Source organism: Phyllobates terribilis, unplaced genomic scaffold, assembly GCF_046119375.1.
Source record: "Phyllobates terribilis strain yellow unplaced genomic scaffold, ASM4611937v1 Scaffold_5__5_contigs__length_657084704, whole genome shotgun sequence".
NCBI lineage: Eukaryota > Metazoa > Chordata > Amphibia > Anura > Dendrobatidae > Phyllobates > Phyllobates terribilis.
In genome coordinates this window covers 393,865,162-393,937,250 of record NW_027362765.1, presented here as the reverse complement: position 1 = coordinate 393,937,250, position 72,089 = coordinate 393,865,162, and the positions used below count along the sequence as shown (strand labels likewise).

The 72,089-nt window shown below is 42.8% G+C and overlaps 1 protein-coding gene across 1 annotated transcript; it reads right to left on the bottom strand.

The window, feature by feature from the left end:
• Positions 1 to 20,426: 20,426 nt before the first annotated feature.
• R3HCC1L (R3H domain and coiled-coil containing 1 like) lies at positions 20,427 to 71,015 on the bottom strand. Its single transcript, XM_073684995.1, has 8 exons — positions 70,904 to 71,015; positions 67,749 to 67,824; positions 40,916 to 42,756; positions 39,431 to 39,606; positions 37,780 to 37,850; positions 37,101 to 37,196; positions 31,785 to 31,925; positions 20,427 to 22,738 (listed from the first exon to the last, which is right to left on the bottom strand). The coding sequence occupies exons 2-8, from the start codon at positions 67,765 to 67,767 to the stop codon at positions 22,686 to 22,688; spliced, it is 2,397 nt and encodes a 798-aa protein (XP_073541096.1). The 5' UTR covers positions 67,768 to 67,824; positions 70,904 to 71,015; the 3' UTR covers positions 20,427 to 22,685.
• Positions 71,016 to 72,089: the final 1,074 nt, after the last annotated feature.

Below are 72,089 nucleotides of genomic sequence, written 5' to 3'. Positions count from 1 at the left end.
TAACACTACTATGCCTGACACAGTATAACACCTTTCACCATCAGATAAAGTCTACAATGATGGAAGGACACAGTGACTATTGAATACAATGCATCAAATAACAGAGCACAGATCCGGCAAGCAGACACATTATACCATAGAATAGTTTCAACATGAAGGTTCAGCAGATGACAGAAACAGCAAGCAAATAAAATGTTCATTTCTAGTACTTGGTTGAAAACCCTTTGTTGGCAATGACTTCCTGAAGTCTTGAACTCATGGACATCACCAGACGTTGTGTTTCCTCCTTTTTGATACTCTGCCAGGCCTTCATTGCGGTGGTTTTCAGTTGCTGTTTGTTTGTGGGCCTTTCTGTCTGAAGTTTAGTCTTTAACAAGTGAAATGCAGCTCAATTGGGTTGAGATCAGGTGACTGACTTGATCATTCAAGAATATTCCACTTCTTTGCTTTAATAAACTCCTGGGTTGCTTTGGCTTTATGTTTTGGGTCATTGTCCATCTGAAGTATGAAACGACGACCAATCAGTTTGGCAGCATTTGGCTGGATCTGAGCAGACAGTATGGCTCTGAATACATCAGAATTCATTCGGCTGCTTCTGTCCTGTGTCACATCATCAATAAACACTAGTGACCCACTGCCACTGGCAGCCATGCATGCCCAAGCCATCACACTGCCTCCGCCGTGTTTTACAGATGATGTGGTATGCTTTGGATCATGAGCTGTACCACGCCTTCGCCATACTTTTCTCTTTCCATCATTCTGGTAGAGGTTGATCTTGGTTTCATCTGTCCAAAGAATGCTCTTCCAGAACTGTGCTGGCTTTTTTAGATGTTTTTTTAGCAAAGTCCAGTCTAGGCTTTTTCTTCTTGATGCTTATGAGTGGCTTGCACCGAGCAGTGAACCCTCTGTATTTACTTTCATGCAGTCTTCTCTTTATGGTAGATTTGGAAATTGATACGCCTACCTCCTGGAGAGTGTTCACTTGGTTGGCTGTTGTGAAGGGGTTCCTCTTCACCATGGAGATTATTCTGCGATCATCCACCACTGTTGTCTTCCGTGGGCGCCCAGGTCTTTTTGCATTGATGAGTTCACCAGTGCTTTCTTTCTTTCTCAGGATGTACCAAACTGTAGATTTTGCCACTCCTCATATTGTAGCAATTTCTCGGATGGGTTTTTTCTGTTTTTGCAGCTTAAGGATGGCTTGTTTCACCTGCATGGAGAGCTCCTTTGACCGCATGTTTACTTCACAGCAAAACCTTCCAAATGCAAGCACCGCACCTCAAATCAACTCCAGGCCTTTTATCTGCTTAATTGAGAATGACATAACGAAGGGATTGCCCACACCTGTCCATGAAATAGCCTTGGAGTCAATTGTCCAATTACTTTTGGTCCCTTTAAAAACAGGGTGGCACATGTTAAGGAGCTGAAACTCCTAAACCCTTCATCCAATTTTAATGTGGATACCCTCAAATGAAAGCTGAAAGTCTGAACTTCAACTGCTTCTGAATTGTTTTGTTTAAAATTCATTGTGGTAATGTCTAGAACCAAAATTAGAAAAATGTTGTATCTGTCAAAATATATATGGACCTAACTGTATAAAATGTGGCAGAATATGCTGTCGTTGACGAGCGTTATCAGCTCATTGGTCACTTATGATAGGAAGCTGCCCGGCCGGTGAAACTGCCTACTGTCCATACATGATAAATGCAATATTACATGGCACTAAATCATTTTGTAATCATGTAATACCTATTTTTCTAGGATAAAAAGTTTTTCTGTAGTTTCTTCCTACTAATGTGCACCCAATACCACCTGCAGGGGAGAGATCGGAAACGTGCCGACCCTATATACTCAACATCTGCCATATTAACATTTTGCAACACAAACATGTGAAAGCAATGAAAATATTTCCAAAAAGTCTGACTTTGGTTTAACGTCTACAAATACCATGTACAATTTTACAGAAAAAAGTAACACAAAAATAAGTCAGTGGAAGCGTCTGAGCAGACACTATAAATACATTCCGTTCTCCGCAGGCAAAGATCTAGATTTTTTTTGGGAGAGGGCAGCAGAAGGGATGAGTTGGTTTAGGCAGCTCTTCAATGTGGACTTTAGTAACTGGGAACGGCTAATATATGTGCTGGCAGGAAAATCAGCTTAAAATGGAGGAAAGTCAACCAGTGTTTAGTCCGGGTTGTGGTAACCACTTCAGGTGTCTGCACATATTTTAGATAATCTTCATTCCTCAAATAAGGAACTAGTTCCAGAAGCCGATGTGACACTGGGGCCTTGTACATAGCTATTTACACCTCAGCAGGCAGGAATGCAACTTTTTCTTTTTTTTTGTCCTTCTCTGAAGTGCATCCAAATGACCAAACATACATCTAAAAAATGACAATATTATTACACCAGCGCTACTAAACCTTGAAATGATTCTGCAAGAACACCTTGTTCCGTACATACCATGTTTTATACTTTTTGCTCGTGTTCAAACCCACAGTGGGTGCAGATGTTGCTGTCACAACACTCTTCTGGGAAGGATTTCCACAAGATTTTGAAGGTGGGAATTTTTGACCCTTCATGTTACACGCACGCCGCTAGGTTCAGATAGGGCGAGACGGGTTTCATGAATTCGTTGGAATCCTGTGGGAACCGTTACTCAGGACGACCATAGGCTGCAGCTTCTCTCAGGCACACGATAGATGACTAGACACATCTGACAAGAGTCTTCATAAACAGTTGAACAGTGGAGTTTAATCAATTACGGCCAGTACCATTTATCTCTTTGAAGCAACAGGCTTCACCGCAGTACAGTCTATTAAAGCAGGCACAGTAACGTCAGTCTCTTAAGTAGCATAATTCAGAACAGATTAGATCTCTGCAGCACACTTCTATGCATACACAACCACAGATTTTTCCTTCACAAGGACTCAATAGTGCACAGCATTCTTTATCCTGCATGGAGATGGAAGGGGGGAGGGTTTGATGAGGGAGATGATCCCTGTGTGTGAAGATGATTCCTTCCAGTCCTTATCTTTCAGCCCAATAATACTCTGCACTGTTAGTTCAGGGAGTCTATCTGACCCATGTTTAGATTCCCTCCTGACCTGAATTCTGTTCACTTGCCTTCTGTGAGATACAGATCAGACACCACCTTTCTCTTAGGCTCCAGCCAGACTAATAAACAAGTTCCCCACAATCCCCCTGGTGCTCTGCTAAACACTCCCTGTCTCCTGTGACTGTGTTAACCCCTCTAGTTGCTGGATGCTTCTGAAGCACAACACTTCTTGTCTCTTGTGACTGCGTTAACGCTTATAGTTGCTGGATTCTTTTGAAGCAACAGCACTACTTCTGCATGTCACATTCATCCATTTGTAATGTTGGGTAGAGGCCCCCTACAATCTCCGATCTAATTCACCCGGAAGGTGTTGGATGGGGTTGTCATTCGGGCTCAGTGCGGCCAGTCATGTTCTTCCACTTAAGTCTTTGCACTGGGCAAAGTCATGGGGAACAGAAAAGGGTCTTCCACAACCTATTCCCACAAAGCTGAAGCTACAATTGTCCACAATGTCTTGTGCTGAAGAATTAAGATTTCCCTTCACTGGAACTAAGGGCCCAATGCTGATCCCTGATAACAAGCCTATAGCATTATCCTTTTCAACCATCTGTACAGCGCGCACAATGCATTCAGGGGGTAACGTTCTCCTGGAATCACCAAACCCAGACTCCTCCATCAGACGCAGATAAAGAAGTGTGATCCATCCAGAATTTGCATGTTTTAGAGAAATGTTTGGATGCTGCATCTTGTTTGGACATATTTTCTGGGCTCTTTATAGAATTATGGTGGCCTTATGTAGGGGAAAAAACTAAGAGAAAGTCTAAGGCTATATTCACACGTTGCATTTTTGCTGCGTTTTATTCTGCAGGAAAAATCTGCTCTCTTGGCAGTAAAGAAGCTGCTTACAAAAAGCAGGTTTTGCAGCATTTTTTGCTACGTTTTTCAGGATCCCAAAGTTCAGCTTTGCTTCCACCACAGAAGCATGAACACAGGTCACCAATGCAAGACATATGTGAAACCATAAAACTATTTTTGTAAGAAAAAAGGGCAATTTGATCAAATTATTTAATTGAAAATGATTTTTGTGTCTGAAAAAAGTGACTATTCTGTACAAAAAAGTTCACATGAGTTCATGAAGAAATACACAATTACAAATGTAACAGCGGGGGGGGGGGAGGTGAATTGGTCATGAATAGTTTACCTAAGACATTGGCAGAGCATTGAGTTTGTAGGACACTGTTTACTTTCACACTTGGGTTGACCCTTGAGCTGACCAGGTAATGTTCAATTTCACACCTTTGTTGGCCAGTGTTTACTTTGCACACGTCACTAATTTCATTTAATTGTACTAATTCTAATTAAATTGTACTAATCCTAACTGCCACTTTCAGGTGAGGAGACGAAGACATTATGGTTTAAAATTGGGAAAAATCACAAAAATAAATGGGTTTCACATACTGCTGTACTTGCTTTTTTAAATTAAAAACGCAGCAAAACCTGATGCCTGCTTTTTTTTCTGCGCTTTTACACTTACTCATTGCTTTCTATGGGTGAAAAAAACGCTGAAGGAAGTGACATGCTGCAGTTTTCCAATTCAGTCAGGAAAAAAAAAACAATGTGTGCACTTGAGATTTCTGAAATCTCATAGCTTTTGCCAGTACGACAAAACGCAACTTAAAATTTGCATAAACTTGCATTAAAAAAGCAGCAATAACGCAACGTATGAACATAGCATAGAATGGCAAAAAAAAGAGCAACAAATTCACAAATTTTAAAGATTATTTTTGTTAAAGGATCAACAATTGATTTTTGTTAATGTTTATTTATATTTTCGGCTTGTAGAGTAAAATAAAATATTGCATTTTTTCCACACTGATCCTTGGGCTCTTACAATAGGCTAATGCTGCTTGTCATTTTGCTTGCTCTGGGGCAGGGTCAGCGGTGCAGGATTACACTGCACTTCCATTACTGAGTTGGAAGCAGATAACACCCATTGATCAATGATGGTAACATTTCAGCTCCAACTCCATGCAAAGTGACTCCTGCGGATCGCAGAACATGCCCACTACATCCTCCATGATGACACAGAAAATAATTAACATAATACATTAATTTTAAAGTGCAAAAAGCAAAGCTTCCCTCTAGGTCATACATCTGGCCCGCAATGTGGTTTTATTTGGCCCATGACACCACAACCACCATCCCTATTGTGGGGCCCATTATTCTGTATGAAAGACTATGTGGGGACCATTATTCTGTATTGAGGACAATGTGGGGGCCATTATTCTGTATGGAGGACTATGTGGGGTCCATTATTCTGTATGGAGGACTATGTGGGGCCCATTATTCTGTATGGAGGACTATGTGGGGACCATTATTCTGTATTGAGGACAATGTGGGGGCCATTATTCTGTATGGAGGACTATGTGGGGACCATTATTCTGTATTGAGGACAATGTGGGCCCATTATTCTGTATGGAGGACTATGTGGGGCCCATTATTCTGTATGGAGGACTATGAGGGGCCGCTTATACTGTATTGAGGACAATGTGGGCCCATTATTCTTTATGGAGGACTATGTGGGGCCCATTATTCTGTATGGAGGACTATGTGGGGTCCATTATTCTGTATGGAGGACTATGTGGGGCCCATTATACTGTATTGAGGACAATGTGGGCCCATTATTCTTTATGGAGGACTATGTGGGGCCCATTATTCTGTATGGAGGACTATGTGGGGCCCATTATACTGTATTGAGGACTATGTGGGGCCCATTATTCTGTATGGAGGACTGTGTGGGGCCCATTATACTGTATGGAGGACTATGTGGGGCCCATTATTGTGTATGGAGGACTATATGGGGCCCATTATTCTGTATGGAGGACTGTGTGGGGCCCATTATTCTGTGTGGAAGACTATGTGGGCCCATTATTCTGTATGGAGGACTATATGGGGCCCATTATTCTGTATGGAGGACTGTGTGGGGCCCATTATTCTGTATGGAGGACTGTGTGGGGCCCATTATTCTGTATGGAGGACTGTGTGGGGCCCATTATACTGTATTGAGGACTATGTGGGGCCCATTATTGTGTATGGAGGACTATATGGGGCCCATTATTCTGTATGGAGGACTATGTGGGGTCCATTATTCTGTGTGGAAGACTATGTGGGCCCATTATTCTGTATGGAGGACTATATGGGGCCCATTATTCTGTATGGAGGACTGTGTGGGGCCCATTATTCTGTATGGAGGACTGTGTGTGGCCCATTATACTGTATTGAGGACTATGTGGGGTCCATTCTGTATGGAGGACTATGTGGGGCCCATTATACTGTATTGAGGACAATGTGGGGCCCATTATTCTGTGTGGAAGATTATGTGGGCCCATTATTCTGTATGGAGGACTATATGGGGCCCATTATTCTGTATGGAGGACTATATGGGGCCCATTATTCTGTATGGAGGACTATATGGGGCCCATTATTCTGTATGGAGGACTATATGGGGCCCATTATTCTGTATGGAGGACTGTGTGGGGCCCATTATTCTGTATGGAGGACTGTGTGTGGCCCATTATACTGTATTGAGGACTATGTGGGGTCCATTATACTGTATTGAGGACTATGTGGGGCCCATTATTCTGTATGGAAGACTATGTGGGCCCATTATTCTGTATGGAGGACTATGTGGGGTCCATTCTGTGTGGAAGACTATGTGGGCCCATTATTCTGTATGGAGGACTAAATGGGGCCCATTATTCTGTATGGAAGTCTATGTGGGGTCCATTATACTGTATGGAGGACTATGTGGGGTCCATTCTGTATGGAGGACTATGTGGGGACCATTATACTGTATTGAGGACAATGTGGGTCCATTATACTGTATTGAGGACAATGTGGGCCCATTATTCTGTATGGAGGACTATGTGGGGTCCATTATTCTGTATGGAGGACTATGTGGGGCCCATTATACTGTATTGAGGACAATGTGGGCCCATTATTCTTTATGGAGGACTATGTGGGGCCCATTATTCTTTATGGAGGACTATGTGGGGCCCATTATTCTGTATGGAGGACTATGTGGGGCCCATTATACTGTATTGAGGACTATGTGGGGCCCATTATTCTGTGTGGAAGATTATGTGGGCCCATTATTCTGTATGGAGGACTATATGGGGCCCATTATTCTGTATGGAGGACTATATGGGGCCCATTATTCTGTATGGAGGACTATATGGGGCCCATTATTCTGTATGGAGGACTATATGGGGCCCATTATTCTGTATGGAGGACTATATGGGGCCCATTATTCTGTATGGAGGACTGTGTGGGGCCCATTATTCTGTATGGAGGACTGTGTGTGGCCCATTATACTGTATGGAGGACTATATGGGGCCCATTATTCTGTATGGAAGACTATGTGGGGTCCATTATACTGTATGGAGGACTATGTGGGGTCCATTCTGTATGGAGGACTATGTGGGGCCCATTATACTGTATTGAGGACAATGTGGGTCCATTATACTGTATTGAGGACAATGTGGGCCCATTATTCTGTATGGAGGACTATGTGGGGTCCATTATTCTGTATGGAGGACTATGTGGGGCCCATTATACTGTATTGAGGACAATGTGGGCCCATTGTTCTTTATGGAGGACTATGTGGGGCCCATTATTCTTTATGGAGGACTATGTGGGGCCCATTATTCTGTATGGAGGACTATGTGGGGCCCATTATACTGTATTGAGGACTATGTGGGGCCCATTATTCTGTATGGAAGACTATGTGGGCCCATTATTCTGTATGGAGGACTATGTGGGGTCCATTCTGTGTGGAAGACTATGTGGGCCCATTATTATGTATGGAGGACTGTGTGGGGCCCATTATTCTGTATGGAGGACTGTGTGTGGCCCATTATACTGTATTGAGGACAATGTGGGCCCATTATTCTGTATGGATTTCTATATGGGGCCCATTACACTGTATGGAGGACTATGTGGCGCCCATTACTCTGTATGGAGGACTATTTGGGGCCCATTATTCTGTATGGAGGACTATGTGGGGCCATTATACTGTATGGAGGACTATGTGGGGCCCATTATACTGTATTGAGGACAATGTGGGCCCATTATTCTTTATGGAGGACTATGTGGGGCCCATTATTCTGTATGGAGGACTATGTGGGGTCCATTCTGTGTGGAAGACTATGTGGGCCCATTATTATGTATGGAGGACTGTGTGGGGCCCATTATTCTGTATGGAGGACTGTGTGTGGCCCATTATACTGTATTGAGGACAATGTGGGCCAATTATTCTGTATGGATTTCTATATGGGGCCCATTACACTGTATGGAGGACTATGTGGCGCCCATTACTCTGTATGGAGGACTATTTGGGGTCCATTATTCTGTATGGAGGACTATGTGGGGCCATTATACTGTATGGAGGACTATGTGGCGCCCATTATACTGTACTGAGGACAATGTGGGGCCATTATTCTGCATGGAGGACTATGTGAGGCCCATTATTCTGTATGGAGGACTATGTGAGGCCCATTATACTGTATGGAGGACTATGTGGGGCCATTATTCTGTATGGAAGACTGTGTGGGTCCCATTATACCGTATTGAGGACAATGTGGGGCCCATTATACCGTATTGAGGACAATGTGGGGCCCATTATACTGTATTGAGGACAATGTGGGCCCATTATTCTGTATGGAGGACTATGTGAGGCCCATTATTCTGTATGGAGGACTATGTGAGGCCCATTATACTGTATGGAGGACTATGTGGGTCCATTATTCTGTATGGAGGACTATGTGGGTCCATTATTCTGTATGGAGGACTATGTGAGGCCCATTATACTGTATGGAGGACTATGTGGGTCCATTATTCTGTATGGAGGACTATGTGGGTCCATTATTCTGTATGGAGAACTATGTGAGGCCCATTATACTGTATACTGGTTGGCCAGTGACTTTGTCCAAGTTTTTAATTTTGGCCCTCTGTATGTTTGAGTTTGACATCCCTGCTCTAGGTAGAACATGTGAAAGGAGGTGACGAGAGTGGAGTGACGGAGGAGGGCATGACAGGCAAAGGAGTTTTGTCACTACATCCATCTACCTAGAGTTCTGCTGTTCTCCTGAACGTACAGGCAAGTGGGTACACGACAATTACTAAATACAACCGAGAATCATTTTTATGCCCTGTCAATTTCATATTCATCTCTTACAAAGAGAAGAAAGTTTACGCTTAACTTACTTCTTTATAAAGGGCATCAATCATCTCCTGCAATCATGCCTCACGTATGGGTATATTTAGTACATTTATTTTGCTCATAATTAGAATTGTTAATTTATGGAATTAAACATTAAAATAAAAATTGTGTTTTCTAGCAGAAAGTAATTTTAGGCAGCATTGAAGGTATTTTTGCGCTAACATGAAAGATTAAGAATAATGAGGTCCGTACAGGAGTATGCTGCAGAAAATCAAATATGTGTGGATGTAACCAAATACCATGGGGTCTGGTATGTTTTATCAAACTGACATGTTGACCTCTTAGTGACATGTGATGAACATCTACACAGGGCATAGAGGATATCTAGACCATAAGTCCATCTCAAATGAAGCGGGTGGCAATTCTCTTATATAAGTAACACTTTCTATATCTGCCGGGATAGGATACAACTCAGATCCTGGCAGTTTAATGTTCAAGATACTGCAGTCAAAAGCAACAACTGGATCTAAGCGGTTAGACAGAAGAAACGCTCCTCTTACCTTCCCGCAACGCGATCGTGGGCAAAATAGAAGAACAATACACTGGAATAATTCTTCTGATAAGACTTGGTCAACTCACGGATGTGACTGGCACTGTGTGCAGCGTCACACATTAATCGGCATAATGGAGGAGGGAGCTGCCCGCTATTGACATGCACTAGCTTGTTGCATAACCCATGGACAAAGCTGGTCCATTTTATCAGTACGCATGAAAGATGTATTGTGTGCGTAGAAAAGAAATGATGGGGATGATCAGGTACTGCGAAGGATGTCACAATGAAGGTGCTGAAGAAATCGAATTTTAAAAACAACGCGTTTTGGAATTGGATCAACTCCTTTAGGATGATAGCTGAAGGAGTTGATTCAACTGCGAAACGCGTTGTTTTTAAAATAAATTCATTTTATTCAACAGCTGATTTATCGTGACATTCTTGGCAGTGCCCAGACACCACCGCCATTTCTCCTATACGCACCCGGACCTTCCTCTCCACCCACTGGGTGCGAGTGCAGCAGCCGGAGCAGTAGCCCTCCATTGTTGGTTCTCATATCAGAGTTGTGCCGCACACAACTCAACCAGGTGAGCGGCACACATCCCATCACCTCCCGGTTTTACACAGGGAGTACTCCTTTTCTCTTTTTTTTCCCGCTAGTGTGCCGGCACACAGGTTATTATTGGATAAGTGTGCTTTCCCTTGATCACTGACCATTTATACGTTTTTTGGGCAGTTTTTACAGATTTTGCTGTCCCCCCCCCCATAAAATAAAATAGGTAAAAGCAGAATCCAAAAAAAAACCCACTGGCTGTTTTCTTTCCATTCCATCCCACAGAGAATATTTTTATCTTTTCTTTTTTTTAATATATGGGACATTTAATGGGGCCATCGCTGTGACCATGGAAAAAAAAAAAAGTTTGGGCTCTTAGAAACTGAACATAAAAAAATGTCCATGGTGGGAAGGGGTTGAACCTGGAAAAAGGGTTGACTTTTTTATTTTCCAATTTCAGGTTCACTGGAAAACCTGTGATGTAGGGGTGCGGGTATTTTATTACCAGTGAGCACCTTATGATGTATTCCAGTTCTCGGCTATAAATCTTACACTTCCAGAATAGAAATAGTCATTTTCCTAACTAGTAGAATGATCACTCACTTAAAAACAAGTTGATCTTTGATCAATGAGTACCTTTACGCGGCGTTTTCTTTTAAGCAGAAAATGAAGCTCCCTGACATGCATTAATTATATTGGATTTACCTTGGGAAACAGAATTAACTTATGAAAGAAAACAAATTTCACACGGCGTCTTACCATCTAGTGATGGACAAAGGTTGGTGTGTAGGAAAAAAAACATCAAGGAAACACAAGCTCTAGAATCAGTGGATGCCCGGGGTGTGCAGCATTTATTTATTAATATCAGCACATTTTTGTAATATCAAAAGGGTCGAGATGTGGAGAGAAATGACGAAATAATATCGGAGACTGATCACGGATCATTCAGGATCGTAAAAACAAGAACAAAACATACACACATACATACAGTGAGTGAAATAAGTTTTGAACACGTCACCTACTTTTAAAAAATATATATACATATTTCTTTAGGTGCTATTGTCATGAAATTCTCACCAGATGAAGGTAACAACCCATCCAATCCACACAGGCAAAGAAATCAAACCATAGATGTTCATAAATTATGTGTAATAATGAGAAACGACACAGGGGAAAGTATTGAACACGCTTACTGAAATGTATTTAATACTTTGTAGAAAAGTCTTTGTTGGCGATGAAGCTTCAGGACGCCTCCTGTATAGAGAAACTAGTCGCAGGCATTGCTCAGGTCTGATTTTGGTCCATTCTTCCACACAATCCTGAAGCACCTGGGAGCTCCTTCTATGAACTCTTAGCTTTAGTTCCTTCCATACATTTTCTATTGGATTCAGGTCCGGTGATCGGCTCGGTCTCATTCTAGCAGCTTTATTTTCTTTCTCTGAAACCAATTGAGAGTTTCCTTGGCTGTGCGTCTGGGATAAGTTTTGCTGAAATGTCGACCCTCGTTTCATCTTCATCATCCGGGTAGACGGCAGCAGATTTTTATCAAGAATGTCTAGGTACATTTGTTCATCCATCCGTCCTTCAATTACAAGAAGTTTGCCAATGTCAAATGCTGAAAAACAGCCCCACACCATGATGTTCCCACCTCCAAACTTCACTTTTGGTATGGTGTTTTTGGGGTGAGGAGCAGAGCCTTTTGGCCTCCAAACATCAATTTTGATCTTATCTGACCAGACTATATTCTCCCAGTATTTCACAGGCTTGTCTAAATGTTACTGAACAAACTGTAAACGCGCTTGAACATGCTTTTTGTTCAGCAATGGAGTCTTGCATGGCGAGCGTGCATACAGGCCATGGAGGTTGAGTGCATTACTTATAGTTTTCTTTGAAACAATTGTACCGACTGATTCCAGGTCTTTCTGTAGCTTTCCACAGGTGGTTCTTGGCTCTTAGACAACTATTCTGATAATTCTTTCCATTCCTATGTCTGAAATCTTGCAGGGAATACATGGCTGTGGCCGGTTTATGGTGAAAACACGTATATTTCTTACCGGTAATGTGTTTTATCATAACCCACGACAGCACCAACGAGAGAGGGGATCCGCCCTTCAAGGACAGGAAACCTTCAAGATAAAAAGGGCGGCACCTCTCTCCGCATCAGTGGATTACAGAGCATGAGAGGAAATCCCAGTTAGAGTACATTAATCTTCTAAAACTATAAACATATACAAACTTTCACCCATGTGAATAACTCAAACACCCACCAACCGGAAGGCAATCACCTCAGTATCGGGAGGGAATATAAGGGTGCTCTCATGGATTCCGAAAAAATACATTACCGGTAAGTAATATACGTATTTTTCTGTCACCCATGACGGCACAATGAGAGAATTACAGAGCATTAAATATATTAGGGAGGGACCACCGCCTGCAGAACCCTTCTCCCAAACGTGAGATCAGTGGAGGCCGAAAAGTCAAGCCTATAGTGATTGTAGAAGGTGGACGGAGATGACCATGTGGCCGCCTTACATATCTGTTCAATAGGCACGTCCGATCTTTCTGCCCAGGACGTCGCCATCGCTCTTGTAGAGTGGGCCTTCAGGTTGTCAGGTTTTCTGCCTACTCCCACATAGACCATCTTGATGGCTTCCCTGATCCACCTTGATAGCAATTTTTTGGACCCTGAGCCAAGAGGCTCAAATGGTGAGTCTGTTAATGCATTCAGCACTAGATTTAATCCCAAGAAGAAACTTTTATTATAGGGACTGGTCTGGCTCTACTGCATGCTTTAACGAATCTAGCCACCCATTTGTTTCCTGTGAGATTATAGTTATATAAGGCCCCCAGGGCTGAAATTTTAACCTGTAAGGTGTTAGCTGCCAGACCTTGCTCTAGCCCTTTCTGGGGGAACTTTAAGATGGCTTTTACAGGGGACACCCCCCCCCAGGGTGGACCCCGTGGATGATAAGAATATCTTTGAGGTTCTACCATACATTTTTGTAGTGATCAGTTTTCTAATTCCTAGCAGGGTAGTAACCAGATTTGAGGAGAATCCCCGGCCCTCTAGTAATGACCTCTCAAGTTCCATGATGGTAAGTGTAGTCCTTTCACCTAACGATAGAATATGGGACCTGAAGCAGGAAGGTAGGGGATCTCTGGAAGAATCCAGGGATCTGTGACTGACAGGTTTATCAGCCAAAAGAACCATGGTCTCTTAGGCCAAAAGGGGGCCATGAGGATCACCCATGTCCCATCCTCCCTGATCTTCCTCAATACTGCTGGAATTAGACATGTTGGAGGAAAGGCGTACGCCAGGCTGAAATCCCATTTGATCTGGAAGGCGTCCACTACATGAAGGTTTTCCCTTGGGCTCAAAGAACAGAACTTTTTTTAACTTGCTGTTCTGATGGGTCGCAAAGAGGTCGATCTCCAGATAACCCCACATGGTAACTAACTGATGGAATACTGAACTGTTTAGTGACCATTCCCCCTGTAACAGTGGTTTGCGGCGCAGAAAATCCGCTTTCGTGTTGTCCTCCCAATTCGTATGAAGACCAGACAATGACAGAATCTTCCCCTTCACTAGTGTAAAGATCCGCCCTGCTATCTGCATTAAGGATTTTGAGCGAGTCTCCCCTTTGTGATTTATATCAAGTATATATAGACTACCATGACTTGGTTGTCGGAGAGTACTCTTACATGGTGGCCTTGTAAGAGGGGTAATAAACTGATTAGTGCGTTTTCTACAGCACGAAGTTCCCATATGTTGGAGGAGTCCAGCCTTTCCATCTCTGACCAGGTTCCTTGTATCACGTGGCTGTCTAGATGCACCTCCCAACCTCTGGGACTGGCGTCTGTGGTAATCACTCTGATAATATCGGGAACCCAGGGTACACCCCCTTGGACTGTGTCCACCCCTAACCACCAATGAAGAGAGTGTATCACTTTCTGAGGGAGAGTCATTTTGCCTTCTAGATATCCCTGGAGGAAACTTTTGATTTTTAGGATGTCCCATCGCAACTCCCTTGTGTGGAACTGAGCCCACTTCACCGCCGGGATACAGGAGGTGAAGGAACCCAGAAGGGACAGCGACCCTCTGAGTCTCGAAACCGGATTTGTTATTGCTGCCGGTTTTTTATCTTTTCCTTTTTCTGGTGGGTAGGCGACATTCTTGGCCAATGTAAGGCCTACAAAGATCTGAGTTCTCTGTGGATGTAACTTTGATTTTTGTAGGTTTAAACACGTCCTAAGTTTTTTAAGATGGTACATACATGTTCCACTTGACTTAGGCAAAGATCGTAAGATTTTCCAACTATTAAGAAATCGTCCAGGTAGGGGATAATTAACCTGTCTTTTTCCCTGAGATGGGCCGTAACTTCCGCTATAAGTTTTCTAAATATGCGGGGTGCCACTGCTAGGCCAAAGGGGAGGGCTCTGTATTGAAAGTGCCTGATGACTTCCTGTATTGTTATTGCCACTCTGAGGCATTTCTGAAAATTCTGATGCATTGGCACATGATAATATACGTCTCTCAGATCCAGGACGGCCATGTAACATCTGGGAAATAGTTAACTTATCATTGATCTTATTGATTCCATCTTGAATGATGGAATGTTTAAGAATTTGTTCAGACTTTTCAGGTTGATTATCACCCTGTATGTATCGTCCAGTTTCTTCACAAGAAACAAGGTGGAGTAAAATCCTTTCCCTCTTTCCTCCGGTGGTACTTCCCATAAAACGTTCTCTCTTTAACACCTCTTTCTCCAACGCCTGTTGTTCCGCGGGAGATGTTCTTATGGTGGTCAAGAGGAATCTCTCTGGTGGGCTCTTCAGGAACTCCAGCCTCAATCCCGATCTTATCAAATTGAGGATCCAAGTACTGGTAGAAATCCTTTCCCAGGCTGGAAGGAAGAGAGAAAGCCTCTCCCCCCAACTGGGATATAGAGTCACTTTGGGGGTTTTCTATTTTCTTGGGAGGGCCTGGCGAACATGAATCCATTCCTTCCTGGAACGGTCCTCCCATCTAGATTGTTCCGTGGTCGTTCTCCTACGGTTATACCTTTTTCTCCAAAGGACTGTTTAAATGATGGAAAGGAGGGTTTGGGGAATCCCTTCTTGTTGTCCCCCGCTTTCTCAAGGATAGTATCCAGAATGGTGCCAAATAAGTAGTCTCCTTCACAAGGAAGAGAGCACAATTTTCCTTTTGTCTACATATCCCCTGGACAACACTTCAACCAGACCACTCTTTGGCCTGCATTAGATAGAGCTGCTGATCTAGCTGCCAATCTAGCTGAATCCTCAGAGGCATTGAACAAGAATGCTGCTGCCCCTTTCAAGACCGGGAGAGTGGACAAGATGGAATCTTGGGGTGCGTTGTTTTTTAACTGATCCTCCAACCTGTCTAACCAAATCATGAGAGTTCTGGCAGTACAGGTTGCCGCTATGGCTGGTTTTAGCGCCCCTGCAGATGACTCCCAGGTACCTTTAAGTAAGGTATCGACCTTCCTGTCAATGGGATCTTTTAGTAACCGTGTATCCTCGAAAGGCAGGGATGATCTTTTTGATGCCTTGGACACCGCTACGTCCAATTTCGGGGCTTTATTCCAGCATGCAGTGGCCTCCTCATCAAAGGGGTATTTCCTTTTGAAGGAAGATGGAAGGACCCAATGCGCGTCATCGGGGAGTGACTTCCGGATTCATCACTTCCGGTCGCGCTCCGTGACGTCACCTCCTGGACACGTGGTTGCCGGCTACCTTGTGGTGCGAGCACTGCAACCTCTGCCCGCTCTGTGGCAAGACCCCATTGAGCCCCCTCCACGGCGCTTCCAGCATCCTTGGGCCGGCCGCAGCAGAGGCTATGCCCTGCCCTAATCGAGTGGCCCCGGCCTGGGTAAGCTTTCCAATCTTCTGTCGCCAATGAGCTAGAAGGTTCCCAGTCAAGGACAGGAAACCATGAGGCGGAGAGAGGAGCCGCCCTTTTTATCTTGAAGGTTTCCTGTCCTTGAAGGGCGGTTCCCCTCTCTCGTTGGTGCGGTCATGGGTGACAGAAAAAGTTGTTCTTTCCACTTCTGGATTATGGCCCCAACAGTGCTCACTGGGACCTTCAGTAGTTTAGAAATTCTTCTGTAACCAATACCATCAGTATGTTTAGCAACAATAAGGTTGCAAAGGTCTTGAAACAGCTTATCATGAGATGTTTCTTGTGTGGCACCTTGGTAATGAGACACCTTTTTATAGGCCATCAGTTGAGCTAGCTATTTTTCACTAAGTGTCAGGATTGCTTTGTAATTACTGATAGATTTCAACAGGAGTCATGACTTTCCATAGCTTTTTGCATCTCTTTCTTCACGTGTTCATAACTTCATTTATGGACATCTATGGTTTGATGTCTTTGCTTGTGTGAATTACATGTCAATAGCACCTTTATAAATATATTTACTTAGAAAACTGGTGGTGTTCAATACTTCTTCCACCAGCTGTATGTGTAATTTATTTCTAAAAACAAAATTCTAAGATCTGGTTGACATGACCTACAGATCTTTGCTGAGAATTGACGGAATGCAGGAGAAAGGGGTTTTTAGTAATAAACTTGCTGTAGTATAAAAGTTCCTTAGGGGATCTTAGCTAGTGGGAGTCCTTTAGTTCAGAGCAGGCAAGCCAATAGAATGTCCAATGCATGCTGGTAGATGAGAGAGATTTCTCTTCCAGTGCTATGACGTTCCTGCACATATTGTGCTGGAAAAGAAATGAAGTTCCTGCACACAGAGTGCTGGAAGAATGCTAATGAAAGGAACCATCCCCTGAAACAGAATTTATGACAAGCTACAGAGCATGAGAACTGGGGCAGTTCCTGGATATAATAGACTGCTATATGCACAAAAAGCAGTTTCACCTTGTGAGGGGGATCATGCTTTACAACAGTTTGTGTGGAAATAGACAGATACAGATGTGAGAAACTGGGAAAAAAAAGCATGGGCATGGTTTCATTTTCAATATGTAAAAAAGTTTTGTATGACACTTATTTCATAACGTCTGTTTAATCTTAATTTAAAAACACAATACAAGGAACATTTCTAAAAACATTTTTTTAAATGATCACAATTTCTTAAAAAAATATCAATATAATATAATAAGTAAATGTTACACCGTTTATAAAAATAAAACAAAAATGTAGAAAATTTGCACATTTGAGAAATGTTTATAAGATAATATGCAACATATAAAATGCTCAAAATTATCCATCAAGGGAAAAGCAAAGAAAAACAAAACAAAAACTTGTGAGCGTACTGCTGTAATGACGGAGAATTAAGTCTCCACAATACCATGAGGGTCTGAAGAACTGGCTGTCTGCCCCCTATACATCTGCGATCATCTGATCTCTGATACGGACTTGCTCTTACAAGGTCAAAGCCAAGTTCGCATTAAAAAAAGATGGGTACAAGAGCTGGGATCAAGTGTGAAGAGCCAAGCATCCAGACCCAGAGGAGTAGCTGCTCATGGGAGGGACTTCCTGAGGTATGTGCCGTCCCCCTTGACTATTTATCTTTCTAGGAGAAAAAGAAATACTAAGTCTTATTGTTATATTCCAAAAATATATTTAAACCTCTCGCCTGCACTGACTTATCAGGATACAGACTATTTTATGGTGGTCTCTACTCCCACTTATGGATGGGCACCAACGACGCGTTTCTGACAACAAAACGTTGGACAGACTCGGACTCCCCACACCCCACTGACAATTTATTTATTCATTTTCAGGAAGTATATCAGAGCGACGGCCCAATATAAATTACTAAGAAAAGAAGTTTTTACAAAAGTACCAGAGGAAATGGAGAAATGCATGTATATTGGAAAAAATATAATTTTTTTGTAAAGTGCATTTTGTGGTTCGTGAATAGTTTTCTTATTCGCAGGGATTCTTTCCAGTTCAGCTGCCTTGGGATCACAATAGTAGTACCATATAATGTTCATTTAGTTACCTGGTTGGGTCTGAACTACAGTCCAATTACTAGGGAATTCTTAGAAGATGTCTAATATTTTAAGGGGTACTCCCATCTCCAAGATCCTATCAAAATATGTAGTAGGTGTAATGATAATATTATTAGCAAATACCTCCAATTAGAAATGTGGTATAGTTCTTCTGATTCGCTATGTTTCTTACCCAATGTGCAGGGCATTGCAGTAGAATAGATATCCATGGTTACAGCCACTAATATTTTGACAGTTGGTTGTTAGTGGTCGTAACCATGGATACCTAAGCTACTGCAATGCCCTGCACATGGGGTAAGCGACATAGCGAATCAGGAGAACTATACTACATTTCTGATTGGAGGTATTTGCTAATATTATTATTACACTTACTACATATTGGGATAGGATCTTGGAGATGGGAATACCCCTTAAAATATGGGTTCTTCTGACAAGCTCCATCCAAATGACTGCCACTCTAGTATATGGTGAGTTTTTTTGTTTTTACACTAAACAAAACTGAAAAAAATGAAACATAAAATAGCATTATGACGCAGGTACACATTAAAGGGCTTCTTAAGTTTGATATGGAGAGTAAAGGCGGGGTAATTTCCTTACACGCCCCTGCTTAAAACACTACAAGTAATTCTTACCAATGGGATACATCAATTGCTCCTTAAAGAGAACCTGTCATCAGGTCAAAATTAGACGGCTCTTACTCTCGTGTAATCAGAGATATTAGATTTTTTATTTAGTGCTAATTTTGATGGTCTTTATCAAGTAGACGTTTCTCATAGGATCCTCTGGGGGGTGTTTTTAGGCAGCTTTGGATAATTACCCTGTGAGCCACGCCCTCTTGGTAAAGACAATAAAAAGCACTAAATAAAAAAGGCCCTATAGCTCTGGAACTGTGTGTCGGATTTGTTTGAAAGAAAACAAAACCCCAAACGGAATACTCAGGGGAGCAGAGGGAATAAAATAAGAAATACTGGCCACTTTTGACCTGGTGACCTGTCCGCCTTTAAAGGGGCATTCCTATCAGAACATGTGATGGCCTGGAACGCCGGGAGTCTGATTGGTCAAAGGAACAAACGGGCTGATGCCCCTTAGGCTACATTAATGAGAATACTTGGAAAGTCATGACACTAAAGGGGGTGCTATTAAGAGGATGTGGGGGCATGGAGTTTAAAGGAGTATTCCCATCTCCAATATCCTATCTCAATATGTAGTATGTGTAATAATAATATTAGCAAATACCTCCAATTAGAAATGTAGTACAGTTCTTCTGATTTGCCATGCAGGGCATTGCAGCAATCTAGGTATCAATGCTTACGACCACTGATAGTGACAGTTAGCTAGTTGCTATTGGTTGTAACCATGGATACCTAAGCTACTGCAATGCCCTGCACGTGAGAAAAGAGACATAACGAATCAGAAGAACTATACTACATTTCTAATTGGAGGTATTTGCTATTATTATTACACCTACTACAGATTGGGATAGGATCTTGGATATAGGAATGCCCCTTTAAATCAACTTTGTAATATAGCAAAACTTCTTTAATCCAGCATCAAAGAGCTAAATTATCAAATGGGTATAGAAATGTACATAATCATCGGTAAGAAAGTATTTCGAGAAATAAAGACTCATTTTTCGCCCTCTGCTCATTCTTCTGCTTCGTGTGTTATGTGAGATTCTATACTTTATTGCAATTTTTTGTGCCAAATAAGAGACTTTCTGTACTATCAGATCCCAGATTAAAGGAATTTCACTGCTCTGCTTTTTTTTTCCCCCCAGATTCATTATATCAGATCATGAAGCCCCTTTTTCAATGCTGTTATTTTCAGGAAACAATAGGCAGTGGAAGAGAAAATTGCTAGCCCGGGGGGAAATAAGATGGGTGATCACGTATCCATCTGTTGAAGTCTCATTTTAAGAGCATTTTCCCTAAAAATCAGCACTAAATATCACTCACTTAACAGCCCAAATGTCACCTGCGCTGATGCACAATTACGGCTACAAAATTGGCTGTGACGATCATACAAATATGTATTGCTCTGTGATCCTTGTAGGATTTTTTTTTTTGCAGTGTCAGACAACCCCTTTAATTTACTGGTGATTTTTCTACGATTATTTTTGGCCTCAATGTGCTCCCAGAATAAAACTTAATAAGAACGACTCCGTATTAAAAGGTTATCGCGCATGTACAAGAACGCAGGAGAGGAGTTGGGTATTTTGCTTTAGGCTGGGCACGTGCCAACATAAGGCGGCTGTTTACTGTGCTAAATGAGGAAGGATTCTCACTTCACTGATTCCTCCCCATTATAATTACTCCCCGTAGAAAGTCAGTCATTTATCACTTGAATGTTACACTGGATCTCCACTGCCGACACATTTTATGACATTAGGAAAATGTGCAGAACTTACTACTAAAAATCCTCAAAATAACCACAACAAAGCATGAAACAAAAAAAAATAAAAAATAAAAAATTGATCTTTGGTCTGATTCATAAAATGAGTAGTCGACAAGCAGCAATTCAGCACAAAGGCCGATAAAGATTAATATACACATACATTATAAATAAATATATGTATGTATATAGATATCAGTTTGAGAGTCCGGTTCCCCCGTCCGTCCTTAGTTACCAAAAGTTCTAAACCGGACTCCACTTTGATATTTCATAATTAAAGGGGTTTCTCTAATAAATAAGCTCATTCTTACCCTCCAAGTCCCCCCTGCATCAGTCTCTGTTTACATCACTGCTGCAATGATGTGCCGTCCTGACATATGACCGCTGCAGCACATCACTGACCGCTGCAGCAAACTGGGAAACCATGGGACGAGTAAGGGCTTATTTGTGATTTTAGCCTATTTGCACCTTCCCTAAGGTTTACAGGGCATGTCCACCTTCACAACTATATTTTTCTTGCTCCCATCCATAGCGATTCTTTCATTGATTACCAAGGACCGTTTTGTGTCTACAGCTCCTGTGCAGGCGTATGCAACTCCATGGCAACACACAAACACTGTAGTCTGAACTAATATACTCCCTGGAATATGTCCTTTGTTTTTTGATTGACTACCAAATATATATATATATATATATATATATATATATATATATATATATATATATATATATATATATATATATATATATATATATATATATATATATATATATATATATATATATATATTTTATTACAGGTGGGAATAGAAGGATCGGACCACACAGTGTAGTTTGTAAGCATGGAAATGCATATATCTGCAAAGGACCTGCTTACACATAAAAATAATGCACGTTAAATCTTTGGGATAATTTAAAAAAAAAGTATATATTCTGGTGGTGCACATAGATTTAGAAGCAGGACACCACCTGTAATTACCAAAAATAAGAGCAGAGTCCAACTCAGTGGAAAAAGGGAATCAATTCCAAGGGAAGTTATTGGTTCCTGGACTGATTGCGGGCACATAAAGACACATGAGGTTGCCCGTCCCGCGGCCGGTCTGGGCGTTGCTTTCGGTATATGGACTGTCAATTTCGGTCATCACAACCCGGCCTTTCGCTAAGGTTTTATTCTCATTCATGATAGATCGGGGCAGGCCGGAGAACAAGACGCCCAAGCACAAATGTTCAGAAAATGAGAATATTTTGATGCTACAGTATATATCTAGATTGAACTTTTTTCTAAACTGATCAAGAAAAACAAAATTGTGGACAACTTCCAAAATAAAAAAATAACATGTCTTATTCCTGTGCAGAGTTTTCCGATTTTTCCCTATGGCAAAACTTCCCTTTCATGTCTATTCAGTGTTCTCATCTCATACGAGCACCGGGACAATCATCCTAGACACAGATGTAAGTTTTTTACATATATTTAGGATATGAAAACCAGAAGTCCTGATTGTTTACTATGCGGTCCAGTTTGTCTATGACAACAATGAACTTCATAGAAACAAGAAGTGTTGTCATTGGGACAAAATCAATTTTTAAGATTCGGACAGGAATAAGCTCCATCACATTGAAAATTAAAAAATGAAAATAAAAAGTTTTTTTATCCCCAAACCGTAACATTTTTTTTCCTTATCCAGGCCCGACCAGGATGATCTCGGTAGCTTCATTTTCCCCCTTCCATCTCGACTATTAAGTGTGTGACACAATTTCAAGTGTCTGTTCTGTAAGACAAACTCTTTATTCTCCTCCAGCCGAGCAGAGGGATTTATAAAAACAGGTCACCGATGCATATCGTCCCCAGCCAGTGTCCCGGCCTCTTCCCCATGTTACAGAGACATGTCGCTCCCCCTGCTGCGCTCAAACACCGCGGCCTTCACCTTCCTTCCCAGGCATCTTCCCGCTGTTTTGCTTCAAGACGCTTTTGCACTGTAAGAAAACAATAGAAAATTACATCTAAGATATATAAAACACGGCTCCTTATTTCTAGTTTTGCTCACATTTTTTTCCAAAAAGGGGCCCTAAACTTATGCTAAATACTAAAAGGCATCAATTTCTAACATGCCCCTTGATTTTGCATCGTTTTGCCATTCGCTGTGTGCAGCCAGCAGTTTAAACAATCGAGACACTCGTTCTGGGTGAAATGGCCGCAGTCAGGCCAGAGTTATATATAACGGTTTAGGAGCTTTAAAGAGAATCGGTCACTTGCCATAAATATGTTTTTTTTTACCTGATGCAAATGCCGATGTTCTCCTGAATCCAGCGCAGTTTTTCTTTTGTTCCTGCTCCTCTCCATTCCTGAGATACAGCCCCTTCTTCTAGGTTTACAAGTCTGGTTTTAAGTACTTAGTGGGAGTGGTCAACTCTACTCTGTGGGAGCTTTCTTTTTGACCACACCCACTTAGACAATAAGACTAGATTTATATACAGGACAGTGTGTGTCATATCTCAGGAATGGAGAGTCACAGAAACAAAAGAAAAACATCTCCAGATTCAGGAGAACAGCGGCATTTACACCATTACATGTTTGCAGCATTTGACAGGTCCTCTTTAAACGACACCTCTAGTAACGTGTGTAGTGTACTGAGATTTAGTATAAAGATTTATATAAATGCAATAGAGATGTTTCCTTGTCCAAATGAAAACAAAATAAATATGCATTATAATGTGAATTGCTGCACATTCTTTTATGTAATGGTGGGAAAAAAGTGACAATTGTAGGGTTTGGCCAAAATTTAAAACTTATTCACTAATAAGAACAGATTGCTTTAGTTAAGATCATGCATTATTTGCAGTTACCCTAAAAAGGTTTTTTTTTTTTTTTCGGGACTCAACAAGTGTTGAGCTATCTATAGGATAAGCTGATGAGATCAGAAGGGGTTGTGACCCGGTACCCCCACTGATCAGCTGAAATCTGCTTCAGCAGCGGCCGGATATTAAAAGGTATACTGGGAGGAACACAGCAGCCTTGTAAATCACTTAGTGGCCGCTGCTGAGTGCAGAACTTTATTCCCCCTCCATGATCTCATATTGATGACCTATCATTGGATAAGGTCATTAACTATTAAAAGTAAATTTAATACCTGCTCCCTGGTGCGATTTGTTTTAGATCAACAAACTGAGCTTTATTCACGCTCCCCGAGTCCAGCGCTAAGTCTCAGCTACTGCTCTCATTGTCTGATGCGCTAACATCATATCAACAGCGCTGCAGCCAATCAGTGTGCTCTTCCCAAGTAGACGGCACAAGCTGCTCAAAAGCTGCTGCGCTCACTAATTGCATGATATCAGCACTGCAGACACAGAAACTCAGTGCTGGACCTGGGGGAGGTGAGTAAAGCATTTTTATTTTTTTTTTAAAGCAAACTGTGGCTTTCCAAAAAAAAAAAAAAAAAAAGTCCTGTATAATCTCTTTAAAAGGACCAGACATACACGATTTTTCTTTTTAAACTTATGTTCCAACGATATGGACATTTCAAGTGTTTTCTGGTTGGATTTGCAGATAAAGAAAAAAAACACACCAGCAGAATACAGGACCAGCAAGGTGGATGAGAAGATACTCGCCTCCATTGTAGCACTTACAAGGGACAAAATGTCCCCACCGGGGGCTGAGAAGTTCCCAGACCAGCAATGAAGCCCTGCTAAGAACGGAGGAAACACCAGAAGAGAGTTTTTTTAAATAGCAAAGACGTTGCGAGTCCACAGGGTGTGAATATACCCCAATAATCACACCCATGAGTTTTCAGACCTATTACGGGTTCCTCAGCTGCCTAGTCCTCTCATATCCAAATCGGCTCTGCTAGTTCCCGGTTACACATCACTACATGTGAATAAATAATTGCTCTCAGGAATATCTTTTGTCGCTTGCAGGTTGATCTGTTCTAAATTATTCCAATTGCATTAAAGCAATCTTTAATATTTGTTTTTATAGCCGTGTCCCTTACCAGTGGGACTGACAGATAACCAGACTATCACTGGTCTTACTGGAATGTTCTGTTTGGACATAGGATATCACTTCTCACATCTGTTAGTGGTTACATTTGGCTAAAAAACATTGTGCTAAGTTTTAGTCTACAGTCTTCATTCATTCATTTTCAGACATGCTGATATACAGTATCCATCAGACTATTTTCTTGAGGGAGTGTCTCTCCCAGTAATGCAGGCTGGATGTGAGCTGTGTGTGTACAAGGTGTTGAGTTTTCTCTAGTCCTCATGTATCAGCACAGCTTCTATTCTGGAGGGATTTCTCTTTCTACAGCTTGTGTTTTCCTCCCTATATGTGAGCAGAGTGAGCTCTGCCTTCCCTAATAACTTGGATGCTTTCCTCCTTTCTGAACTGCTGTGCATAATCTCCTCCCCCAAACTGCTGCTATTTCTTTGATTGACAGAAAAGAAGGGTAGAGCAGAAAGAGCCAGGATCAGAGCTCTGATGGATTTGTGTCAGATTTTGCAGATCGGCTACTGAGGTGAAGGACTTGTACATACTCTGCAGCAGCGAAATAGTTGGTAATGAGGGCGAGTTAGACAGCTGCTGAATTTTGCAGCTCTGACTCATTTCCCTTTTATTTAGGAGTCCAGTGGATGGTCCTTAGTGATTGACAGCAGTATGCACATGCAGATCGCTGCTCCATTCATTCCCCATGGGGCTGCCGATAGCTTTTTCCAGCTGCCCCATACATAATGTTGAATTTCCATTACAGATAAGAAATGAGAAAGACGGCTGCTGCTGCAGAAAGTGGCCTCTCAGCCACAAAAATGGCAGCCCAAGTCCCTCATCATTTGGAAAGCAGTTTCGTATGCGCTGGATGGGGTGAGTAAAGTCAAAACTAAAGGGAATCTGTCAGCTGTTTTTTTGCTACCTCATCTGAGAGCAGCCTGATGTAGGCAAAGAGAAGCTGAATCCAACGATGTATCACTTAGATAACTGGGTGCAGCTGTTCTGACACAATCAGAGTTTTTAGATTTAGCAACGAAGCAGAGCTGAGAAAGCTAACCCCGCCCACATCAGACTCTGTATATACAATGTCTATACACAGTGAGGTGCTCATCACAGCAGGGGGCGAGGAACAAACAAAACCAAGGAATTTGATGAGAGGCATCACTGTAATCTGTGTTTTAACCCCTACAGCATGCGGTCTTCAGATTACATAGTAAAAACTGGGGTCTGTTTCTTTAGGGGCCTGGTCTGGGGTGTGTGTTGCTTTAGGGGGTCTGTTCTGGGGTCTGTGTTGCTTTAGGGGGTGTGGTCTTGGGTCTCCGTTACTTGAAGGGTTCCGAAGTCTGTTACTTTAGGGGATCTGTGTTACTTTAGGGGTTATGGGGTCTAGTCTGAGGTCTGTGTTATTTTAGGGGATCTGGCCTGGGGTCTGTGTTGTTTTAGGGGGTGTGGGGGAATCTGTGCTGCTTTAGGGGGTGTGGTCTGGGGTCTGCGTTACTTGAAGGGTTCTGGAGTCTGTGACTTTAGGGGATCTGTGTTACTTTAGGGGTTATGGGGACTAGTCTGAGGTCTGTGTTATTTTAGGGGATCTGGTCTGGGGTCTGTGTTGCTTTAGGGGGTCTGGTCTGGGGTCTGTGTTGCTTTAAATTAGATTCGCTTTAAGATATTACTCATTTCTTGACCCTGTGAATTCCAAGGCACTGATAATCAGAGCTGCCTCGCATTGAACAACAATGTGTACTGCGCCAATAAACAGCCAGCGCACAGACATGATGAATAATGAATTAGGAACACGGCACTGTCGAGCAATAACCTGCTAGAAAGCGTTCACCACTGGTAAAAAGAAAAAAAAAATAGTCTACAAACATATTTCCTCCAAGATAAATACACTTTAACGCAATGTTCATTTCTTCCTTTTATTCCTCGGAAAGCTGAGACTGTCAAGGTTTCACAGCTTTTCGGCACATATGAACTTGTCATTGTGACTGTCACAACAGCAGCGAGGCAAAATAAGGCCAAAAGCACAAAGCGTGCAGAGACTGAGAGTGAGAAGAATGCCGCCATCAAGTCAGTGTACGGCTTACACTCTACGGATGAGAGTTGCTATATGTATTCTACCGGCACAATGATAATCAGCGAGACCAGCTGTACTGTCAGAATGAAAGGTTCCAAAAAGGGGACAATTAAAGGGGTTGTGTCCACTGAAAACCAGGTAAAACCGCATGCAGGATTGGTAATACATCGTTACTCGGAGCATGTTTCGCCACTGACTGGCAGAACGGGAACTTTTATCACTGTAACAAAATGTAGCGGCAGGTTGGGCACCCGATTGCCACTCCATGCATTCTCTAGGTGGCGGCCGAGTGTTGTGTTCGTCGCTTTCTGGCAGCCGCATAGAGAATGAATGGATTGGCGGTCGGGTGTCCAACCTGCCGCTCCATTCTGAGAGAATGAATGGAGGAGCGCAGGTCCACATGTGCAGTGATGCTCCATTTTAACGGGGAGAAAGTTCCCTGTTCTGCGATCAATGCCAGACCCCTTGCCGATCAAAAAGTTATCACCAATCCTGAGAATTGTTTTCACTGGAAACCCCTTTAAAAAAGGGAAACTTAAGGAACACTCCAGGCAATACTGATGCTGCTGAAAAAAAGGAGCAAATTGCAAGGCACATTTCTAACTTAATGAGCTGGCGGTGCCTCTGGTCAGCATGTGACTGCTGCGGTCAGTCAGTACCTGCGTAGCTGTCAGGTGGACCCAGATTTGTGCCATGATGCAAGTAGTAAACCAGCACCAGGCCATCACTTAGCTGCAGCAGTCATATACCGGCTGCCAGTGAATAGAGACTATGAGGACCGCCATAGTGTCATCACTGGATCGACAGAAGAAATAGGTGTTGAATATAGTTTATTTAATCTCATTTGAAGCTGCCCAACTTTTTTTTTTTACTTTTAGACACTAAACACTTTCAAGCAGTTATCTGGCACTAGGTGTTACTTTCATTTGCAGCTTCATCAAAGAGGAATGGAGATCAATGGACTGTCCAAGTATAATATGGGCATGCTGGGTCCTCCAGGGCATGAGACCTCCTCTGGTTAATGGATGGAGGTTCCGAATGAGTGTGTCCCCCCTGCATTAAATGGAGTGCTTGGCACCTCCCGTTTCTAATGAATAAGACCTTGGCACGATATCCGACGGCAGGTATGTGGAAAACCATCAGCCCTGCTCACTCCGCCTTTTCCGGACTTCTGATCAGGTGACGGCGCATACGCGATGATGTCATTGCATAAGCGCCTCATGTACGCGCGCCACTGGCCGTTGCCACTTGCCAGAACAACAGAAGTAGAGCTGCGCATGAAGGGGATCGTAATTGAGGCAAGTATGAAAACCTTTTTTTTTTGCTTTATAAAATGGATTGAATGAGTGTGGGGGGGGGGGGGACTGCAAATGATGGAGTGAGAGAAGGACAGGGGGACTGCACATGATGGCGAGTTTGGGGGACTGCACACGATGGCGAGGGTGGGACTGAAAATGATGAAGTGAGGATGGGGATGGGGAACAGCAGTTAAATTGAAGGTGGGGGGTGAGGAGAGCAAATGATGACTTGGGGTGGCTGAGGGAGAGCAAATAATGATGAATTTTGAGGGTGGGGGGTAAAATGATGATGTATTGAGACTGGGCGATGGGGGACAGTAAATGCTGATGAACTGAGGGAGAGAGAGAGCAAATGATGATGATGAATCGGGGGTGGAGGAGAGTAAATGATGTATTGAATGTGGGGGAGAGCAGTTGCTAATGAATAGAGGGTGGGGGTTGGAGTTAGAGAGAGGATATGACAATGAATTGAGACATAGAGGGGGCATGTAAATCTAATGAATCGGGGGAGCGGGAGGTACAGAGTGGGGGCGTTGAGGATGCAGTGACTGGTATTGAATTGGGGAAAAAGTACAGGTTCTAATTAATTTATATATTTATTGGGTGGGGAAAATGGTTATTTACAGTTAATTGGGGCGCAGTGGTGGATCACAATTTATATTTGGAATGGTGGGCTGCTTAATAACTAATTATATATTAATGGTGGGTGCACGTCTGTATTCAGCTGCATAATGTAGAAGTTGGGGAATGTGCTCTAGATAACTGTGTTATTTTATGCAGTGATGAGTCCTGGCTGGAAAAAGTGATGGCGGTCTGTGCTGGATGAAAAGCAAAGATGAGCATCTTCAAATTAGAGATGTCACCAGTAAGTCAGTGCGTTACCTGTACACTGACACTATACACTATGTACATTGGTCCCTGTATTAAATGTACACTGACACTATATACAGAGCTCCTATGTATAATGTCACTGGTGATCCCTGTACATTGACACTATATACAGACCTCCTGTGTATAATTTCACTGGTGATCCCTGTATTACCTGTACACTATATACAGAGCTCCTGTGTATAATATCACTGATGATCCCTGTATTACCTGTACACTATATACAGACCTCCTGTACATAGTATCAGTGGTGTTCACTGCATTACCTGTACACTGACACTATATACAGAGCACCTGTGTATAATGTCACTGGTGATCACTGTATTACCTGTATACTATATACAGAGCTCCGGTGCATAATGTCACTGGTAATCCTTTTATTACCTGTACACTATATACAGAGCTCCTGTGTATATTGTCACTGGTGATCAATGTATTACCTGTACACTGACACTATATACAGAGCTCCTGTGTATAATGGCACTTACCACTGTGTGCATTTTTTTTTTTATTAATGATTAGTACTGTAATATTCAGTCACTATGTAGTGGTAATATGTGGTCCTGCCATGGTGTGACGGCATTTGTCCCTTGTATGTGAGATTATTGGTCATTTTAAAAAATGTATCTATGTGACACATTTCCTTAAAGAAAAAAAAAGAAAAAAATATACCTAAAAAGAGTATTGGGTATTTTAAGAATTGTTTCATAGGTTAGAGTAGGGCTCAGCCAGAAGAGGCTACCTTGTCGTGGTGGTGGCTTAAAAAATCTTTTGGCCAAAACAAAAGCTGCTGGCTATGTATGTGATCTGGTGTTCAATGGGAACTGTTAATGTGTGATTGGTGAGGCCTTGGTGAAGAAGTGGAGTTTTTCCAAGATATAGGACTGTGGAAGGTTCAAGGGGTGAAGGTGGAGCTGTGGTGGAACTTGGGCGGAGTCTCAAGGGGGCCTGAAAATTTTGCCAGTATGGAGCCCTGAAATTCCTGGTGGCAGCCCTGCCTCTTGATGTGGAAAGGAGGGGTGCCAAAATACCAGGGCTGTGGAGTCGGAGTTGTGGAGTCGGAGTCCATTTTGGTGGAGTCAGAATAAAATGGACCAACTGTAAATGTTTTCAGAATTGGGAAAGTTATGAAATGTGTTATAAATGTTTGTTCTGTTCCTGATCTAAGGATGTCGGCTTTTAGAGGAGATGAATCTGTGCTGCACTTTATGTACACGCTCAGTAGTGACACAGTGCTGTGGAGTTGGGAGTCGCAGGTTTGGCTTACCGACTCCACAGCCCTACAAAAAATAAAAAACTTTAACATTCCAAATACTGAGTTACAAAATAGTTTTTTTTTTCTTATAGTAGACAATATAATTGCCCCTGTCCTTGCTACAAATCAAAGAAAAACTAAAAAGTAAGATATATTTACAGTTTAATGTTACTTCCCTAGGTGCTATAATATAGAAAGAAAAAAAAAAAAAAGAAGTAAATATCAGTTCACAGTTTTATTGATTTTTGGAGGTCATGCGATATTCAGTAAGTTTGGTGCACAGATCCGTGGGACGGGTTCCACAAAGCAGAGATAGAAGCAAACATGTAATGATAGGTCCAGGTCCAAAAGTTAGAGAAAAGGATAAAACTGCACTTTATTTCTCCAATAAAAACATTGGGGTTCAAAACAAGTAGGCATGTGTTTCCCTGTCATTTTATTTTTTTTTTTTTTTCATTTGCCACGAGATTTTATTGAAGATGAAATAAAGTGCAATTTTATACTATTCTCTAACTCCTGGAGCTGGATCTCCCATTACCTGTTTTGTTTTAATTGATATATTGCATGGCACTACTGAGCCATAATACAATTATATGCACGAGTCTCACTAAAAAGCTCTGTAAAGTCCTGACCAAAATGGTGCCCTTAAAGAGGTTGTCCACTACTTTTATATTGAGGCCCTAAACTTAGGATAGGGCATCAATGTCTGATCAGCCAGGGTCTGACATCTGGCAACCCCTCTGATTAGCTATTATCGATGTCGGCGGCCGGAAGTACCTGCGTGCGGAGCTTGGCCGTCTACTATTGCTTTGAATTGGAGGTGGATGTGCAGTGCCAAACCCCGGCCACCAAAAGTAGATGGCCGCTCAGCAAGTAAGTACTTCCGCCACCGATAACAGCTGATCGGCGGGGGTGCCGGGTGTCAGATCCCGGCCGATCAGACATTGATGCCCTATCCTTAGGATAGGGCATCAATGTAAAAAGTAGTTGACAACCTCTTTAAAAAAAAAAGAAAAAATTCTGTCATTTTTTTCCCCCATGCCCATAAAGATTGCCATCAGCTCTCTATAGGCTGTCACTCTATGCTATTGGAGACGGTCATGAGCGGAGTGACCCAACCTATGGTCACAATGATGGATCATTTTCTGTATAGAAGTCTACGTTAACCCCTTGAATATTACATAATCATGGAATAAACGATGCACCTGTACTTCACTATAAAACTCTAAGCAGATCTTTGTGCAATTACGTAACGTCTTTACGCTCTTCTAGTTTGGATGTGGGTCTCCTGAAATGATCCCCATTGTTTTAATGTCATGCTGCGCCTGATTGCAGAATGGTAGAAATGTCACGATCCCGCCAGTAAACCCTGCTCATCTCCAGGCAGAGAAAGAGGAGAGATAAGTACTTGTCCATATGCAGGGAGAAGATTGTGCCACTTAATACAGTTTGACAGCGTCTGCAGCTGTTAACGGCAAAATCCGACCAAACAGAAGACTGTGCACAATCTAATTGCTTCCTCTCACCTCTGGCTTCCTGGAGTTTCTTGCGCTCAGCCTCCCTTTCGGACCGGCTCTGGGTACTTCGCACTCCCAAGGCACTAATCACCAGTCTCCTTGCAAGAACCGCAGACGTTTCTGGACGGTCTTTAGCGGGCTGCAGAAAGTCTAAGTCACACAAGAACAAAAGAAGAAGAAAAGTACAAGTTTTTTTTACACAATAACGCCATTGTCAGAGCTGCAGATGTCCCCCCCGACGCTCAGATCCTTATCCCCCCCCCCCTCGTCAACCCAGATTTGTAACTCTCGTTCCTGACCGATGCAAGACTCGTCTAACGTCAGGAAATTACTGTAACACTTGAGATAATTGCAGGCGGACGGCTCGCTAGTTAATGAAAAACGGCGCATCGTTAAGGAATGATAATTATGGATCTGGCGATAAAATGAATGATAATTGGGTCAAACCCAGAGCGCAAAGGAGTAATAAAAAGATCAGAAAAAATGTAACCAGCTAATTTCTGGAAGGAAACAAACAAACAAAAAAAATCTTTTGAAATGAATGTGTGGGTCCATAATCATAAGCAAGTCTTTGTTATCCCATTGATTCTAAAAAAAAAAAAAAAAAAAAAAAAAAAAAAAAGTCATTCTATTTTGTGATTACAGCTCCTATGAAAAAATATGCATCTCCATGGTAACAGACTGCAAACATCCTGTGGTGTCTAATCTGTCAGTCGCAATCATTTTTCTTCACTTCTTGCTAATATACAGAAGTAATAGCCACAAACATGGCCACTGTGGCACGCTAGTGTGATCGCATAGGACGGCTATGCCCTTGTGGAAAACATTTCTCATCTGGAATGAAGAAGACACCAGCTCTGACCCCTCTACAATGCTGACAACACTATATACAAGTGATGGGGAAAGCGGCAGACCCACACCTATGGTTCAGCACCTCGTGCTGTGACTCCAGGTTCCTCAGGGGCGGTCCCTTCAGGTGCAGCCTCCCAGGCACTCGTAGCTCCACGTCCGCCCCCCCCTTTGCTCCTGAGTATCGGCAGTAGAGGTCTCCTTATTTGATGCCCCAGCAGCCACTCGGAGCAAAGAACAGGGATTAAGGAGTTTTCAGTTTTGCAAATGAAGACATCACCCACTAAGCCCATTAAATAGCAGCACGAGAGGGGTTAAAACTTGAATTCCTCCTTCACACAACCTGAATCACTTATATAAGGCTCACAGCAGTTTAGAGGAGTCAAATCTGTTGACAGCTCACCTGTAAGTAAGAGAAACCCTAGCATCAGACTACAAAGGCTTTCTTTGTAGTCTGTTACCATGGAGACACTTTAGAAGTTGTATAATCCTAAACTAAAACAATTGGGACATTTTTGATTAATTTAACTCTTTTCAGAGTCCATTCAGCTCTCATTTCAGATGTATCATAAAAGTAAGGCCACGGCCCCACTATCAGTATTTGGTCAGTATTTTCTCAGGAGTGGGTGATAAATGCAGAATTGGTGACTTGTTTCTATTATACCTTTTCTCTGATTGTTCCTCACCTGGTTTTGGCTCCCACTCCTGAGAAAAAATACTGACCGAATACTGACCAAATACTGATAGAGGGGCCGTGGCCTAATAAACAAAAATGGACATTCCCCTTAGTCAAGACTAATGGGGGACAGAATAATGGGTGGTGGTCTAATACAACATTTACAGTGTATTTGTGTTAAATAAAATAAAGCAAAAGGATTTACAAAATAACTTCACATATATAGATTTTAACTAAGAAGCATGCTGTAACCGACTAGACATAAAAAACAATCCCAGATAAAGGAGTATTCAGGTAAGGAGCTGTCATCCCCTATGGGTGGATGTCCAGTCGTTGTGATGGGGATAGATCTGGCTCCTTCCACAGCTGATTTTACCACTGGAAGTGTTGTCTGGTTAGAGTAGCTGCAGAGGGAATTGCCTACAAACACCCGCCATATATATATATATGTATTTTCATCTGAATCCGTAAACTTCTAGATAATGTTGCGCACCGTGGACAACGGAATATCAAGATCTCTGGAGATTGACTTGAGAACCAAAATTGTGGTAACCTTGATTTTGCTGATATTTTTCAAGTCCTCGGACAGTTCTCTTCTCCTCTTTCTGTTCTCCATGCTTAGTGTGGCACACACAGTGCAAAGATGGAGTCAACTTCTCCCCTTTTTATCTTGTTTAAGGTGTGATTTTTATATTGCCCACACCTGTTACTTGCCACAGGTGAGTTTGAATGAGCATCATGTGCTTAAAACAAAGTTGTTTACCCACAATTTTGTAAAGGTGCCAGCATTTTTTTCCAGATAATTTTGGGAGTTTTGTGTGAAATGATGTCCAATTTGCCTTTCCCACAAAGGGAATAAACATGTGTATAACAAAACTTTCAATACTTCATTTTCTGGAACAATTTCAAGGGTGCCAACATTTTCTACCATGACTGTATAGCAAGTGACAGGTCCTCTTTTAAAGGGGACCAGGGCCTGTCTTATTGTGATGGGTAGCCTCAACCAAATCACTTTCTCAATTTTTTGATTTACACCCAGGAGGCAGGGAGGAGGAATGCAAAAAGGGGGAATGAAAGAAAAAACCTCCAGGAGAATACAGAACATTTTTGTCCAAACAATCTGACTTCTATACATGATGCAAGGCAGTAAAGACGCAAGTGTTTTGTCGCTGCATTTAAGGTCTTGAATAGAGCAGGACTGACTAAGAAAATGACGTTTTTGCATTCCCCAAGCAGTGAACACAGTCAGGTCAAGATCAGTGTTGCACGGAAAAAGCTTTAGTTTTTGAAAGCGAGAGAATGGAGAAAGTTCACGAATGCTGAGCCCCGGGAGAATTCCTGTTCATTCCTCAGCGTGATGTTTTTCCCTTTTGCTTACAAGTGCTGCTAAAAGCTCGGACAGTGAACTGACTGCCTGTGACCAACAGAATCGCTCTATAATTTAATAAATACCCACAAGGCAAAATAGATGTTCATTCTCATTATATAATGGATTAAATGCTCTCGGGGAATTCTGCAGTCGGTCTTGCTGCAGGACGAGCCGAATATCCGGTAGGACTATTGTCTAGCAGTGACAACCAGAACACTCTACTTATCCTTTTTTCGGGTGCGGATCACCATATCGAATTCTGCTCTCACTGACTAATGCTTTCAGCTAGCAGAGGACGGAGGTCATGCTTCGTCCCCTATGGCAGGCAGAGCGATGGGGGAGGGCTACTGCTGAAGCCAGGCGTCTAACAGTCAGAGATCGCTGCGATCTAAGGTTCGAGCTAAGGTTTCTTTCAGTGCTTTTGCAGCATTTTACACCCAATCAAATAATAAAAAACATGCAAATATTTTACACAGTGTTTTTCAGGGCAACAGTCTGTTTTTTGCTGCAGAAAAATCTGCTGCAAATACTCAAAGTGTGCACATAACCATATGAAGGAACTGCATTTCTGCCGTGTATCAGTACCTTGATTGAGTAATACAGCAATGTGCATGTGTTAGGCTGGGGCTACACACCAACTTTTGGCCAAAGATTTGTATGCAGCTGCTACATCGCAGCATAACGCAAGTAAATGCAAACTGCAACGAAGAAGAAGCCAGTTTGCCTTTTTGGTGAACTTTGCCGGTTGTAATCCAAACCAATTTACTTTAATTATGTTGTGATGTAGCAATGGCAGGAAGCGATCTGTGTCAAGACCAAGGTCGCTGTCTAACCCCAGCCTTGTAATTCAACACTCATCCATGATGAGCGAAAGGAGCCCGTCCCGCGGAGGCACCGGCGAAAGGAGCCCGTCCCGCGGAGGCACCGGCGAAAGGAGCCCCTCCCGCAGACGGACCGGCGAAAGGAGCCCCTCCCGCAGACGGACCGGCGAAAGGAGCCCCTCCCGCAGACGGACCGGCGAAAGGAGCCCCTCCCGCAGACGGACCGGCGAAAGGAGCCCCTCCCGCAGACGGACCGGCGAAAGGAGCCCCTCCCGCAGACGGACCGGCGAAAGGAGCCCCTCCCGCAGACGGACCGGCGAAAGGAGCCCCTCCCGCAGACGGACCGGCGAAAGGAGCCCCTCCCGCAGACGGACCGGCGAAAGGAGCCCCTCCCGCAGACGGACCGGCGAAAGGAGCCCCTCCCGCCGACGGACCGGCGAAAGGAGCCCTCCCGCCGACGGACCGGCGAAAGGAGCCCTCCCGCCGACGGACCGGCGAAAGGAGCCCTCCCGCCGACGGACCAGCGAAAGGAGCCCTCCCGCAGACGGACCAGCGAAAGGAGCCCTCCCGCAGCCTTTAAGGCCTTACCCTCTCTTTCATTTGGACTTGTGTTATTGAACTCGCCAAGGTCATTCCTCCTAGGAACGGCATTAATGCGAATGAGAACTGCAATCCTGTCTTTATTGATTTCAGACCTTTATTAATAATGAATGGACTTTGTGATGAGCGCAAATATATGTAAATATAGTAATATCTCCGTTTCTGTAGTCTTACGCCATAAAAAAATCTGAAATCACAAAAGTGGTTTAAAAGGGGGGGGGGGAATTTCATAGTTTCTATACACTGAGGCCCCCTACCCCCAACAGTAGATAGATTATACAAGTATAATAATAATAGGCTGTGTCTGGTATCACAGCCCAATCCTATTCCCTTGGATAAGGTTCAGCTGCAATACCTGACAACCCAGGGACAGGGGTGGCGCTGTTTAAAGAAAAAGTTTATTTATTTTTTTTTAACTCCTTAGGAATCTGCATGTTTGTTTTTTTTTTTTATTCAATATTGCATTTGCTGGACCAGGAGTCATCGCACTCAGTAATAAAACCAAAACTTTTTTAACGTTTACACTCTTGCAGTTAATTTTAGGCATTTTGGTTCACACAGGACCTTTTTTTAGTCATTGGATTTGCAGGGGAAATAGACAGTGCAGCTACGAAATGTATAGCAATCACTGATGTGCCCACTATCCACCGATAGGGATCGCTATGCGGCATCACCACTCAACATACTCCCCTCCGATCTGGGTGGCCAAAGAAGGTCCAATTTGGACCGAAACATTAATAACTATTTCTATGGCAGAGATTTTCAGTATAGAAGAAGTGCCAGGTTTCCAATTTACAAGCGCCCGAGTCTCGCATAGTCTTACTGCTTTTACTGTAAAGAACCCTTCTATGCTGGGCTCGGCTGGAAATCTTCAGTGCAGGAGACTCAGCAGATGCGGACAGAAAAAAAATAAACTGGGACTATAAAACTGCACAACATGAAAGGCGTCACTTTGTAAAAGGATAAAACTGCAGTGTGTAGGAAGTGACTGGAGAGGCGATCCATCTCACCTGCACAGGCCCGAGCTTTGGCTCTGGATGTTTTGGTGGCTTGGGACAATGATCGAACCTTCACCAGTGGGTTCTTGCTGGATAAAGCATCACGAGCTGAAGAAAAGATGAAAAAAAAAGGCACACATTCAGCAAAAATCTCCATCATCCTCGCAATCACAGCTGATCTCGCTGATGATACATTCCATAGAGGTTTTAGACTTTTCATACAAGTTTTAAAGTTTTAAGGAAAAACACCATTGGGCTTGTTCACAGGTAGCGTTTTTTTAACCAACTTTTTTTGTATGGAAAAAATGTTTTGCAGCAGCAGCAAAATAAATGAGATTTCAAACGTCTCATTCACATTTCTTTCTTTTAGTTTTTAAATCATGGCATGTCAATTCTTTATGAGCTTTTTTTCTGCACTTTTTTACCCTTTCAAATGACTGCAAAAAAATTTTTAAAAAACGCATAAGAATACGCATAAAAAAAAAACACGCGTAATGCAGGCAGTGTTTTTAGTGCAGAAAAAAAAAAACTTGCAAAAAAGCAGTGTGTGGACATACCCGTATGTAGTCCTTTTTGCATTGGACTAACATTACATATTTATAGAAAGCGCTAAAACACCGGCCATTTGCACATCTGCACCTTTTCTAGTTTCCTACACGCGGTCTTCCACAGACAAGGCGGATCACTGTACCTGTGATAGGGCTTGCAAACACTCCTAGAGCGTGAGTATCGTCCACCCACTTGATGTCGAAGCCTTTCTTCCTGCGGCAAAAGAATAACGAACAAATGTTCAAATGCACAAGTCACACACGAAGCTGCAGGAGGAAAATGAGAACCATAAGCTACTAAACCAGGCCGAACGCCATGGACACATACAGTCTGTCCACTGCGTCCTGACACTGCGGGGGCTCACAATGCACTGAACGGGGTCAGAGGCGTCAGGGGTCATTGTTTGTTGAAATGTATCAGCACAGGTAAAACGTATCAGCTCGGAGACCAGGTATTGATTGCCTTAATAAATTTCACCCAAACTCTAGGGCTCTGTTCACATGTTTGACTTAAAATGGGTTTTCTGGTTTCAGGAATCCCCTGTACCCAAGTGAAGATTGTTTCTTTTTTAAAACTAACTGTGCTTCACTCCCAGTCCCCCAGTCCAGTGCCGCGTCTACGTGCTGCTCCCCTGGTCCTTTATTGTCTGCAGCGCTGATCTCACGTCGAATAAGCTTTGCTTCAGTAGCCATCACTGCCGCTGAGCTCTGCTATTGGCTGCAGACAAATATCAGGAGCAATAACAGACTCAGTGATGCTGGACCTGGGGAAGGTGAGAAAGGGACAGTTTTTGTTTTGTTTTTTTAAACAAACTGGGGACAGAACTTTCTGAACCCAGAAAACTAATTTAAATCCACAGAAGAAATCAGAGACGCACACCCAGATTTCTGCCACAAATTTACTCAGTGTGTGCACGAGGATTAACACCTCTGTTATTCAATGAGGCTAATCCTTGGCTTTATTATGCAGAATCTGAAGATGTAATATCTGTGTTTTTTCAATGCACTTCAGCGGTTTTGCAATAACATTACTTGCATAGTTGCAGATATTAATCTCATTTGATGCAGATTCTGTGTCCAATCCGATAACTGAACAGAAGAACCATAAGATTCAGCAGGAGTAATCCAGAACAAGCTTTCAGATTCTGGATGTACACAAGTATATTTCTATTCACTGACTGTTATCAGAGGTCCTTTAAAAAAAATAAAAAAAGAGAGAGAGAAACAAACGCAAAGGCTCCAATTCTTCACTTCTGTTACTTTTTTTTTTTTTAAAGGAAGTCTGCATTTTTCTTTAACCAAATTCATGATGTATTTTGGGCCATCTTTACATTCGTTTCTTCAGTCCTTGTCAACGTGGCCGTGGATTTCATTATCCACATGTTGCAAAATTTCTGAGCGGTGATACCCCAGTACCCCAGTGCAATGCAAAATCTGTCCAATTTTTTTTTGTCTTTTGTGCAGTTGCAGACTAACGTGTGATATTTAAAAAAAAAAAGCAATAAAATAAATAAATAAATAAAAATTGTGCTAAATTCAAACATTTTGTGCCATTTTGATGAATTGGCTGCAGAGTCCACCAGCGAGAACACAAAGACAAAGCAATGTATTTAAAACAATTATTTAGTAGCATTTCTTGTTACAGCTGTTAGATTGGTCACACTGGTTGTCACCTAACTCTCCCAGAAGCGGATGAATTTCAGAGAAAAAAAATAAATAAAAACAAAGTGGACGATCTATTGCATAAAGTAAAACATCAAAATCTAGAGAGTAACATGAGCAGACGGGACTCACTGGTAACTGGCAAAGGCGCGGAGTAAATCCTCGGTCTTAAATTCTGCAGGGAAGCCGTAGATCTCAATCACATGTGACAGTTCTAGATCATCTACAGCCGGCTCTTGGGGCTCATAGTCGTAGTAGTTATATCTGGACTTCTTGGGGCTGTCGTGCCCCCCCTCAATCAAGGTCAGCTAGAAGAAAGGCAAGAGGAAACCGCTCTAGATGACGTATTGTACAGCAGGTAACGCGCTTCTGGGAAAGGAGATTCAGCAATAAGCCAGACTCAAATTTTAGGATTCAAATCTTTCACTGCAAATAGCTATAGAGATATTAAAATTCTGTCCGTCAGTAGCCACCACTTGGGGGAAGCTCACTGCATACATATTTCTACAGCCACCACTTGGGGGAGCTCACTGCATACATATTTCTACAGCCACCACTTGGGGGAGCTCACTGCATACATATTTCTACAGCCACCACTTGGGGGAGCTCACTGCATACATATATTTCTACAGCCACCACTTGGGGGAGCTCACTGCATACATATATTTCTACAGCCACCACTTGGGGGAGCTCACTGCATACATATATTTCTACAGCCACCATGAGGGGGAGCTCACTGCATACATATTTCTACAGCGACCACTTGGGGGAGCTCACTGCATACATATATTTCTACAGCCACCATGAAGGGGAGCTCACTGCATACATATTTCTACAGCCACCATTAGGGGGAGCTCACTGCATACATATTTCTACAGCCACCATTAGGGGGAGCTCACTGCATACATATTTCTACAGCCACCATTAGGGGGAGCTCACTGCATAGAGATTTATACAACCACTACAAGGGGTAGTTCACTGCATACAGAATTATACAACCACTACAAGGGGTAGTTCACTGCATACAGAATTATACAGCCATCACTAGGAGAATCTCACTGCATAGAGATTTCTACAACTCTCACTTAGATTCATATCTCAGATATAGAATTTTAAACTTTACCCTACTTTGGGTCAAACCACCTTTAAAGTCTGTACTGTTCTCTTCATTCCTAGCACTCTACATGTCAAACATGCAAAATATACAAGATGACCCCAGGGAAAAGTGAACAAGAGGGAGGACTCCCGTGTATTAAATACCTGCATAAGACTTAAGAAAATGGACAAAATAGAAGTGAACCTAAAAAACATGATAAAATCATGACTGAGGGAGCTGATGATTTTACTGAAGACAGATTCATTACAGAGTTCAATTGTATATGTGTAAATCTGTATGCAGTGAGCTCCCCCTGGTGGAGGCACTAGGCAGCCGGAATTTTATCACTGAACTCTATGGGCATGTGAGGAGCAGCAGATGATTTGGAGTTCTGCTTCAGCAACTATGAAAGACAGCTAAAAATGCAGATAATTTTATTAAATGTTGGCAGTCAGACAGACTGTGTCCTGCTCCTGACAACACATCCATTAACAAGAGTCCATTGTCAATCAGAATTTTACCTCTTGCACATGGTGAGGATCGACACACTCGCCATCATCATTAAAAAGAGAATCCCAGCTCTCTTCCTCGGTAGCACTTGCTACACATGGAGTCAGTTTATCAGTGGTTTCCAAAGAGGCCACACAAGGGTCCGTCACAGGGTCTGGATGCCCTCCCAGGACAAAGTCCGTGCCAGTCAATGAATCAGGTTGCTTTAGGTCATCTGAACAGACTGTGCCTTCATTAGGGCACAACATCGGCTCAACATGATCCACCTTTGGACAAGGCTCTGCGTTCACTCCTGCTGAAACAGAGTTCACACCGTCCACAGGGGCCAAATTCTCCACAACCTCTCGGCTCGTAAATTCAGGATCAATGACCTCCATGCCCTCTACCTCTGCTCCGGTGGCATCACAAGCTGCACTTACTAATGCAGATCCATGCTCTGCCATCACCATTACCTCTACAGTCACAAGTCCGTGTAGCAGCTCTGCATCTGCACCCCCCATCGTCTGCACCTCTTCAGTACTAGGCTCTATATCGCTTTCAGAATGAGCAGAGGTATACCTCCCCTCAGATTCTGCAGAACCTGAATATTGGCACACGTCAATGGTCTCACCCTCATGTTCCCCATCAGCCTCGCTAACACCTTGAGGTCTAATCTGAGCCGTACTGCCATTCACTACCGATACAGGCGTATGCATGCTATCTAACCCAGCTCTGGCGCTCTCAGATGTGCATGCTTTATAATCAGCCCCACTGCAGGGCTCAGTGGCGAGGACAATGGCTCTGTTCTCCTCCTGTAAGACATGTTCTCCCGTAACAGGAGGGGGATCTAATTTCCTTTCTGTGATATTTTCTTGCCTTTCATACACGAGTGCATTACCCATTTTATCGGCACAGCTTTCTAAGACTGTGAGCAGTCCAGATGGGTCTTTAATAGTGTCACTTAAAGAGATTAGTTCAGCACTATCTGCGGGGGAGAATAAGACGCCACTTTGGTGTACAGTCGTGCTGTCTATATTCTCTACTTTGCATTCCCAGCTGTTATCTACGGTATTAGACGGTAAACCTAAATTGGACTGATTACATACAAACGTTAAGGTTGGTCTTAAATTCTCTGTGCTGGTGGATAACCTCGCTAAGCCTGGCTGAAGCATGCCCGCTCTTCTTTTTAGAACGTCTACGTAGCTTTCTGACTTCGTAAACTGAAACTTTTCCTTGGCTTGTGCGTTTCTTCTGACCCTATACTGTTCTGCCAAGGACCCATCTGACTTTCTTCTATAGCTGTACTGTTTTTCCTGACAATCATTGGCTGAAGCGGCCCGGGCAAGAAAGGTCTGAGACTTTTTGGATGAGGAACCATGGTGAACGGCGGATGAAGAACCACGGTGAACGGCGGATGAGGAACCACGGTGAACGGCGGCAATGGAATCAATGTGTGAAGCTGTCAAGCGTTTTTCATCCAAGCCTGATGTCATCGATGTCTCATTAATGCTTAGATTATTAAAAGTTTCACATAAGGAATCATTTCCGGCGTTTTCTGTTGCGGTGGAATCTGTTCCTTGATCTCTGTGTTCAGACTGCTTCTTTACAGGTGATCTAGAGGATTTCCCATGCTGATGGTCTCTATACTCCCGGCCTGAGGATCTCCAACTGCCCTTGTTGTTCCTGTATCGGGACCAGTTTGGAGTCTTACTAGGCGAGAACCCTGTTTGTTCTGTGGTGTTTTCGCCACTGACGTTTCCATCATCGGTGGGAGGTCGTCTAGCCTTTGGGACGTACAAGGCTTTATCGGGTCTTCGATGTCGAGGTCGACATTGATCCATTTTATCCTCGATGTCCTGAGATGATGATTTATCTGTTATAGGGAAAAAACATATATAAAATAAGTTTCAAATTTCTAATTTTATTTAATTTTTTTTCAGAACAATTTTGCATGCTAAATTTTTGTAATCTGTGAAGAGGGTGGAGGGTATTTTGAGCCTTAAGGATCAGTGTTAGCCGAAAAACTATCACTTAAATTGTTGTGCTTTATTTTACTTTTTTTTTTTTTTTAACCATTTTAAGTTTACAGTTGAAAAGACATCAATTAAGTCAGGTTAGCACATTTATTTTTATTTTGTTTGTGCTTTCAAATTGAAAATCTTAAAAATTTAAAGAAAAATTATGTTTTCTGTCTCAATCTTCCTAAATTGCATGTTATGCAATCAATGAAAAAAACTAAAAGTCGGATCAATGCACCTTTTTTTTTTTTTTTTTAAAGTGTTTGTCATTGGTTTCTGTAAATGTTATTATACGAAATGTGCAAGTTTGGAAAATGGAAACAGAACAATTTTTTTTTTTCACAGCAGGATTTTGTGTATTTAATTAACCCTTTGTTGCATGCTATGCAAGTATCCGTTTTAAAAACATTTTTTGAATCTGTGGTCAGTAAGAACGTCTATGTTAGTTATAGGAAGTTATATAAATGTTATGAATTTACAATTTTATATGCATTTTCCCCATATGGCAGCACATAAAAATCGTCGTGTTGCTTACAGTGGATGTTGCCTGGAGCTCACAGGTGGCAATTTCAAGTTAAAAGGTAATTCCTCAGAAAAAAAACCCCAAAAAAGTACGGTAAATTATCCCCTATTCACAGGATAGAGGATAACTTGCTGATGGTCTGACTATAGGGACCCCCAGCGATCCCAAGATCAGGTCTAACGATTTAAACCACGTGATTGTTAAGTGCTTAACTAAACTTTAGGACATGTCCCGTTTACGTGCTAGAACAAGAAACAGCTCTAAAAGTTCAGCTCCCACTTTGCTCATTACTTGTGACGTGATGGCAACAGAGCGATTCTCCAGTGCTGGTATGATTAGCATACATGTGGTCACAAGCTGACTAGACAAAGTCTAGTTGGAATGTGGCTGGAAGTATGCAAATCGCATACTTGCAGCCACATGATCTTGGCGCCGGAAAATCCTGACAGTGCGCACTGGACACAATGCGAGAATTCACAAGTCTGTAGTCACATAGAGTGACTATAGCCTTGAGCCCCAAGTCTGGATAACCCCTTTAAGTTCTAGGACCCTGGTGGGGTGCATATTCAGCCACCCAGAAATCTCTTCTTCCCCAGAGTGCTGAAGGGGTTTCTCTGCCGATGCTACCTTGATGCCGCCACAGACTTGGCTTCATAGGAGAGTGTGATATTTACAATATACTGCAATACTGAAATATTGTATAGCACGAGTGATCATACAATAGCAAGTTCGAGTCCCGAAGTGAAAAAAAAAAAAAAAGATTAAAAATATAAAAAAAAGCCCACAACAACAACTCAACAGAAAAATATTAATCACACCCTTTTCCTTATACAAAAAATATAGCTGTGCGCTAATGGAATAAAGCTCAATTCTGAAAAATACTATAGATTACTTTTACACTTGAAACCTATATCCAGTTTATAATTATTTCCGCTACATTGTGGATAATACAAGATATATAAGAGAAAAAGTTGTCATAGGAATCATCTGTGCGAGTGTGAAAAGAAGCGCGGGGCTCAAGGCAAAGGTTAAGTTAGATAAATGAGCGGAACGTTACTACAGAACACATCCCTGCAACCTGGTAATTAACTTCATTATATAGGAGGATAAATGTATATATATATATCTCAGTGCGGGGTCAGGGGATCCTTCACAAGGTCAACTGCAAATAGTCTAAGTGAGTAAGAAAAATAAAATTCTAACAATTATATTGCATTAGGAGATGAAGCTTTACTGTCCTGTATACCATGGGGGTCTGCACTCAGGGGTCGTTCTAAAAAAGGCTGCACAAAGCTACAAGTAAATTCACTGGAAGCAACAAAAATGGCATCTAACAAATGCAGCTTCCCCAAGCAATCCATGGGGAGTATGCAAAGTTTTAAAGGATCATTCCCAAGAGTTGCCTAAGTAGTCAACCAAAATAACAGCAGTAAAGTGGATCTGTCAGCTAGTACTGTACTCCGCTTCTTCCAGCAGTCTCGTTGACAATCACTGGAGTGGAGGCCGACCATGTGTGTCACCTCTCCCTACAAGACAGGGATTGACAGCCCCGTTCTTCGGGTTCCAGAGCCCTCTTCTCAAGAGCCCATTGATCAGCAAAATTTGCCATATTATGCAGATAACCAGGGCCGTGGAGTCTGTAAGCCAAACCTCCGACGACTCAATTTCCATGACTCCGACTCCCTCATACACGGTTCATGTTTAAGTGATAAATTTACTGTAGCACAGATTCATCTCAGGTAAAAGTCTAGACCCTTAGATCAGGAATAGGAGAGACATTTATAGGACATTTCATAACTTTCCCAAATTCTTATGAAAAAAGATTCCCCACAAACTGCATTGAACTACTGTACCCCATTTATTCTATATTTTAGGAGTCGGAGTTGGTCCATTTTATACCAACTCCAACAAAATGGGCTCTGACTCCACAGACCTGCAGATAAGAGAATTTTTTTTTTTTTTGGGGGGGGGGGGGGGGGGGGGATACTCCTTTAAGTGTCTCTCTCATTCCAGTGCTGGACTCACAGCTACACTGCTCAGAACCGAATGTTCTCCATTCTGCTGATGCTTCTGAACATGTGCTATATAGACACAAGAGAGCAGGAATTCCTAGTGTCTGTGTGTGTTGTGTATAAGAGGTAGTGCATAGCAGTGTCGGATTGGCGTGCCAGGGGCCCACAAGTAATGAACTCCAGGGAGCCACTTTTCACCTACATGCAAATGTGACAATATCCTCAATCACAAATTTATACAATGAACTGGGTAGGTTAATAAATGAATAAGATGCCGCCTTTGTCTGTACATAGTGATTCAAGTATATTGTGCCAAGTATTGCTCATATAAGAAGGTGGTGGCCCACTCTTGCAGAGGGGCCCACCAGAGGATTCTCCTGTGGGCCAGTCCAAGACTGGTACCTCGCATCTAGTTTAGAGATGGCAGAGGGGAAAACTGGTGTGAAATGCAGAATATACAGGTGCTTCTCACAAAATTAGAATATCATCAAAAAGTTAATTTATTTCAGCTCTTCAATCCAAAAAGTGAAACTCATATTATATAGAGTCATTACACACAGAGTGATCTATTTCACATGTTTATTTCTGTTAATGTTGATGATTATGGCTTACAGCCAATGAAAACACAAAAGTCATTATCTCAGTAAATTAGAATAATTACAAAAAAACACCTGCAAAGGCTTCCTACGCGTTTAAAAGAGTCCCTCAGTCTGTTTCAGTAGGCTCCACAATCATGGGGAAGATTGCTGACTTGACAGATGTCCAGAAGGCAGTCATTGACACACTCCACAAGGTGGGTAAGCCACAAAAGGTCATTGCTAAAGAAGCTGACTGTTCACAGAGTGCTGTATCCAAGCATATTAATGGAAAGTTGAGCAAGCAACCGGGATAACCGCAGCCTTGAAAGGATTGTTAAGAAAAGGCCATTCAAACATTTGGGGGAGATTCACAAGGAGTGGACTGCTGCTGGAGTCATTGCTTCAAGAGCCACCACACACAGATGTATCCAGGACATGGGCTACAAGTGTCGCATTCCTTGTGTCAAGCCGCTCATGACCAATAGACAACGCCAGAAGCGTCTTACCTGGGCCAAGGAGAAAAAGACCTGGACTGTTCTCAGTGGTCCAAGGTGTTGTTTTCAGATGAAAGTAAATTTTGCATTTCATTTGGAGATCAAGGTCCCAGAGTCTGGAGGAAGAGTGGAGAGGCCACAATCCAAGCTGCTGGAGGTCTAGTGTGAAGTCTCCACAATCAGTGATGGTTTGGGGAGCCACGTCATCTGCTGGTGGAGGTCCACTGTGTTTTATCAAGACCAAAGTCAGCGCAGCCGTCTACCAGGACATTTTAGAGCACTTCATGCTTCCCTCTGCCGACAAGCTTTTTGGAGATGGAAAGGTCATTCTCCAGCGGGACTTGGCCCCTGTCCACACTGCCAAAAGTACCAATACCTGGATTACACACAACAGTATCACTGAAAACTCGCCTGACCTTAACCCCATAGAGAATCTATGGGGTATTGTCAAGAGGAAGATGAGACCCCAGACCCAACAATGCAGACGAGCTGAAGGCGGCTATCAAAGCCACCTGGGCTTCCATAACACCTCAGCAGTGCCACAGGCTGATCGCCTCCATGCCACATTGCCGCATTGATGCAGTAACTGATGCAGAAGGAGCCCGACCAAGTATTGAGGGCATTTACTGAACAGACATTTCAGTAGGACAACATTTCGGATTTTAAAAACATTTTTCTAGCTGATGTTATAAAGTATTCTAATTTACTGAGATAATGACTTTTGTGTTTTCATTGGCTGTAAGCCATAATCATCAACATTAACAGAAATAATCACTTGAAATAGATCACTCTGTGTGTAATGACTATGTAATATATGAGTTTCACTTTTTGTATTGAAGAACTGAAATAAATTAACTTTTTGATGCTATTCTAATTTAGTGAGATGCACCTGTATATCATATAATGGCCAGTGCCATTCCTCAAGTAAAGCAGACGACAGATTATTCTGAAAAATCACTTAAAGTGACTTTATACACATTAAAAAAATAAATAATCGATTTTTGCTGCATCTAGAAACCATCTATGTGCTGCCCCCGATTTAAATTTTGTATTATTTTTAGTCCTAATAACAAAGAAGAAAAAAAAACAGAAAACAAAACTTCACCTACAGTAGATGGAGAGAGAAATGTAAAATCATTACGAGAACTAACAATTCTAATACAAGTGGACCCGTGTGAAAAACGAGCAATCCCTTTAATTGTTCATTTTTTAGAGGCGATATGTGAACACGGAGGGATTGAGGAAATGCTGCTTGCAATATTAACGGACATATGTGACCTGAATGAGCGCCTGCGTTCCTGGGCGCCGGTGTAACGGCATCGCTTCTAACCTTGGCTTTATATCTGGTGTGACACGTACAGGGGCTGATACAGAGAACCAGACATCTTGCTTTTAGCACAAGGAAGCAGTTCCCGTCTGTCAGGGGAGCCGCTATCCTCTGATGTGCTGTACAGAGAAAAGAGCAATAAAGCTGCATTCTGGAGAACATAAAACGCCGTCCTAAATAAAGCGCGGATCTCCAGCACTACAGAAAGGAGGCGCAGCCGCCATGGACAGTACGGGCGATGAGGCCGAGCAAGGAGGAGGTGAAGACAACAACCGGACTTCATAATATATAGTATATAGTATATAGTATATATATATATATATATTATATATTATATATATATATATATATATATATATATATATATATATATATATATATATATATATATATATATATATATATATATACCTCCTGATAATGCCACTGCCTATATATCTGCGCCCCACAACATCCACATGGTTTTATTACACATTTCTGACACTGTGTCCTCAAAGGTTTACGTGAAAACCAAGCTAGGGAAGAGAATAAGCTCTTGTTCACATAGGGAAATTAAAGTTTATCAGTGTTCGATTTGTGACTGTGCGAACACGAAGAACCAAAGTCCATTCAAAGGTAGTCCGGCACCCCAAAAATGCCTTTTAAATGGTCTATACAGTGTTGTAAAGGACTTCGCCCCTATAATAGTTGTAACTGCACTGTACCTGTTACTGGTACCCCGTCTGAGAAAATAACTTAATTCATATGCAAATGAAGGGGCTTAGTGCACCCTTGGCATGCCCAAGAGTTTGGTGCAGGGTCACACACCAATTCATGACAATTGGGGCATGCTGCAATACCAGATTCAGCCCACAGACAATAATGGCGCTGTTTCTGGGGAAAATAAAAGTGCACTTTCATTTTCTCCAACAACCTTTTTAAAGGCAGTGTGCCATCAGAAAATCACTCATTGATTAAATCAGGTTTTATGAGGCATTAGCAGCAATTAGACTGATTTGAAACTTATGTATTTGTATAGAAGTGCTTGAATTTGGGCAAAGGCCATTGTGAAGTGGTGAGTGGAGAGTGAGCTGTGATATCACCTATTGTGAATGGTGGACCCTGTGTTATCTACTGTATATAGAGGTGTTATCAATCATTGTACAGGAGGAGGAGGAGGTGAGCTGTGACATCACCTATTGTGAATGGTGGATCCTGTGTTATCTACTGTATATAGATGTGTTATCAATCATTGTACAGGAGGAGGAGGTGAGCTGTGACATCTATTGTGAATGGTGGATCCTGTGTTATCAATCATTGTACAGGAGGAGGAGGTGAGCTGTGACATCACCTATTGTGAATGGTGGACCCTGTGTTATCTACTGTATATAGAGGTGTTATCAGTCATTGTACAGGAGGAGGAGGAGGTGAGCTGTGACATCACCTATTGTGAATGGTGGATCCTGTGTTATCTACTGTATATAGAGGTGTTATCAGTCATTGTACAGGAGGAGGAGGTGAGCTGTGACATCACCTATTGTGAATGGTGGATCCTGTGTTATCAATCATTGTACAGGAGGAGGAGGTGAGCTGTGACATCTATTGTGAATGGTGGATCCTGTGTTATCAATCATTGTACAGGAGGAGGAGGAGAGCTGTGACATCACCTATTGTGAATGGTGGACCCTGTGTTATCTACTGTATATAGAGGTGTTATCAGTCATTGTACAGGAGGAGAAGGTGAGCTGTGACATCACCTATTGTGAATGGTGGACCCTGTGTTATCTACTGTATATAGAGGGGTTATCAATCAGCGTAATGCCGCCTGTTATCATAGTGAGACTGTTAAAAAGTCTTATAGAAATGTTAGTCTAGAATTAGACCTAGTGGTTGATGTGAAAATTGTAAGATTTCAGTTATTTTTCTTTAATTGTATTAAAAAATATATATTAACATAAAAACCTGATTTAAACAATAGGTCATTTTTTGATCACACGTTCTCTTTATGTTCCCATTTAGAAAAGTCAGCGATAGAAATAAATAAAAATATTCTGATGGGCAATGCAGATGTTCTTTTCTGGAAACCGCAGCCGAGCGTCCTGGTAATTATTTCATCTCAGGACTGGGACACAGTAGCAAATCCTATCTGCAAAAAATAATCTATGCGTAATAGATTTTACCTATGTAATTAGCACGAGTTATAATGAGACTACACAAGTCAGCTCAGACATCGATCTCCCACTCCGGGCCTGGAGAATGCAAATTCTACACACAGCATTAGCCGCCATAGGAGCTGTCACATATTAATTATCCGCGGCATACGCGGAGGATACATGCAGAATTATAACTACCGCCATATGTACAAGTGGTATTAAAGGCCACTTACAGAGCATTTTCACCTACAAAAGGGAAAAATTAGCAGTGACCCACTAATCCTTTTCATCCAATCACTTACTTTCATGCTGCAATATATACAAACACTGTTATTTCGGGTTCTGTTTTAACACTTTCCCTCACCAAGACATATATATGATCACCTACTGATCCCGGGTCGCTCTTCCATCCCATTGGCCGTGTTCCCAGCTGATCTCCTCTTCTGGTGTGAATGTCTCTTAACAGCTGCAGCCAATCACTGCAGACACTGATTGGCTGCAGCGGTCACATGTTGACTACAACAAAAGACAGGAAACTGGAAGACATTGCAACTCAGAGAGAGGAGCAGCAGGGGGGGATCGGTTAGCGAGTATATGCAATTTTTTTGTAATCTTTCTACAAAGCTAAGGGGGCAGAAAACCCCTTACATCACGCATGTCAAATTCTGGCCAGCAGGGTGATTATACTTGGCCCGCGACGCCATTTGTGATTGTCCTTATTTTATTCTAAAGATCTATTAATTAAAATGTATCTTGCTCGTGGGACAATCCCTTTGTTTCCATATGAAAAGATTCATCGTTATATTTGATGATAATGAAAAACTTCCTCAATTGTAGACTTTTTTTAATTTTTTTTTTTTTTAATAATTATCAAGGTTGGCCCGCTACCTAGTCCGAGTCTAGGATTTGGGCCCTCTGTGTACTTGAGTTTGACATCCCTGCCTTACATGGTCTATCCTAACAATATACACCATCAATATTTTGATATTGGTAAACTACTTTTAAAAGGAGTTAAAGAGAACCTGTCGCAAGGTCAAAAGTGGCCATATTTTGCTCTTATTTTATCCCTGCTGCTCCCCTGATTATTATATTGATTCATGTACTTTTTTTGATTCATCATATGGTTCTAATGATATGATCCTTTTTATTTAGTGCTGATTTTTCTTGTCTCTAACAAGGTGGCCCCAGGATCCTCTGGGGCATGTCTTTAGGCTCTCCCACCGTGTGAGGAGCAAAGCCCCATTGGTAAATACCATAAAAATTCACACTAATAAAAAATGCCCAACATCTCTGGAACCATATAGTGGATTTAAAAAAAAAAAAAAAATACACAGAATATTCAGGGGAATAGAAAGTATAAAATGAAACAATTCCAAATAATCAGTTTACAGTTTATGATGTCGCTATACTGCTGAGAACAAAAGTACCCATTTTAATGGTTTCCATAGCTTTAGATCCAGTGTCTGCAAATAAATGATGATCTAGATGGAAAAGTTTATTTAAAAAAAAAAAATCCCCAAAAAGCAATACAAAAAAAAGCAAGGATAGAAGAAGCACTAATTGTAGGCCAGGAGTAATTACTACAGTCATGGCCAAAAGTTTTGAGAATGACACCAAAATTATATTTTCACATGATCTGCTGGCCTCTGGTTTTTATTAGTGTTTGTCTGATGTTTATATCACATACAGAAATATAATGGCAATCATATTATGAGTACCAATAGGTTATATTGACAGTTAGAATGAGTTAATGCAGCAAGTCAATATTTGTAGTGTTGCCCCTTCTTCTTCAAGACCTCTGTAATTCTCCCTGGCATGCTCTCAATCAACTTTTGGACCAAATCCTGACTGATAGCAGTCCATTCTTGCATAATCAATGCTTGCATTTTGCCAGAATTTGTTGGTTTTTGTTTGTCCACCCGTCTCTTGATGATTGACCACAAGTTCTCAATGGGATTAAGATCTGGGGAGTTTCCAGGCCATGGACCCAAAATCTCTATGTTTTGTTCCATGAGCCATTTAGTTATCACCTTTGCTTTATGGCAAGGTGCTCCATCATGCTGGAAAAGGCATTGTTGGGCGCCAAACTGCTCTTGGACGGTTGGGAGAAGTTGCTCTTGGAGGACATTCTTTATTCATGGCTGTGTTTTTAGGCAAGACTGTGAGTGAGCCGATTCCCTTGGCTGAGAAGCAACCCCACACATGAATGGTTTCAGGATGCTTTACAGTTGGCATGAGACAAGACTGGTGGTAGCGCTCACCTCTTCTTCTCCGAATAAGCTGTTTTCCAGATGTCCCAAACAATTGAAAAGGGGATTCATCAGAGAAAATGACTTTGCCCCAGTCCTCAGCAGTCCACTCCCTGTACCTTTTGCAGAATATCAGTCGGTCCCTGATGTTTTTTCTGGAGAGAAGTGGCTTCTTTGCTGCCCTCCTTGAAACCAGCCCTTGCTCAAAGAGTCTCCGCCTCACAGTGCGTGCAGAAGCACTCACACCAGCCTGCTGCCATTCCTGAGCAAGCTCGGCACTGCTGGTAGTCCGATCCCGCAGCTGAAACAGTTTTAAGATACGGTCCTGGCGCTTGCTGGTCTTTCTTGGGCGCCCTGGAGCCTTTTTGACAACAATGGAAGCTCTCTCCTTGAAGTTCTTGATGATGCGATAGATTGGTGACTGAGGTGCAATCTTTGTAGCTGCGATACTCTTCCCTGTTAGGCCATTTTTGTGCAGTGCAATGATGGCTGCACGTGTTTCTTTAGAGATAACCATGGTTAACTGAAGAGAAACAATGATACCAAGAACCAGCCTCCTTTTAAAGTGTCCAGTGATGTCATTCTTACTTAATCATGACTGATTGATCGCCAGCCCTGTCCTCATCAACACCCACACCTGTGTTAATGGATCAATCACTAAAACGATGTTAGCTGCTCCTTTTAAGGCAGGACTGCAATGATGTTGAAATGTGTTTTGGGGGTTAAAGTTCATTTTCTGGGCAAATATGGACTTTGCAAGTACAGTAATTGCTGTTAAGCTGATCACTCTTTGACATTCAGGAGTATATGCAAATTGCCATTACAAAAAATGAAGCAGGAAACTTTGGAAAAATTACTATTTGTCTCATTCTCAATACTTTTGGCCATGACTGTATATGTTATATACATCCCAGTAACAGCTTTAGGTGTCTTAATTTTTTATTTTTTATTATTTTTTTATTTTTTTTTTTTACAATAGATGCATCTGCTGCCTATGTAATACTGTTTTATCCACAATAAAAAAAAATAAGAATTAAAGTGCGGATTGCTTGTTATTTTGCAGCGATGCCTTTGTTTTCTTCCTTCCTCGCTTTATGGCTCTTTTACAGCTCATTTTTTGAGCACAAAACAAGCAAACACAGCAGGGTGGTGGAGGGAGTTCTCTGTAGTTTGCAGGTGGGGGAAGACAGGGGTTGTCCATAAAAGCCATACAGGTAACAAATGTTTTTACGGAGGGGAAAAGAAGGAAAAAAAAAAAAAAAAAAAAAAAAAAAAAAGCATTTTTTTCCTTTTATTCTGGAAGAATAAAAACGGTTGTCGCTGGTCTGAGAAACACTTTAAAGAACTTCTTAAATTAACAATCTGCTCAAAAACTTTCATAGACTGTGACCAGAGCACTGGATGATCAATGTGAGGGATCGTTACATTGCTGATTTTCCGCTAGAAGGCTGCAATCACGTGTCCGACATTCTACAGCCTCATAAAGGCCCAGGAGCCTGCTGAGCTCAGGTCAGGAGACCCGAAGCCAATCCAGACACCGCGGTCTGCACTCGAATGGTCAATGCCGGACACATGAAACTGGCCTAAGGCTGGGTCATAGAACGCGAGGCCAATCCAGACACCGCAGTACGCACTCAGACCGTGAATGTCAGACAGATAAAGCCCACCTAAGGCTGGGTCACAAAGCATCGGGAAAATTCACCCCTCTACATCGAAAGGGGTGAAATTCACAAGAAAAATCAAAAACGCAATTTGCTGTATTATATTATATTTATATAGTACCATTAATTCCATGCTGCTGTATATAAGGAATTACATACAAAATACAGATATCACTTACAGTAAACAAACTAACAATGATAGACAGGTACAGAGGGAAGAGGACCCTGCCATTGCGGGCTTACATTCTACAGGATGATGGGGAAGGAGAAAGTAGGTTGGGGGGTAGCAGCAGCTCCAGTGGTGTTGAGGAGGCAGCTGGGTCATGGCAGGCTGTAAGCCTTCCTGAAGAGATGGATCCTTCAGATGGAACATGAAAACCCGAGTGTGGTGAATAATCAGACGTGTTGGGGCACAGAATTTCAGAGGATGGGGGATATTCGGGAGAAATCTTGGAGGCGATTGGGTGAGGAACGAATAAGTGTGGAGGAGAGAAGGAGGTCTTGGGAGGACCAGAGATTACGTGAGGGAATATATCGGGAGATTAGTTCAGAGATATACGGAGGAGAGAGGTTATGGATGGCTTTGTAGGTTAGTGTTAGTAGTTTGAATTGGATACGCTAGGGAAATGGGAGCCAGTGAAGGAATTTGATGAATTAGACGGGCAGCAGTGTTAAGAACGGATTGGAGAGGTGCGAGAGTGTTAGCAGGTAGGCCACAGAAGAGGATGTCGCAGTAGTCCAGGTGGGAGATGATGAGGGCATGCGCAAGCAGTTTAGTAGATTGAGGGTTGAGGAAGAGACGGATTCTGGAAATATTTTTGAGCTGGAGGCGACAAGAGGTGGAAAAAGCTTGGATGTGGGGTTTGAAGGACAGGGTAGAGTCAAGGGTTACTCCGAGGCAGGGGATGTCTGGTACAGGGGAAAGTGTGATGTCGTTTATTGTGATAGATAGATCAGGAAGGGAAAATACGTGAGATAGAGGAAAGATGGCGAGTTCAGTTTTGTCCACATTGAGCTTGAGGAAGAGAGAGGAGAAGAAGGAGGATATGGCTGATAGACTCTGGACAGCAGAGAGGTGACATCTGGGCCAGAGAGGTAGATCTGAGTGTCATAAGCATGTAGGTGATACTTGAAGCCATGGGAATTTATGAGTTGTCCCAGGCCAAGGGTATAGATTGAGAGGAGTAGGAATCCTAGGACAGAGCCTTGAGGGACTCCAACAGAGAGATGGCGGGATGAGAAGGCAGTATGGGAGTGGGAGATGCTAAATGTGCGGTTGGAAAGGTATGAGGAGATCCAGGATAGGGTAAGGTCTTTGACGCCAAAGGAAGGGAGAATCTGTAGTGGGAGAATCTGTAGTAGGAGACAGTAGTCGACTGTGTCAAAGGCAGAGGACAGGTCTAGAAGGAGGAGTATAGAAAATTGTCTGTTAGCTTTGGTTGTAAGTAGGTCATTAGTAATTTTGGTCAGGGCAGTTTCAGTGGAATGATGGGGACGGAAACCAGATTGTAGGCTGTTGAAGAGCAAGTTAGATGAGAGATGGGAGGAAAGTTTAGCGTGAACGTGTTGCTCAAGGAGTTTGGAAGCAAATGGGAGCAGCCATATGGGGCGATAGCTTGACATAGCGGTCGGGTCGAGGGATGGCTTTTTGAGGATAGGAGTGATTGTGGCATGTTTGAAAGCAGAAGGGAAGGTACCAGAGGTTAGTGATAGGTTGAAGAGATGGGTTAGGGCCGGGATAAGTGTGGTAGTGAGGTTGGGGAGAAGGTGGGATGGGATGGGGTCGAGTGCACAAGTGGTGATGTGTGATTTGGAGAGGAGGCGAGTAAGCTCTCCTTCAGTGATGTTAGAGAGGGAGGTTATAGGGGAAGGGCATTGGTCTGGTATGCATAGGGGTTGTGGTGGTTGAACAATAAAGACTTGCCTTGTTTGATCAATCTTATTTTTGAAGTGTGTTGCATAGTCCTCAACAGAGATGAGGGCGGTCGGAGGGGGCAGTGGAGGGTGGAGGAGGCAGTTAAAAGTGTTGAATAACTGCTTGGGTTTGTAGGATAAGGAAGATACAAGAATTGTGAAGTAGGCTTGTTTAGAAGAGGTGATGGCTGATTTGAAAGTGAGTGTTGCTTGTTTGAATGCAGTGAAGTTATCATGTGAATGTGTTTTCTTCCAATGCCGCTCCGCAACCCTGGACACTTGCCGAAGCTTTTTAGTGAGGTTATTGTGCCAGGGTTGTCTATTGATTTGTCGCACTCTGCTGTGCACGAGAGGGGCGACTGCATCAATAGCTGATGCGAGAGTGGCATTGTAGAAGGCAGTGGCGCTGTCTGTGTCATGGAGTGAAGATATGGATGTCAGTGGTAGAATAGTCAGAGAGTGTGTGAGTGTCTAGATGTGCGACGTTTCTGCGGGGGTGTGCTAGTTGCTGGACATGGGTGACAGGAGAGGAGGACAGGGATGAGAAAGTGAGTAGATGGTGGTCAGATGGGGGGGGGGGGAGGTTGTGAAGTTAGATAGGGAGCAGAGACGGGTGAAGATGAGGTCTAGTGTGTGTCCGTCTGTGTGGGTGGCTGATGAGGACCAGAGTAAGTCCAAAAGGTTAAGTAAGTGACAGGAGTTTGGAGGCTGCTGATTGGTGGGTGTCAATGGGGATGTTGAAGTCACCAATGATGATAGTGGGAATGTCAGCAGAGAGAAAGTGAAGAAGCCAGGTGGAGAATTGGTCAATAAAGGCAGTGACCGGCCCCGGAGGTCGGTATATGACAGCCACTTGGAGGGAGAGTAGATGTGGACAGAGTGGACTTCAAAAGAAAGGAGAATAAGGGAAGCTAGAGGTGGGATTGGGTTAACGGTGCAGTTGTCAGAAAGGAGAAGACCCACTCCTCCACCATGTCTGTTACCAGGGCGAGGACTGTGGGTGAAGTGGAGGCCACCGAAACACAGCGCAGCAGGGGAGGCAGTGTCATAGGGTGTCAGCCATGTCTCGGTGAGGCCCAGGAAGGAGAAATTGTGGGAGGTAAAGAGGTCATGAATCACATGGAGCTTATTGCAGACAAAGCGGGCATTCCAGAGTGCTCCAGAGAGAGGGAGCAGGGGTGTGGGCGTCAGGGGGATGGGTTTTAGGTAGCAGAGGTTGCGGTAGTTAATTTTTGGCTTGGAGCAATAGGATGGGGAATAAGTGGGAAGTGGCAGCTGTGGGGGTCCAGGATTAGGGGATATGTCGTCAGCAGCCAGGAGAAGCAGAGAGAGGGAGAGCAGGTGGGAGAAGGTGAGTCGCCGGCCTGTTTTGTGTTTTAGTAGGATAGATCTGAGGTTAAGGAGCAGGTCAGCAGATGAGGTCAGGTGGGGAGGCAAGAGGGACAGAGAGATGATTATTTGGTTAGAGGGTGCTGGGGTCTGGGGATAGCAAAGGAGAGTGAGGATTAGTGGAGCATTCTGAGGATGTTAAAAGTTCTGATATTTATCCAGATATCCATGTGTCAATCCTTTTTGGATTTTTTCATGCAGAAATCCATGCAAAAATTCTGCTAAACTTCTTGCCAATGTGGAAAAATAATAGATGCACATAATACAAAAAAAAAAAAAAATCCATGTCAAGTGCATTTACCTATACACTGTGTTCCAAATTATTATGCAAAAAGTGTTTAGGAGTGATAAGGGAAGAATTTTTTTGTTTGTCAGTTAATAATAATAATAATAATAGTTTATTTTTATAGCGCCAACATATTCCGCAGCACTTTACAAATTTTAGGGGGGACTTATACAGACAATACAGAATAAGCATATCTCATATCGAACGGAGTGAGGGCCCTGCTCTCGAGCTTACAGTCTATGAGGAAGTGGGGGAGACACAAAAGGTAAAAAGTACATATATTGTATAATGCAGCCTTGATATACTGAATAGGATAAATAATAATACATGGACTGGTCGCCAGCCAGTATGTGTGCAGTCCTGACAGAGGCTTTTATGTGCATGGTTGGTTTGAACCCGAAGTTGAAGAAGATTTTAATATGGGGGAAAGCTGGGATGGACAGAGTGTGTTTAGGTGATACGCCAGTCTAAAGAAATGTGTTTTTAGGGTTCGCTTGAAACTGTGGGTATTGGGAATTAATCGAACTGTCCTGGGTAGTGCATTCCAGAGAATTGGCGCAGCACGCGAGAAATCTTGGAGACGGGAGTGGGAAGTTCGGATTATGGAGGATTTTAGTTTCAAGTCATTTGCAGAACGGAGGGCACGTGTAGGGTGGTAGACTGAGACAAGGGAGGAGATGTAGGGGGGTACTGAAGCATGGAGCGCTTTGTGGGTAAGCGTGATAAGTTTAAAACGAACTCTATATTGGATGGGCAACCAATGCAATGACTGGCACAGGGAAGAGGCATCTGAGTAGCGGTTGGCGAGGAATATGATCCTGGCTGCTGCGTTCAGGACGGATTGGAGAGGGGAGAGTTTAGTAAGAGGGAGACCGATTAGTAGAGCGTTGCAATAGTCAAGACGAGAATGAATAAGAGCGACAGTAAGAGTTTTTGCCGAGTCAAAGGTGAGAAAAGTCCTGATTCTTGAGATGTTTTTGAGGTGTAGATGACATGAACGAGCGAGTGATTTGATGTGAGGAGTGAAAGAAAGATCTGAATCAAAAATGACCCCAAGACAGCGGGCTTGTAGCTGGGGAGTAATGGTTGAGCCACAAACGGAGATGGCAATATCGGGCACAGGTAGATTAATGGAGGGAGGAAAGACGAGTAGTTCAGTTTTTGACAGATTCAGTTTTAGGTAGAGGGAGGACATAATGTTAGACACAGCAGAAAGACAATCACTGGTCTTTTGTAGTAATGCAGGGGTGATGTCCGGAGCAGAGGTGTATAATTGGGTGTCATCAGCATAGAGATGGTACTGAAAACCGAATCTACTGATTGTTTGTCCAATAGGAGCGGTGTATAAGGAGAAAAGAAGGGGGCCGAGGACTGATCCTTGAGGAACCCCGACAGTAAGAGGAAGTACGGAGGAGGAGGAGCCGGCAAAAGACACAGAGAAGGAGCGGTCAGAGAGATAAGAGGAGAACCAGGAGAGAACCGTGTCCTTGAGGCCAATAGTGCGGAGCATAGTGAGGAGGAGCTGATGATCCACAGTGTCGAATGCTGCAGAGAGATCCAGGAGAATCAGCAGGGAGTAGTGACCATTAGATTTAGCTGTTAGTAGATCATTAGAGACTTTAGTGAGGGCAGTTTCAGTAGAATGTAAAGAGCGGAAACCAGATTGTAAAGGGTCAAGAAGAGAGTTGTCTGAGAGATAGCGGATTAGACGGGAGTGGACCAGGCGTTCCAGGAGTTTAGAGATAAAGGGAAGATTGGAAACAGGTCTGTAGTTGGCCGTGCAGTTCTGGTCGAGGGATGGTTTTTTAAGTAATGGTTGTATGCTGGCGTGTTTAAAAGAAGAGGGAAAGATACCAGATGAGAGGGAAAGGTTGAAAATTTTAGTTAGGTGAGAGGTGACAGCTGGAGCAAGGGACTGAAGGAGATGTGAGGGAATAGGGTCGCTGGTGCAGGTGGTAGGGCGAGAAGATGCAAGGAGCCTGATCACTTCATCTTCCGTGACTGGTTCGAAGTCAGAAAATGAGCAAGATACAATGTGGCGGGGGGGAGCATGCATAACATTTGGGGATTGGGAGAAAATTTCCTGTCAGATATGGTCAATTTTTTCTTTGAAATAGTTAGCCAGATCGTCAGCGCTGAGGTCGGTGGTCGGGGCCTGTGCTGTTTGATTGAGGAGAGAATGAAACGTGTCAAAGAGTCGTTTAGGATTATTGGAAAGTGAGATGATGAGGTTGTTAAAGTAGGTTTGTTTGGAGAGGTGAAGGGCAGAGTTATATGTTTTCAGCATAAATTTATAGTGGAGGAAATCTTCGGGCAGATTTGATTTTCTCCACAGCCGTTCAGCGCACCTGGAGTACCTCTGGAGAAGACGTGTTTGAGGCGTGTGCCAGGGTTGTCGCCGTCTATGCCGAATTGTTCTTTGTGTAGGAGGTGCGGCTTCATCCAGGGCGCATAGCATTATTTTGTTATAATGCTTCAATGCAGATTCGGGACATGAGAGGGAGGAGATTGGGGCCAATGATGATTGCAACCTTTTTATAAATTTCTGGGTGTTAATGGCGCGTAAATTTCTATAAGTGTGGACGGTGGGAGTGTCTTGAGTAGAGTCACAGTTCTTGACAGAGAATGAAAGAAGATTATGGTCAGAGAGTGGAAGGGGAGAGTTAGTAAAGTCATGTACTGAGCAAAGCCGGGAGAAGATCAGGTCCAATGTGTTCCCGTCCTCATGTGTAGGAGAATTAGCAAGCTGTGAAAGGCCGAAGGAGGAGGTTAATGATAAAAGATGCGTGGCAGATGGGGAAAGAGGATCGCCAATTGGGATGTTAAAGTCTCCCATGATTATCGTGGGGATGTCGCAGGATAGAAAATTTGTAAGCCAGGCAGCAAAGTGATCCAGGAATTGACGGAGGGGACCTGGGGGGCGATAGACAACCGCCACTCGCAGGGAGAAGGGCCGGTAGAGTCTGACTGTGTGGGCCTCAAAGGACGGGAAGATAAGGGAGGGTACAGGGGGGATAACCTGAAAAGTACATTTTGTTGAAAGAAGCAGACCAACACCTCCACCTGATCTGTTGTCAGGTCGCGGGGTATGAGAGAAATGTAGGCCACCATAGGAGAGAGCTGCAGCGGCGGTGGTGTCCAACTGCTGGATCCAGGTTTCAGTGAGAGCCAGAAGGTTGAGGGAATTAGAGAGGAAAAAGTCATGGATGTAAGAGAGTTTATTACAAGCTGAGCGTGCATTCCAAAGGGCACAGTTGAATGAGACAGAAGATATGCAGGGAATATTAATGAGATTAGCAGGGTTTCTGAATGTAACAGGGAAAGAGTTAGTGTTATTATTACTGGAGGGTCCTGGGTTGGGAGAAATATCACCTGCGACTAATAGAAGGAAGATACAGAGAGTGAGCAGATGATTGAGTGATTTGTGAGAGCGTTTCCTGCGTTGTATGGTGGGAATGAATGGATCTGCATGGTATAACATTGTGAAGAGAGCATGACAACTGTACATAGGAGAAGAGAGGAGTGAGGGATTAATATGGATGAAGTGTGCCGCATTTGTGGGAGAACGGTGAATGTGGATGATTGTAGCAACCAGAGTATAAATGGCACAGATACAAATGGTGAATACTGTTTGCCAAAAAGATGACCTGGAAGCAAGTTTGTTCAATTGTCTTGCATGTCTTACCTGTCTCCTGCCCTGTCCAACTGCCATTTTCTAACTGCCAGGGCACTTTGCTAAATTATGGCACTTCGATAAAGTATGCATAAATGCTATATGCATAAATGCCCCCGCATAAATGCCTCCCCTTAACTAAGTCTCAATATATAGGCACGTATCTGCTTAGATCTGCACAGATTTAACTCATTAACAATCAATCACTAGCTTAAAAGACAACAGGAGACCATAAAGTGCAGGGAAAAAAAAAAAAAAGACTAGTAAACTCGGCATGGATCATAAACTCTTAAAGTAAGTGTGATGACCTTTAAGTATCATGGAATAAAAAAGCTAGAGGAGTGAAAAAATATATACCAGAAATTGATAGGCTGCAGAGCATTGCATGGAGATATAATGTAGTTTTCAGGACAGATCACACAAGCAGTGAAAAATATATACCAGAAATTGATAGGCTGCAGAGCATTGCATGGAGATATAATGCAGTTTTCAGGACAGATCACACAAGCAGTGAAAAATATATACCAGAAATTGATAGGCTGCAGAGCATTGCATGGAGATATAATGCAGTTTTCAGGACAGATCACACAAGCAGTGAAAAATATATACCAGAAATTGATAGGCTGCAGAGCATTGCATGAAGATATAATGCAGTTTTCAGGACAGATCACACAAGCAGTGAAAAATATATACCAGAAATTGATAGGCTGCAGAGCATTGCATGGAGATATAATGCAGTTTTCAGGACAGATCACACAAGCAGTGAAAAATATATACCTGTAAGAAGAGAAGAAAGATGAATATTAGCAATGCCATTTTCTAACTGCCAGGGCACTTTGCTAAATTATGGCACTTCGATAAAGTATGCATAAATGCTATATGCATCAATGAACTCATTGATGGTGATGTGTGTCAGGGCTCTTTATATCACTGTAAGCAATTGCAGACACCTGTGCTAATTAGTTTGGCAGGTGTGTCCAATGAAAGGCAAGACTACTTAAGAAGGCTGTCCCACATTATTAAGCAGCCTACATTTTCTGCCAAAATGGGAAAGAAAAAGGATGTGTCGGCTGCTGAGAAGCAACAAATTGTGGAGTGTTTAGGTCAAGGCATGACTACAATCAACATTGCCAAGACACTTCATCCTGATCATCGCACAATCAAGAAGTATGTAGCTGATTCACAGCACACACGTGTGCGTGCTGATAAGGGAAAATTGAGGACTCTTTCCTACAGGCAATTACGTCAGGTTAAAAGAGCAGCGGCAAAAAAGCCTTGTCATAGCAGCAGACAAGTTTTTGAAGCTGCTGGTGCCTCCAACGTCCCCCGAACAACAAGATGCAGGGTCCTTCAGAGGTTTGCAGCTGTGCGTAAGCCATCCTGTCGACCTCCTCTATCCACTGCACACAAGCAGAAACGGCTCCAGTGGGCCAAACAATACATGAAGACTGACTTCAAAACTGTTTTGTTCACCGATGAGTGCCGTGCAACGCTCGATGGTCCAGATGGATGGAGTGGAGGATGGCTGGTTGATGGACACCCCATGCAAACACGGCTACGGCGCCAACAAGGAGGAGGTGGAGTAAGGTTTTGGGCTGGAATCATGGGGAGAGAGATTGTCGGCCCCTTTAGGATCCCTGAAGGGGTAAAGATGAACTCCATAATGTATGTTGAGTTTCTCAAACAGCACTTCCTGCCATGGTTCAAGAAGAAGAACCGTGTCTTCCGCAGCAAGATCATTTTCATGCATGATAATGCCCCGTCTCATGCTGCACATAACACATCTGCATCTCTGGCTGCTATGGGCATAAAAGGGGACAAACTTATGGTGTGGCACCCATGCTCCCCTGACCTCAACCCCATTGAGAACCTCTCGAGCATCATCAAAAGGAGTGTCTATGATGGCGGGAGGCAGTTCACATCTTAGCAACAGCTCTGGGATGGTATTCTGTCCTCATGCAAAAAAGCAGAAACCATCCAAAACCTGACAAATTCAATGGACGAGAGAGTTCAGAAGCTCCTTTCGAACAAGGGGTCCTATGTGCAAATGTAACATCACCTAGAATAAAGTTTTGAGTTGAAAACTGTTTGATTTCAGTTTGTAATAACCTGTTAATGCTTATAATTTCAAAAATGACCATTTTTTTGTTCTTTATTCAAATGAAAAGGTTGAAAACTCTGCTGTGCATAATAATTTGGAACATGCAATTTGAGTGTTTTATTTTTTTAAAAATATACTGTTATCATAGGCAGTTTGTACAAAAACCTTTCAATTGTACTCTAATAGTTATTTGACTGGAAGATTACAATGACTGCAATTCATATAGGTAATTTGGGAAAATCTGAGAAAATATTATTTGCATAATAATTTGGAACACAGTGTATAGTCTTAGGCTGAGCATGATATATCAGTTGCATCTGGTCAGTTGAAGGGGTTGTCCAGGCTTGGGGGATCAAGCGCACACTGTGGATTCACTGTTAATACTTGCGGCCACATTCCAACTAGAAGAGACCGGCCTCGCTCAATTCCCTTGTATTGAGTGAAACCGTGAATGTCTAGTTGGCATGTGACAATCGCATACTTGCAGTCACACGCCTGCCCTCGGCGCAGATAATCCTGGCAGGGCACACACTGCGCATTGTGAGGATCCACAAATCTGCAGTCACATATAGTGACTGCAGACTTGAGCCCCAAGCTTGGACAACCCCTTTAAACCTAATGCAGCCGATGCAATGTGGTGCAACAGTCTGCCGTCCATAGCCAGATCAGAAAACAATATGGGCCCCATTCATCATTTGCATTATTTTTATAAGGAAAAGGGACTTAAAATAAATCACAGTTGTTGAATCAGCCAAAAACATCTGCAAACCCTAAACTACCTCCACAATGACAAACATGAAAAAAAACAAGAGAACAGATATAAAAATAGACTTTAAAAAAGGCACAAATTAAGGAAGAATTTTGAGTAAATCGAAAATGGGCGAAAAAAGTCAAAAACTACCTACCGTACAGTATATAAAAAAAAAGAAGAAAAACACAACACAGTTGCAATAATGAATTGGACCCTACATGCTGTGTTTTCTGATAAAGTTCCAGGACCAATCTAGGGAAAAACACACCTGATGAGCTCGGATGAATAAGAACAGTCCCATACAAAATCTATAGGATCCATTCTGGTATTTCTGTAATAAATCGGGAAAGGAAAAAAAAAAACAGATGGCCTTATATATGGACCAGAGCCCTTATAATCTTTAAAAAGGACCATAAACTACTTTACCACTTGCCTGAAAATAGAACAATTTTTCTAAATTTACTTTTCTTGCTCCATTTCCAGTCCTGTGCTCATATCATCCCGCCTGATGGTTTCCTTTTCTATGCTCCGGCAATGACATCACTCGAGAGGCTGTCGCCACGTACGTGCCTTATGGAGACAGCCTCTTGATTGACAGCTCTGTGGCGCTCCGCCCAATGCCGGGGGCCGGAAAGGGAAACCATCAGACGAAACATCATAGGAAGCTAATAGGCGGGATTATATGGCTGCTGCCAGCACAGCGGTAATGGTGCAAGATTAATGTATCTAATGATTGGTCAGAGGAAAGAGGAGGACAATGGTGAAAAGTAGTGGAGTGGACAATCCCTTTAATCTCCGAACCAAGAGCCTCCTCCAATCTCCCTTGTTTGTGGTCAAACATATAAATGGATTGAAATAAAAAAGGTGTAATTTGCCTAAAAATGCTCCAGCAGAGGCAAAGATTACAGATACAGCGGATATGACGACTGTAGGGGCCCTTTAAGTAAAGCAAGCTACTAAAGTGATGGCATATTTTTAGGATATGCCATACCTTCATGATCAGTAACGGTCCGACCTCTCTGACACTCCCGATTCTGCTGGTACAGTAATTCTAAACTTTTTAAAGGTTTTCCTATCACCCCTCCTGGGCAGGAAACTGCAGCACGGCCCCATTCACATGAATGCACTTCTCAAATCAGTAAATGGCCATAAATATAAATACAGATTCCGCTCAGAACGTCAATTTCCTAAAAACATGAAAGGCACAAAACACTGCAACAATTCCTGATGCCCCCGTGTAAACAGCCAATTTTGAGGAAACCACATCCAGCCAGTTGGCTTCCCATGATGTTCACATGCCCTAGTAGGCTGTCCTGATGGCATGACGCCTTTAACCCATTAAAGACCGCGTGATTATTCATAATTGCGCTTTTTTTTTTCCGCCTCTTTTTCAAAGAGCCATAACCTTTTTCTTTCTCTGCTGACGCAGCCGTATGAGAGCTGGTTTATTGTGGGACAAGTTGAAGTTTTATATTTAATTGACAAAGAAAGAAAAAACATTTTTGTTTTGCATCGCTATTTTGCAAGACCAGGGCTTGTCTTTTACCAATTTGTGGTACTTATGAAATTTTGATCGCTTTTTATTGCATTTTTTTTTTCTTTAGGGAAGTGAGGTGTCCAAAACCTGTAATGCTGCCTTTTTTATTTTTTTTCTGGTTACGGCTTTTATTGTATAGATTTACTATTATTATTGCGCCATTTATTTCATGGCACTTAACATGTTTAAAAGGGGTATACATAACAAACAAGTACTATAAGCTAAACAAAAACGAGTCAGCATCTGGTACAGGAGGAGCGAGGGCCCACGGTCTTCGAGGGATGGGTGAGGATACAGTAGGTGAGGGTAGAGCTGGTCGTGCAGCGGTATGGTGGAGCGGTGGTTACTGCAGGTTGTAGGCTTGTCGGAAGAGGTGGGTGTTCAGGTTCCTTTTGAAGGTTTCCCCGGTCAGCGAGAGTCTGATGTGTTGGGGTAGAGAGTTCCAGAGTAGGGGGGAAGCACGGGAGAAATCTTGTATGCAATTGTGGGAGGAGGAGATAAGAGGGGAGTAGAGCAGGAGATCTTGTGAGGATCGGAGGTTGCGTGTAGGTAAGTATCGGGAGACTAGGTCACAGTTGTATGGAGGAGACAGGTTGTGGATGGCTTTGTATGCCATGGTTAGGGTTTTGAACTGGAGTCTCTGAGCAATGGGGAGCCAGTGAAGGGATTGACAGAGAGGAGAGTCCGGGGAATAGCGAGGGGGACAGGTGGATTAGTAGGGCAGCAGAGTTTAGGATTGTTTGGAGGGGTGCGAGGGTGTTAAAAGGGAGGCCACAGAGCAGGAGTGGAGGCGGGAGATGATGAGGGCGTGCACTAGTGTTTTTGCAGATTCATGGTTGAGGAATGTGCGGATCCGGGAGATATTTTTGAGTTGGAATCGACAAGGAGTGGAGAGGGCTTGGATATGAGGTTTGAAGGAGAAATCCGAGTCCAGGGTTACCCCGAGGTAGCGAGATTGCGGGACTTTTATATAAAGATAGATATGACTTTTACGGACTTGGCGATACCAAATATGTTTATTTTTATAAGGGGAAAAAGGGAAGTGGTTAAAATTTTTATATATTTTTTTTTTTACTTTATTTTTCAGTCCCCTTAGGGAAAATGAACCTGCAATTGTTTGATCGCTTAGAATATATACTGCAATACCTGCAGTATTTAGTGAAAATTGTGGTCTCCTGTGAAGCTCGGCCTATGGCTAAGCTTCACAGGCGTACCAAGGAGGCCAGGGTGGCGTTCAGCAGGACCCCAGTTGCAATTTTAACCCATCGGTGCACGGTAATAATGCCACGGAGGGACGATGGGAGCTGGTGTATGCAAGGGAGTGCCACAGTTGATTTAGACTGGGGTTAAAGGGAACTTGTCAGGAATGATATGACTGTACAGGTCCTAGTAGAACAATAAAAACGATACCTGTCTTGCAATAATCCGATGTGCCAGCGCTGGGAAATCAAGCTTTGAAACCACATGCAAATTAACCAGGAACTGCACTGGGGGTGGGGTGTCAATACATATGGAGTACATTTATAAATATAATATACTATAATATACTATAAATATACACCCCCCAGTGCACTTCCTGATAATTTGCATGTGGGTTTAAAGCTTGATATGTCAGCGCTGGCACATCCGATTACAAACCAGCTCTCATTTTTATTGGTGTACTAGGACCTATACAGCCAGACCACTGGTTGCAGTAGTAAAAAGGTCTCCCCAGCTCAATACTACACCCATGCACACCCCTCCAACAATCCCATAACATTTCTCTCATTCCATCAGTGCACTATTCAAGGGAACGACTCATATTGTTAAAAGTCCTGTGTGGGGAAGAATATTCTATCCGATTATCTAAGCTTTCTTTTAACAAGCAATGCAACTTCATCACTTGGGCAAAAAAAGTGTGGAATTTAGGTACAAACCATATCAGAAAATTGCAAAATACTCTATTAGCCAAAACCCCTGTCACATTTAGAGCTACAAAACTAGTCGTTAGTCAAAGGATAAAACTAATAATCCAGATTATGTACAATTACCTTAATCAAAGCTCAACCGCCTGACAATTATGTTTTATAAGAAAGGTCATCTCGATAATGGAGGATAAAGAGTAAACACAACCATATGATGCAGGTATGACACGGCGGTGGATCAGCTTGTGACTCTGATATAATAAGTAGCTGGTCTATTACTACCTGCCCAGGAGAGGTCACAGCACACGTCACTGACCTGCACATCCAGATGCCATGCGTCTCCTACACTATTAAGATTTTTGTTTTTTCATGCTCCTGAGGTGTACGTCACTCTGCAAGTAAGAAAAATAAAAAGTTAAATAACTGAAATATTTAACACTCAAATTGAATATGTCCTCAGCAAATGATCTATTACTTAAATCAAGTTTGTGTGTTAAATGTATTTTTTGGCAATGTTTTTTTTTCTTATCACAATCTGCATTAAAAATAAAATGTGTGATTTCACTGGGGCTTCTCTAGACTCATACTTCCTGCTGTTTCAGGAAATGCACATGTACATTAGCAGCAATAGAATGACTCATTGTTTCTATTGAAGCATCTAATGTGCATGTGCAGACGTCAGCTGAGACCCCCATATACCCCAAAATGGAGGACTCAAATTCATCTTTTTGAAGGGATCTATAGGGAACATTTGCACCCACCGCTCTCATATATAGTTAGATAATCAGTGGTCATTCATACAGGTAATGCCGAAACCCCTGTTCTCGTGATTTACGCTATGTCTAATAAGTGCACTGAAGATAGGAGCCCTTTTATTACAGGATTCTTGCCAATTTGAAAGTTATTCCCTCTTCATAGGAAAGGAATACCTTTCCAATCATAGTGACTCCGATTACTGGGCCATACCACCAACCCCAAGCATGTGCACCTCCGCTCCATTCATTTTCTATGGGACAGCCCGAGATAGTGGAACATGGAGTTAAAGGGTTATTCCAGACAGAATTCAGCATCTACCCCCTGAATAGGTGATTAATGAAAGATCATGGGTGTCCAAACACTGAGACCACCTGCTTTACATTCCTTCCTTCCACTAGTAAGAAGCTAGGAAGAGGTTACATGCAGCAGTGGAAACTAATACATCCTATATCCTACCATCCCAATGAAAGTCCTTATCACCAGTCCAGAGCGATGAATGTCTAAAGCTGGAACTCCCCTTTAATAAAGAGTAATAATAAGTAACTTGAACCCCTTTATTTTCCTTCAAGCTATATAGTATCATATACTACTGCTGCTGTCACCAATAAAGAGGAGCAAATTGATTGGAATCAAATAAATGTCACATGCAAGTTCTCAATTATTTGGATTCCACGGAATCTAACATTTTTGGCATCCAATTCAGTCAAATCTAGCAAAAATGGTGATCGGCTGGCTGCCATTTTGCCGGATTTTTTGAGCACCCCCCCCCCCCCAAAAAAAAAAGGTGTTGAATAGAAAGCTGAAAACCAGAACTGGAGCAGGAGAATGGCTAGTTGTGAGAGTAAAAGCAGAGTATTACGCTTCTTTTTTTTAAAAAAAAAAATAAATTTTGAAGGGGTGGTCCAGGTTTATAATGAAAGTCTGCAGTCATTGAGTGAGGCCATGCACGTCTAGTAGGCATGTGACCACATTTATGCAAATCGAATATTTGCGGTCACACGTACGCAGAACTGGAGAATCCTGACAGTGCGGAGTGTGCATTGTGAGGGTTCACAAGTCTGCAGTCACACAGTGACAATAGACTAGTACCCCAAACCTGGACAAAACCTTTAAGAACAGTTGAAGAAAGGTGACTATTAGGGCTCTTTCAGATGAGCGTATAATTGGCCTGCGTGCTGTCCATCAGCAAAACAGGGACAAGGACAGCACAAGGACCAATGGAAGTCAATGTGGTAATTCACATCAACGTCCTGTGTGTAAAAAAATAAATAAATAACAGCATGCACTACTGTAATCTGTATTCTGTGCCATTATAAGTAAATTTGTGCACAAAAAGAAAAAATTGATTAGGGCTATGTTCACATTAGGCGTTTTTTGCCATTTTTTTTCTGCAGCAAAACCAGATCTCTTGGCAAGAAAGAAGCTGCGGCAAAACACGTTTTTGCATTTTTGGTATGTTACACTTGTCTCTTGTGTATATAAAAAAAAAAAAAAGCTGATTCTATTACCTCAGGTTTTGGCACAAAAAACGCTGCAAAACCTGATACCTGCGGTTTTTGCAGCGGTTTTTCACCACCCATTACTTTCAATGGGTGAAAAACGCTGAAAGTGACATGCTCTATTCTGCAAAAAAAACTGCATCTGAGATTTTTATTTAATTGAAATGTTAATGTAAAAAAAACAAGAGACATAGACGACAAAGCATCAGGTTTTTTTCTGGATGAAAAACTGACAATCTAGCACACGCTCATCTCAACCTGTCCTTAGTCTGCGGCTACATGGTGACATGCTTTGTGCCACCAAGAAATAACTGTGCATCTTGTCTGTGACTTGGTCGACTCACAACTTTTTTAAAGCTTTGATTTTTGTCGATTAAAAAAAATAATAAAATGGCCAAATCGCAGATAAGTCGCCCACGAGTCGCAGTCACGTGACTTGCAGTGAAGTCTATGGCAGCAGAACATCCATTACATTTGGAAACATTTTGGATAAGACCCAGTGTGGGGCGATGTGTCGCCCTCGTGTAGCTTTTGCTCACGCCACTTGGGGCAATTTGATTTAGACAGAACTGAATCTGCCCAAATCGAACTTGGGCCAAGATCACACATCTGTGTTTCGCAGTCGGAGTACAGACCTGAGTCCGACAGCCTCATAGGCACGTATGATGTACAAGGTAACTCTCCCCCCGAAAGAGGAGGTCAGGGAAGGTCAGATCGGGAACGTTAAAGTAAATCTCATCGCTCAATCCTGATGTCTTCAGGGGGCAGGGGGTAGGGGGCGGCCGCTTATCCCCCTCTTCCACCAAAATCCTAAAACACTACAAACCTCCCACAGGCAGGAATGGGCTGGTATTACTGGGTAACGGGTGCTGAGACTTGTAGTTCCACAGCAGCTACAGACACAGCAGGAGCCAACTGACAGTTTGGAGCCCAACAGAAATCTAGCAGGGCAGGCTGGTACTTGTAGTCCCTCACCAGCTACATACATATATACACACACACACTATCACACAATGTCCCTCAGGACACTACAAGGCTCAGCAGCAGTACAGCTCGTTATAACACCTAACTGCTGAGACTTGTAGTTCCAGCACAGCAGGAGAGCCAGGAAGTTCTCTCCACTACAGCACAGTAAGGGTCACCCCATTAGGAGCCAGTATAGCCCAGTGCACCCCAGTATAGTCCAGTATATGCCAGTCCCGGGCAGAGTACTCACATCACAGGCATCTCCCTCCGCAGCTGCTACAGTGTATGTAACTGCTTCTGGTCACGTGACGCGTCGCGCTGAAGTCCTCGGGCTACGGAGCGGCCGTTAGGACAAACTTCCCTCACACATTCCTGCTTCATGACTGTTATACTACTGAACTAGGAGGCACAATGTGATATCAGTGAACCCAGAAGCAAAACCTGGTTATATATTCTGTATAATGTAGGGAGTTTAGTCTGAGTGCCCCTATGGTAGTGCCAGCCAGGGTGCCCATGGAAATGGTGAAAACTAGGATACCCCAAGGGAAATAGCTGAGACAGAGTGCCCACATAACGCTAGATGGAGTGCCCACATATATAGCACGAGGTAGAGTGCCCACATACATAGCACGAGGTAGAGTGCCCACATATATCACACGAAGTAGAGTGCCCACATATATAGCACTAGGTAGAGTGCCAACATATATAGCACTAGGTAGAGTGCCCACATATATAGAGCACTAGGTAGAGTGCCCACATATATAGAGCACAAGGTAGAGTGCCAACATATATAGCACTAGGTAGAGTGCCCACATATATAGCACTAGGTAGAGTGCCCACATATATAGAGCACAAGGTAGAGTGCCAACATATATAGCACTAGGTAGAGTGCCAACATATATAGAGCACAAGGTAGAGTGCCAACATATATAGCACTAAGTAGAGTACCCACATATATAGCACTAGGTAGAGTGCCCACAGATATAGCACTAAGTAGAGTACCCACATATATAGCACTAGGTAGAGTGCCCACATATAGCATTAGGTAGAGTGCCCACATATATAGCACTAGGTAGAGTGCCCACATATATAGAGCACAAGGTAGAGTGCCAACATATATAGCACTAGGTAGAGTGCCCACATATATAGAGCACAAGGTAGAGTGCCAACATATATAGCACTAGGTAGAGTGCCCACATATATAGAGCACAAGGTAGAGTACCCACATATATAGCACTAGGTAGAGTGCCAACAGACATAGCACTAGGTAGAGTGCCAACATATATAGCACTAGGTAGAGTGCCCACATATATAGCACTAGGTAGAGTGCCCACATATACAGCACTAAGTAGAGTGCCCACATATATAGCACTAGGTAGAGTGCCAACAGACATAGCACTAGGTAGAGTGCCCACATATATAGCACTAGGTAGAGT

Excerpts from the sequence above, each read along its gene's own strand:
- R3HCC1L (XM_073684995.1), bottom strand. Across the intron at positions 39,607-40,915 it reads ATCCTCACCATGTGCAAGAG|CTGACCTTGATTGAGGGGGG; the intron begins GTAAAATTCTGA and ends CCTTTCTTCTAG. Across the intron at positions 37,197-37,779 it reads GTTTGCAAGCCCTATCACAG|CTCGTGATGCTTTATCCAGC; the intron begins GTACAGTGATCC and ends TCTTTTCTTCAG.